The sequence below is a fragment of the Eucalyptus grandis genome, chromosome 2 (assembly GCF_016545825.1).
Source record: "Eucalyptus grandis isolate ANBG69807.140 chromosome 2, ASM1654582v1, whole genome shotgun sequence".
In the NCBI taxonomy this organism is placed as follows: domain Eukaryota; kingdom Viridiplantae; phylum Streptophyta; class Magnoliopsida; order Myrtales; family Myrtaceae; genus Eucalyptus; species Eucalyptus grandis.
The window spans coordinates 53355443-53425644 of record NC_052613.1 but is presented as its reverse complement, the minus strand read 5'-3'; the positions used below and the strand labels follow the sequence as shown (position 1 = coordinate 53425644).

The following is a 70202-nucleotide window of genomic DNA, read 5'->3' as shown; positions in this document are numbered from 1 at the left end:
ACATCAGATTCGATGGTTACCAACATTCCATCCGGCGTCTGATCGTATGTTATCCTCCGATGTTGACAGGCGAAGATTTCTTCCGATCATGGGCTTGATTGGTACATGACAAGTGGTGAATATCGCCTGCACGCAAACTCGAGCAAATACGAATGTAGCTTAATGTTCATACTTCCAACCCACCGGACGAAACCTGGTGCGGAAAAATGTGGGCTACATTTACCGCAGGAAGAGATCACTAGGTTTAATGTACTGGTATTGAAGTCGATCTAAAATTGAAACCCCAACCTAAACAGCACCCCAAGTTCAATTTAAAAGAATCTGGCATTACTCCAACCCTATCCACAGTAGATGGCAAAGCACCTAGCAACTAAGCAAGATATCACCAAAAACACGACATCTCATCCATAAAAAGTTACGATTTGTCAAGATAAGAAATCACAAAAGGACAAACTCAATATTTTGTTAAAGGGGCAGTAGGTTTTGCTTTCGCATGGTAGGGGAGAGGATGTCAGCAAAATTCCATTCTGCAGAATATGAAGTCACGAACGGCCTCGAACATATCATAAATCACTTTTTACGGAAACATAGAAGAAGCTTCGAATCACCCTTGGCGATTCTCGGAGCATCAATTGCCGAAGTGGTAAAAATTCGTCCAAATCCACTTGCTGATTTAACAGTTTTAGAGGTATGAAACAATCTGATGCCAACACATCCAATCACAAAAGGGCAACTCTTGTATAGAAAAAGAAAGAAATTAAATTGCATCTGAAAAAGGGATTATTTGGTTCGAGATATTGATTGGGGGCCCTTGGGCCAACCCTTGTTCTGATGTCTATCCAATAAAAATCCAGACTTTTAACCAAAATTATTCTTGTTTTAGGTTCTGCACCCTCAAAATCCTAGGAGATTATTGCACTTAGAAAACATTCTGCTGTCCTAACTATCAATTAGGGGAGAGCAACCAGGCCAGTTCGCGAGGAGACTGGTCCCATTCTCGATTTCACAATCCAGAACCAGTTTTGACAACTTCATTTCAGGTTTTATATCCCGAACCGATTGATTCTACCTAGAATCCTAAAACATGGATTCATACAGGTTGTGAACTTGTTTACCCTTGATTTTAAGTAACTCCTTTTATTCTTTTCTTAATATAATAAAAATATAAGTTTCATATATTATCCTTGAGTAGTAAAACAAAACTAAAATAAATAACAAAAAGCTAGCTGGTTTTGAGGTTAATAAAGTTGGTGCCTGGTTCCAAAGACGAAAAATCATCGACCCTGATAGCATAGGTTCTAAATTTTAGGATTGGAATGGAATCCACTCGCCCTGCAATCGATTTCCCTTACTTTTGTTAACTTTTTAATCAGCCCTTTTGCATTCTCTCAAATGCTTCTATGCCTAGCTTCGCAATCAAATGATATCCGCTGCTGGACTTTGGCAATCGGATTAGGTCTGTTTCTCTCGATCAGATGGAAAAAGACAAACATTCTGTTTAGATCACTATAGTGACCGCCAAATCCTCAAAGTATCCCAACCCCCGACCTCACTTTTGTCGGAAAATATAATCCTCCTTGAGTTTTGCAGAAGTGTACGAATGAAGGAATGATCAATAGCCGACCCACGGTATGAACCCGCGTTTTGATGCCAGATACAGAAGAAACTTTAGAGGGATAATGTGCTCTGTATGCAAATCCTAGATGCTAAATATCACTCTTACATAATTAAGAAATAGAGAATATTCTTATTCCTTCTCTAGATTTCCTTCACATTCCTGCTGATCAACCCCCGCCTTTTCTTTTAGTATATATACGTGTGTGAGGAACGTGCCTCTCCATTATAGAGCAGATACAAGAACGATAAACACTTTCCACTTATAATCCCTCTGCAAAAAATGGAAACCGCAAGCCACAAGAGAAGAGGCTTCCTGAAGAACATGCTAGTCAAGCCGTTCTCCCGACTCACTAATCCGCTTCCACTGGCTCATGGCGGTGGTAGCAATGGAAGCAAGATGAAGCCGAGCCCACCTGCCGCCCGAGACAGCCAGGGTGGATACTATTCAACAGCCCGGAGGAGCGTATCAGGCCTCTCGACAATACCGCCGGTTCAGATTGGGTCCACGGCGAAAGCCAATCACGTTCGTGGATTGAGCGTTGGGTATGTACAACAAAGTTCATATCATGGCGACGATGAGAATGTGGACTTGAAGGCTGCGAGCTACATTTACAACGTCCGAGAACGGTTCCGATCGCACGAAAGTGTTGGCTCCGATCAAGCTTATTATCCAGAAATGCTCTGAAGAGGCGACGATCTCCTCATGGCGTTTTGCATTATCACATGTTTTTAAGTATTTCTTTTCCTAATTTGCTTAAAGAGAGTCTATAGATGCTTCTTGCTTCCGGCATATGATGGGGTCCTCCTTCCCTCGATCATCAAGGTTTACGAATTACCTAGTTAAATATTAGAAAATATCGCAGATACCTTCTTCTTCCAATAGTCTTCTCATGTTATGACAGTCCTGAAGCCTCTGGCGATGCTAGTTATTAAATCGCAAAAGGCTAGATCTCTATCATTTATCGAAAGCTTTTCAAGTAATTCTATATTTACCATGCTGTATCACTGGAACTAAGACAAATGTATACGTTTGTGTTACAATCAGAGAATGTTCTTTCTTTGATGCGGTGATGTCCATTGAATGGAAGATAGTTTTCTTCACACAAAGTCTGCATTCTTTCTCACAAACATTAAGTGCGTGCACGATAATCATCATTTTCTCCGTTTTGTCTATTTCTCTACTCCCAATAATAGATTTGGAACAAAAATCTATTTGGTAGTGCTGTTCATTTTCCTATTTATGGAACAAATTTTTACTCCAGAAATAGATTTAGAATAGAAATGAAAAGTAAAATTTTTTACTTTTTATTTCTAAAACAAAAATGAGAAATAAAAGTCCCTCTTATCGCTCACTCTCTACTAGCCGATTGCCCATTCGTTAGCGCTTGTCACCACCCACCTGCTGATGGTTGCCCATCGCTAGCCACTGATTGCCTGCCGATGGACGCTGACCGCCTTACTCTGATTGCCTAAAGTCAGCCCCCCCCCCACAAGGGTTGCACACCACGAGTTGCCGGTTGCCAGATGCTCATCGCTCGCTGCCAACGCCGGTTGCCAGATGCTCATCGCTCGCTGCCAAACGCTAAATGTCGATTGCTGGACGTTAGTTGCCGAACGTTGGCCACTGGACTTCAATTGCTTGACGTCGATTGCCCACCATCCATCCGCAACCTCTTCCTAGTACCGCTCAAGATGGAGAAATTTTGTGTTATTCTCAAACGAATTTCTATTCCGAGAATAGAAATTTTGTATAGTTATCATATGTCTATTTTTGCTCAAAAACTTGTCCATGGAATAGAAATTAAAAAATCTATTCTGAAATAGAAATGTTATTATTCGTGCCCCAAGCATCTATAGTTGAGTGTGGCGTGACTTCAATTTGTAGCAATTAACCGCCAAATGCTAAACCATGGGGGCCTTGTTGGGCGGCCTCGGATGCCGAAAGGGCTCGACCATTCAGCCGCGGGCAAAGGTGTAGGCCATCACCGACTAGGCTGGCGGCCCGCTTAACCCCGTCGGTGGTCGGGTCTGCCCATGCTTGCGTGCCCGATAATTGAGGTCTACCGCCCGGAACTCTACAAATGTAGTTTTACGTGCGGACAAGACGGTTTGCTTTTGGAGGCGCGTTCGCGACAATACAAATATGAGTGTTACTGATGTATGAAGACAGAATGATTTGCATGTGGGATAATGACACAAATAGTCCATGAACATTGGTTCAATATGTAATGTGATCTCTAAATTTTTAATTTGTTAAATATGGACCATGGACTTTTGGTCTATTAATTTAAGATCAAAGACAACATTGAACATTTTTATATAGTATAAAAACTATACTGAATATGTATCAAAAGTGAAGGGACTACATTGAGCAAATTAAAAATTCAAGAATCACATTGCATATTAGGTTAAAATATTAAATAAATTAAAAATTCATGAACCACATTATGTATTGGATCAATGTTCATAAATTATTTGTTTGATTTTCTCTCTAATCATGATAGGATTAAAAAAATAGATAAGTAGATTAATTCGAATTTATTAAACGAGGGAGTATTGATCACCTTTTTCTTTATTCTCTTCTCGATACGATACGGCAAGAATCCGTATCGTAGCATTGCAATCAATCCGCTAAGTACAGCATTTATAGATGGCCCATCTAACAAAAGGGGCCTTTTGACATGCACAAAAGAGATTGGGGCGTATCATCCTTGATAAGGACGGCCAAAGTTTTTGTAGGCCTCCCTCCCTTTCTTTTTGTCCCTTAAATATTTGGGAACTAATCCCTTTGGTGGATCGGCCTCAACAGAATGAGTACCATCCATCCTACGTCACACGTCCATCCACACCGCACGTAAAAAAAATTAAAATATAAAAATCGAACCTGATACAATCCCCCATTATCGGAAAATGGAAAAATTCTAAATAAAAACTTGAAGTGGACATTGTGTCGAATGAGAACCTGAAATGACCATGTCAGTTTCAAATAAGGATTTGAAATGACCATGAAAATTGTAAATAAGGCTTTGACATTGCCAATCGCCGGTCGGCTAAATATTCTAATTGGTCAAGGGCATTTTCAAAGAAAAGATTATTTTAATTTTAAATTATTATTATTTTTTTCTCTCTTCTATTTTTTTTTTTTTCCAATGAACCAACAAGAGCCTAGGTGAGGTACCCTCACCTAAATCTAGCGATGGTCAGTCTTGCCTATTGCTTTTGAGTAGGGGTGAGCATCGGTCTAGGGTCAACCCTGAATTGACCTTGGACTAGCCCAACCCCGCTAGTCCCCGATCCTGGTCCCGAAAGACCTGGTTCGGTCCTTGGTCCCGAGATTTCTAGACCAAGATCATCTTGTGTGGATTGATTCTCGGTTCAAGAGTTTATGATCGATCCAACCTGCACCAAATATATTTAATATATTATTTATAATTTTTTTTATTTAGAGAAAATCCTAAAATAAATGGTGTCAAGAACATTAAACATCTCCTTAGTGATGAGTTCAAGTAATTTTGCATTGTTATTTAAAAATTAGATTTTTAATATCTTTTATGACGTCAACAACCATAATTTACAAATGAAAAAAATATTTTTGTAAGAAGTCCTCACGGTGTCTAAAAGGGTAGAAACAGTTTCTCACGGCATCCTCCTTTAATACTCGTTCTCTTTTGTCTTATTTGTCCTCTTAGTCTTCAATTTACCAAAATAAAAAGAAATAACTTTTTTCGCTCACCACTCAACACTCACCTCGCTCGCTTTGGGTCATTCATGTCACTTGTCGCTTGATGCTCACTTGGCTTGTTGCTCCCCACTCGACACTCACTTTGCTCGATGCTCATCCCACTCACCGCTCGCCTCTCTTAGCTAACCTCGCTCATCACTAAACTCATTAGGTCGGTTCGGTTCTCGGCCGTCTTTTCAGAGAATACGAAAAATGAAATAAAAAATTATTGGTTGGTCTCAGGTTGACCCTAGAACTGAATCGAATCCATTGAGTCAGTCCAGTTTTCGGTCGCCTTTTTAGGGAGTACAAAAAATGAAATAAAAAAATTATCGGTTGGTCTTAGGTTGACTCTAGAACTGGACCAAATCCTCTGGGTCAACCTAATCCTTAGTCCCAAGCTCAATACAGTCAATCATTGATCCCAAAAATTGAGGATCAGCACTATACGAGTTGGTTTTAGGGTTAAAAGGTGGACCGGCCTAACCTAGACCATACTCACCCCTACTTTTGAGGGCAGTCTCAGCCAAATCTAGTGAGGTGGGCCTCACCCAAGATTAGGGTCACCTTGCCTAGCTCTCTTTGAGTATCTCAAGTGGCTGGACTCTAGCTGACCACCGTCAAAGAGGAAAGAAAAAACTAGAAAGAGAAAGAAAGAAAGAATTTAAAAGAAAAACAAGAAAAGATAAAGGATAAAAATGTCTTTGACCAACTCAAAAATCAAGCTATATTTTGAAACTGACATAACCAGATATAAAATTCATTTTAAACCCTTATTAATTGATAAAATAAAGACACTTCATATCCTTATTTGAAACAATATATATTTTAGTTTATTATTTGAGAATGGCATTTCAAACACTTATTTGGAATTTTTTCTTAGAAAATTACAGAAAAAAGTCGCTTAGTCTTGATGAGACATGACACGAATCGAGACGTGGCCAGAATGCGGGATCTTGGTGCTGTCGAGAGAGGTCGATAACGAACCGGATCTAAAGATTTGCTTATGCTCGCGTTAATCGGCCACTCGGGGTGAATATTTCTGCAGTCGAAAAAGAATGCTTGATTGTTACAATTAGTAAATGACGTTCGATTGTCCTTTTTTCTCGTGGGTGGTTCCCCACCGCTTGTTAAAGCGAAAGAGAGAGGAATCGAGTTCCCACGTGGTAGGGTTGGCTAATTTTATAAGGACGAGGTCCCGGCTCTAGCTAGGGCCAGCGCGCCCTTTACTCCAAGGAACAAAAATTAAAATAAACAAACAGAAAAATGCATAAATATGAAAAGAAGCACTTGGCCCGCCACCTGGGACATTATTATTTGCGCCCATTGGAAAGTTTTGCAAGTCACTGTTCAGTCCCTCCTTTTTCAAGCATTCCACTTTTTGGCCCCGGCAGGTCGGAGTGCTTATTGTCTCCTCCCTTAATATCCCCTCTTGTCCCTGTGGAAATATGTTCGTATACTTGTGGGGAAAAAAAAGAAGTAGGAAGAAAACCTTCATGTGAGAGTTACCGATTATCACTTTCTTCTTTCTTTTTCATCCAATGCCGGACCGTCCCAAATTTGAGATCGACGGAGATGCGACGAAGGCAAACATCTCGTCGGAAAGATATTTACATCCTTTCAGAACTTTGTAATCATTCACCTAACTAATCATAAAAATATAAAATGTCTTTCTTGTGCTTTCCAAGGAATATTTCGAGTGCCCAATTCATTAGACTTTCGCCTTTTTCTTTTCCTTTTTGTTTCAGAGTACATGCTTCGATCGCAATCCAATCAAATTGGCCAAATGTTCGGAGCATCGTCATTTCCATTAAGAAAATAGTTCAATTTCAGTTAGAACACATTAATAGTAAAGAAATGAAAGTTCGTGCGTTGAGTTGTCAATTGTAATGAAGAAATGTTTGATTCCTGCTTTCCTGCTCGCGTCGTTCTGCACAATTAGGGCACGAGAGGGGGCCCTCTAATTGGGCCTGAGAGGCCCAAAACTGATCGAGCCCAAGATCGTCTTCTCCAATCTCCATCGCTTCCTTAACATGGAAACATAAGGACCGGACGATCCGCCTTGGCATGCTTTAATTTAGCCATAATCAACGTCCTTCCTCTCGCGCTTTTTCGAGCACGATCTGTCTAACCAGCAAAGGTCTTTGCACGTCTCGGGCCGTGCAAATTCCAAGCGCTCGAGATGCCGAGTGCTCGTCCTGAAGTGGCTAATGACCCGTTTTTGCTCCTTAATTCTTCGGCATATGCATGCGTTTGCCATTCTTATCCGCGAGAAATTACGGGGGTCATGTGGAGTGGTGGGGAAAAGGTGGTTGTCGCGTCGGTTTTTCTCTGGCCGGGTGGGACACGCTAAAGAAAAAAAGGTGAGGACGGATCTTATGATCGAGACTCTATTTGTTTCGTGGAAATTGAATGATTGAAAAGACATTTTCTTATAAACAATGGCTTGCATAACTTGAAATAATTAAACAATAGAAAATATCTTGTTATTGATAACAATTCACCACTGAACATCTCCGTAAACAATAAAAGTATTTCTCGTTTGTTTTTGTAAACGACACAATCTATCATTTTTCAGGAAAATAATTTTCGAATTAACCCAAATGCAACATAAGCTATTTAGGGTTGGTATTTGAGCACTTTGTTTGTGTTCTGATGCGGAAGATGGAATAGAACTGGGGAACAGGTAGAGCCTCTTCATGGAGACATCACTAGGATTATCTCTTACGTCTCATGTAACTTACGAATTCAGATTTCATTAGGATCAGTTTAAAACAGGTATAATCCTCGTACTTCATTTTGCATATGTTTCGAAAAAAAGAAGACTAAAAAAGGTAATAAAAGAAAAGGAACAATATTGTGGAAACATTAAGGATGGTTTCTAAAGTTGATGTACAAAGCCATATTGCACATCAATCTTATTATGTGCATTTAATTAAATGCTTTGTCACTCTTTTTTTCCTGACAAATCAACTCATAAATCATTTCGAGTAATTATAGCATGTCGCGCTAGTGTAAAGGAATTTTTATGCAAGCCGCCTCATACACCATTGATTTGATAAAGGAGGCAGTTGTAATCCTCAAATTAATCGCGAACGACGTCGCACTTGTGATATTTTCCTTATACTTGTGGTGTCTGCTCTGTTTTTCCCAATTTTTTTCTTTATGTTAGCATAACCAAGCGATGAGACCATAAACAATCTAGACATTCTAATTTAGCATTTTGTTTATGTGCTATTTATTTGAAATTGTTAGAATATTTAAATAATAAACTAAATATTCATCTAATAGCTTAAGTTTTTAAAATAATTAACGATGGTCTTACAATTTCTCATATGGTATTAAAGTTAGAGATTCTAAATTCAAATATTTTCAAGTTCTATTTGTTTTCCAATTAAATATTTCCACATTTGACACTAGGGAAAAAGACCTAAGTAAGTGCGGGGGGAATGCTTCAATATTTAAATAATGAATCCAGCTTTCATCTAACAGCTCATGCTTTTATAATTAGTAGTAGTTACACAAATTTTCATAGAAACTTTATATCGAGAGCAAGCTATGTTTTTTAGAAAGCAAAAAGCAACTTATTTTGGTGCTGGAGGACTGTTCTCTCGATCTACTTCCATCGATCGGTTCCATTTTTTTTGCGCAACAAATGATATTAACCAACTAATACTACTAACTAGGAGTACTTAATTTACCGCCGAAGGTCTATTTACTAAACAAAGTGGCTTTAGGAAAAGCCAAAATCACGAGATGGAAAGTTGCTCCTCTGGATAAATCAACTTGTGCGATTTCCGTTGCTATTGACGGCAAGCTAAATTTTACCGCGCGATCTATTGTTTCTGAAACTTTCACTTAGATCAGGGGAATCGAATCATAGATGGGTCCATCCACATGAAATAAATTACATGGCCCCGATATGGCACAAGAATGCACCAATAATCACCTATCCCATTCATCATTTTCTCTTTAATTTTCGACGGAGCAAAAGGTAATCGCCCCATACATGAACGGATCTCCCCAAAGAGAACAATTGAAATCTCGAAAGAGAAGATATGTCTAGGGCAAAGGGCCAATGGGAAAGGGAAAGATATTGAGGAGCTGTGGTGGTGGTGGTGGTGGTGGGGAAAGTCCATTCGCGATTGGACGTTTGAGTGGGGCGAAGGGCAAAACCTCTCTCTCTCTCTCTCTCCGAGGAACGAAAAGACTTCCTTAAACAGGAGTTTGCCCGAAACGGAAATCGGCCCGCGTGTTATTGCAGGCGATGCTGACGTTGCCTGTCCTAAAACGGCAAACCCCTCTCTCACCACACTCTACAGCTACTGGCGTGGGCCCCACCACCACACCCGCTCTCTCTCTCTCTCTCTCCAAGAAAGAGAGAGAGAGAAAAAAAAAAAAAAGCTTCATCGTCAACCATTGAATGCAGCGCAACAACGTCCTCCCTTCATTCCTCCTCATCCTCCTCATCATCCATCGTCACCCTTTTCTGGTCTTCCCCCCACCTCATCAAATCCCGCCCCGAACCACAGCCTAACCTCTCCTTTTCTCTCTACAATCTTATAGTCCGCGTTTGAATTTGAATGATCAAAGATAATCCGGGTTCGAGAGAGTTTTAACCGATCGGATTTAAACTTCGAATGCAAGCAAGCTAGAAAGCCGTTGTGAGGTATTGGCTTTGGAAATGTCTTTTTCTTTTTTTGAGTCCGAAGTTATCTTATCGAACGCAAAGAGCTGTCCAATCAAATGGACCCATGAGAGTTTAAATGCACTTTTTGAATTTTCTCAAGATTTCATTGAATATTGAAATATTTCGATTGAAGATCTCAAAATAGTAATTCGAACCCCCTCGAGCTCATCCTTAATTCATGGAGGAGTGAATGACAACACAAATCTTTGGCGAAAAATAATGGATGCATATATGCATTCCGTGTGCATATCCATTATTCATCCATTAATCCTATCAATTATTTCATGAGACCAATTTTCCGTGACATGAAATCCTAGCCATTCTCTCTCCCCTCCCGTATGTAAAACCAAATCCGAAAGACTTGACTTTTTTTGCCGATTCCCTTCGCCTCCGCGATCGGCTTCAGTACACCGCTTCATAAGGGACATGAATCCGACATTAGTTTCACGTCGTAATTATTAATTAAACCGTGCCTGGTCAATAATTCATTCTCCCCGTCCACATCCCCCCGGCCCGCCACCCACTTGCCAGGTCCCTATCGCGCTTTGGACCACACACGCGCCCCCACGCGCGCTGCTCCGCGACTTGGTATTTTCTGAAGGGCGGGAGAAAACCCACATGTGTCCGTTTTGTCTCGGCGCGTTCAATGTTGCCCTAATTGGTCCCCACGCCATCGCTGTTAGTCGCTGTTCTCCCACGGAAAATCTCCTCCTCGGCATTTCATTACCGCTCGCTTTTCTTTTTAGGTTTTCTTTCTTTCTTTTTTCTTTTCTTTTTCTTCTTTTCTTTTATTAGCGTATCTCGGAGAATAGTGTCGTCTGTTGGACGGCGCGATCCAACGAGCAAGAGCCGTCGGATTACGTTCTCTCGGGCGTGCGCGAGGAGAGCCAATCGATGGCCGACGCTTGTCCGCTCGGGGTGCAATTATTCCATGCCAATGCTGACTCTCGATGGTTCTTTGATTACGTCATTTTGCGTTTTTTGTCTCGTCCGCCCGGGGTTCAACAAGGCGCGTCGTTTTGATTGAAAATCAACCTCGCCGTTACCCGAACGACGTGAAGCATCGTTCTTCCTTGGTGCGAAGTTGACGTCTTGGATAGCATTTATACGACAAGGTGAATTACGAAGGCTACAGCGGATCCATACCTGCTATGTCTACTTGAAATTATTAAATTGTATTTTTTTTTTTGGTCGTTTCCACCCACGTCATTTTCACGAAGTATCTTGCTTTGGTTTTTCATTCTTAGTCTCTGCTCACATTCCAATTATTGTCCCCAGTCTTTTATAGGAGCGAACGGATGATTTAAGTACAAATCATATGGCTTATTATATTTGGCGAGAGTTTTTCCAATAACAGATCATGGGTGGGGTTTGATTTGACTTTGGAAATGGGTTTGGGATATAATACAAATATTGAAAGCTAAAACCCTTTGAAAAAATATAATTGTGTTTGGTAAAAACTAATTTGCAAGATAACTTTGGGTGAAATAGTGTCAAACTTTTTTTTTTTTTTGCGAAGGACTATAATTTTTTTTCCATTGTTTAAAGATTCAAACCATTTCTTAGTAACCCAAATCTAACAGCAATGGTCAAGGTCACACGACCCTAGGCAATGAGGCATGAGGTGGCCCAAGCCAAGCAATTGTCACCTAGGGTCTCACAACCCAAGCATCCTTCACTGGGGTCGTGCAAACCTAGGCAGTGAGGCCTAGGGTTGCGCAACCGTGCTGGCCCCTCATCGGTCTCTCTTTGATCCTTCCCTAGTCAGATCTAACCTCGTTGGCTAGTAGTAATGAGGGACATAACCCAAAAATTGAAGAATTGGTAAGGGTAGTTTTGGAAGAAAAAGTTATTTTACCCTAGTTTCAACATTCTAGAAATGCTACTTTGAAAAGATGATCCCTACTTGCTTTGGGCTTTCTGGGATTTCCATGCCAGCATTTGATCGAAAGCTACTTTGAAAGGATTGCCAAATATGCAAACATTTCCCCAAGAGGTTTTAAAGGCTAAAAGTCCATTGGAAAAGCTGAATCAAACGTACCATAAATCAATAATTTTCCTCCTTATTAATTGGCAATGTCATTGTATGGCATGGATAGTCTCTTCTAATACTCATCGATAGTGTACACTTAGGAGTCTTCAATGAGGCCAAATGCCCAATCTGACCTATGGCTGAGCATTCTCTTTGGGCCACGAGTTGCCCCAATCTGTCCCAGATCCGGTCCCCGCATGTGCCTCTCGTAAGGGTGTGCAACCAAGTCGGTTTTACCCAAGAACCGAATTGGACAGCTTGAAAAATAGGAATAGGAATCGGTTCCCATTGGAACTAGTTCGGGAACAAGTTCCAAAATTTTGGAACTGGCTATAAGTTGTAACTGGTTTGGTATTAGGTTTTGAGTGAATACCCAGATGGGAATTGGATCGGATTGGATTGCCCTATTCTAGAACCAGTTTCGGAAACGATTTTATAAGCTAAAAAGCCAAAATCCTAATTTCTTTTTCTCCTAAATTCTAACCTCAACACTCCTTCGTCCTTTGTCTTTCCTCAAAACTCATCACTAGTCTTTCCTCTTCTCCTAAATTTTTATAGATGAATGGGAAATGGAGTTTTTTTTTTTTTTTTTTTTTTTGGTCAGTGGAAATGGAGTTTTATAATTTATGTTTTACGTTGTGTGTTTGAACTTTTTATTAGTTATAATTGTACGTGACTACGTATTTATATTATGGATTGTTGTTTTTGGCATATTAGAATTTTTGTTATTGATCATTTACTTCGAATCGTTTCGTTACTCATAGCCTTATATGATTTTGCTGTAAAAAATGAACCAAAAAAAGGAACCAAAAAATAAAACCGGTTCTTGGGTAGACCCTACAACCAGACCTAAAAAAAGGGTAGGTTCCAAAACTAGTTTCAAGTAAATAGAGTAGGTTCCAAGGTCCAAAAACTAAAAATTAGTTATAGTAGGGTAAGTTTCAGATTCCAGCTCTAGAACCTATTGAAACCGATCACCTCCAATCTCTAGGCTTCCTCATGAACCCACAAGACGGACTAGAAATTGGAAATGTCATTTAAATCATATTGCAATCCTACTCTCAAGTCACAACATATCCGTATGCCCGAGTATGAAAGAGAAAGCCCGATAATTCAATGTTACATCACCGAGACGATCGAGTTTCACCCCGATACTAATAGATACATGCTTTTCCACAATACACGCCTCTGTGATGAAGAGCTACCTGAGATTTGCTGGAAAAAGTAGCGGGCGGTTCTTTCACGGCGGCGGAAAGCGGGCGGCGCACGAAAACTGGAGAGAGCAACTCATTAGGATCCTTAAAGCGAAATGGAAACGTTCTTACACATCGTGCAATTGCATGTAATTCATCATCGGAAGTACCGTTCACAATGACTACACAAAAGGTCCCATGAAACGCCGCCGGACATCGCCGCAAATCTTATGCCTATCGAATCGAAACACCCTTTGGTTTTCATTTTTGTCCTTTTTTCCGCTTCCTCGTCCTTATTTTAATTTGATTGGAACATGTGACACGACGATTCGGTTCATCTTTCATTGAGTTTTGGGGTCACGTGATTCTCCTCCAACCCGAAAATAATGGCTTCAGCGGGAGGGGGCTCTCATCCCACTTCTCCCTCCGACACGTGGCACGTGCACCGGTCATCTCCCTCACTTCTTTATTTTTATCTTCCCATATTTTGGCTTTTGGCTTTTTTCCACCTTCCGATAGATCACCGTCCGCACGCATTCACGCATCCCTCCCCCCCCGGCGTCTTCTCCACCGTCCGATCAAAAAGCCACCCTTAAGGAACCAAAAGCCCTGGGGCACGTACAGCCATTGTACGTATAACTTTCTGCGTACCTTAGCCTACACCCAAAGAGAAAGCAAATGAAAAATCGACTAAAATGAGTCGAGGGATGGATTCTTTTATCCATCTGTGTGGATTATTCGCGCCAATATAGGAATGAATTCTTCGCTTAGGACTCGAGTGCTCTTATGACAAAGATTCAAGTACTTCATATTCCGATCTCTGTCATCAACTTAAATACGAATTCAGAGCGGGACCATTTATTCCAAAGACGTAAATTATTAAAAGTATCGTGTACGTATGGACGCCTTCCATCACGAGATGTCAATAACTTTATATGAGTGAAAGTATTTCATTTGGTCAGAGACTTTTTGTTGAGCTGTGGGTGTGTATATAAGTGGGTAGGAGGCAGAGAGAGGTTGGAAAACCGAGAGAGGGTTCCATTTTTAACAAGAGAAGAATCGTGGGGTTGCTTCTTTTTTTGTTCTCCTTTCTCCCTGTGCTGAGAGAGAGAGAGAGAGGCTAGAGAGAGAATGGGGAGAGGGAGGGTGGAGCTGAAGAGGATCGAGAACAAGATCAACAGGCAAGTGACGTTCGCGAAGAGGAGGAATGGGCTCCTCAAGAAAGCCTACGAGCTCTCCGTGCTTTGCGACGCGGAGGTCGCTCTAATCATCTTCTCCCATAGAGGAAAGCTGTACGAGTTCTGCAGCAGCTCAAGGTATACCACCCACCCGAAAAGAAAAAAAGAACAAAACAAAGCTCCACCCTTTTTAATTTTTAATTTTTTTAAGTGTTTTGATCGAACAAGCGTCACTTTTTTTTTCCGGGAGAAAACCCATCGAAGAAACTAAGGTTCTTTCCGTTCCATTTGGTTTCTGTTCTTCGGTTAAGTGGTTTTAGAGAAGGCAAAAGTTGACCTTTCTCGGCGCCCAGGCCCGAGTCTTGCCGTTTTCGTGAATGTCTTGGCGTTTTTAGCAGGCTGGGGGTTGCTGTATTGTTAGATCTGCAACTGGAAAACCATGAAAAGAAGCAAATCCGCACACACCGTGTTTATCTCTCCTTCTTTTTTTTTTTTTTTTTTTTGTCTCCGAGTCTTGTTTTTTTTTTCTTAATTGCTCTCTCGACCTAAAGCTGTTTTACCTCGTTGGTTGCCAATGTCTGAAACTTCCATGTCTCTCGAGTTTTTTCCTGTGTCAACATGGTCCGATCTGAGCAACCAGATGCTGATCAAGCCTAGCCAACTCAAAACCTTGGTTTCGTTCGTGTTTTAGCGTACAGGGATTGTTTTTCTCATGTACCTTTTACTCTCTCTCTCTCTCTATATTGAAGTACCCCCATCGATGGGTTCTTCACTGATGGTGTTGTGACTTTTCGTCACAAGGAGAGAAATCTTATTCTTCTTTGGTTTCTCTTCATGTTAAGTTTCATTTGACCGTAATCCCTCCATTAGCACTCTCCCTTTCAAGCTCTCAATTTGAGACCTGCGTTCATTTTCCGATGAAGCGAGACATCTCAGTGTTCATTTTTGCCTGTAAAACACGGAAATTAAGGAACATCTATTTTTGTATTTGTAGGAGAAGAACTGGATTACCCAAATTAAAAAAATTTCCCTTGCTCTCTCTCTCTCTTTCTCTCTATCATGTTTTGTTTCTGCGGATCAGGTACAATGAAATTTTTTTATTAGGGTTTTATCATCTCCCAAAAGCTGGTGTGAGGTCTAGGGTTTTCTTGGGGCTTCAGATTTCTCTCTCTCTCTCAAACAATAAAGAATTCCGGTTCCTCTGAAATTCAATGGATAATTAGACCAATTTTTTTGAGGTACCACTTGATGGGGTGTCGCTTATTAACCTCGAGATTTTATACCTTACTCCTGCAAATCAGTCAATGCAAATCAAATCACTCAATTTTCAGGGGCATATCATCTATATATCGTACTTTGACTCTTTGAAAAGATGGCTTTCGCTGGCTTTCGCTGGTTCAGATGGGAAAAATGGCGCACGATAAGATTATTATACACTGACAAGGATTTGACTTGACAAGCTAAGTTCCGATCGAGACCTTGTTGAAGGATGATAAATAAAAAGTCACATGCTTGTGTCTCAAATATTGGATTTTTGTTCTCAAAGGGAAAAGTCCTGATTATTTCTGTTTCAAATTTATTGAACGAGCTCTATTTTTAGTAAGGCAACACCATGACACCATCGGGTAGGATAAAATATCTCTTTGAAAAAAATTTCTATCATATGGCAGTGAAACAAGTAAAAATTTTCTGATTAACAAGTTAAGAATATTCTACGATTTTACAAAAGCATTTGTTTATGAAAATTGATTAATACAATGTTGTGTGCATATTTTAAGAAGTTGCCGTTGTCAAGTTTATATTCAAGTTATTTGATATGATAATGTGAAATTCGAAAAAAGATTTCTCTTGACACAACAATTATGTAAAAAGAATATCAATTTATCTACCAAGGAAAATAAAGAGTGAAAATGTTAGCACAAATGATACGATTCCTCTTCAGTTGTTATGATATCTAAATATTTGTATAAATTACTCTTGGCTAAGTATTCATGTTGTAACTTAAGTTTTAGTTGCTATCTTTTAGGGCGATTTCTTTTTTTTTCTTTTTTTGTCCGGCAAGTTTTCTCTTGGGGTTGGGGTATATGGTTGTTAGAATTTGAAACTGAGAGCTCCAAAGTCTCAAGCATTTTGGGTAATAAGATTTGGTCTGTCGATTGAATGCGAGTTTACAGGCCTCTGATTGTTTTTTCAGTCTAGAATTAGGGAAAAGAAAAAAGCACCTTTACAAACTGAGAAGATGAACAGGAAGAGGATAAGATGAAATGACTTCTTGATCTTGTTGCACTCAAGTCAAATGTTACTGTGAAAATATCTCTTGCAGAATTTCGCTTGACAGACCATGGCAATTTACCTTCTCTTTTGAATACCGTATCTATATACTTTCACACCAGCACTGCATGCTTTGTCCACATGCTCGCATTTGCTTCTTTAGGTGCATAATCATTGTTTTGTACAGGTTAATTAAGGGGCAGGCATGCTTAACACATGATCTAGTATGCACATGCTCATATATCTTGAAGATTGGAAAGCTATCATAGAGTTTTCCAATAGCTGAAATAGATATCTCTTGTCTTGCGCGATAAGTTTACACCTTGATAAAGTACTCAATGTGAAGCAATCAATTAAGTCTTCAAGGCAACCATTGTTAACTTCTTGTAACTACACTTGAAAACGTGGCCTTGCAAGGTAAAATTTTATTTTAAATTATTGTTTGATTCTATGAGGAGGATTTCGTGCCATCTTAATTTCAAATAGGAGGCTTTTGATTGCATGTATGAAATGAAAATTCTTTACCTCTTTGTCATTGTTGGTAGTTGTGGCACCTTCTGCTCCTCATTTCATTAATCTTCATATGAAAAGCAGCATGCTCAAAACCTTGGAAAGGTATCAAAAATGCAACTATGGAGCACCGGAGCCTAGCATCTCTACCCGGGAAGCACAACTGGTAATGACCATCATGATCCCATCTTTAGGATATTGTTTTTTCTCATTCCTGCAATCTAGGGTATTGAAAACAATTTTTTTTTCTCAGTAAATTATGTGGCATTATGTACATGCGACTAAGTTTGATCAGTTCTACAAAACAAGGGTTCCAAAACGAAGTAGCCAGTAGGGTTATCTGATTGAATCGCCGAGCTCCATCTATAAGCGATAGCAAACGAAGTTTAACAAACCCATTTCGTACATATGTAGTACTTTGTATATTCCTCCTAATTTGCTAAGCTTTTTAGCAACCTTTTCAACTTTTTACTATTGCAATTAGAGGTATGCATCTGGATATGGAACCCTGCAAATTTAGCGCTTAAATTGACATGCCACATATAGTTTCTGATTGACTCATGTGGCAGCCCAGATTTTATAAAAGTTCCATCTCAACTTCTTTTGTCATCCCTAAGCTCCTTAGACTTTCCAATCTAACTAAAATTTGTATATTCATGAAACACCCTCCCTGAAAATGGAAAGGAAAAAGAAATGAAGTAGTATAGGTGAATGTAGTAAGGTATTTACCTTCAATTTTGCTGCCTACCATATCTACTGGCAAAATCTAGTGAACAAGTTAAGAGTGTCGTTTGATTTCTAAGTGAAAGTGGTGCAACGTGATGCTTGTCCCTTCTGTTTTTTTTTTTCCTCTTATTCGTGCCTTATAAGTTGGGAGTATTCTTTTTTTTTCCCGGTGGGCTGTGCTCTCGGTACTAAGTATGCTTGGACCCTTTTTCTTGTTTCCTCATGCATTCTTGTTCATTTCTCATGCTTTACGTTAGTGATGCATGTGATGGTAAGTTTAGTTCCACTCCTAATTAGTCTTTCGAAAGAGAGATTTATAGCACTCATTTTGCATGTAAACTTCTGAAAGAAACAGCAAAACCCTCATGAATGCAACTAAGTACCAATTTCCTGGTGTTCATGTCGGATTTTTCTCAAACAGGAAATGCATGCTGAATTATTTGAAAGTGTTGTTACGTGCAGGACATAGTTTTATTTTGATTGAAGCAAACTTTGCGTGATATCCCTTCTTACTAGTGAGGACTTATAATTCAGTGTTGTGCTTGCTTGTATAATTATCTTTTGAACTATAATCCAAGTTTCTTTGCTTGAAATGCAATCAATCAGGAGCTAAGCAGTCAGCAGGAATATCTGAAACTTAAGGCACGCTATGAAGCCCTACAGCGAACGCAAAGGTATCTTATTGCGAATCATTCTCCAAAACCAGTGATGTACACACACTCATAAACACACATTAAATATGCTGACCATCGATTGTGCATTGTCTCTATTTTTTTTTCCTGTCCCCCGGCTAGGAATCTTCTTGGGGAAGAATTAGGCCCTCTGAGCAGCAAAGAACTGGAGTCTCTGGAAAGGCAGCTCGATTCATCCTTAAAGCAGATTCGATCCACTCGAGTACGCATTAGACAGTTTCTCCTATCCTTTCTACGCAGTGCTTTGTGTTTTCTAATATATGCAAAGTTTCTTGATTAAGAAGAGTCTCCATTTTATAACAAAGAGTTTAGGCCTCTCCAAATAAAAACCAGCAATTAATAGAAAGAACTTAAGGCCCTTCAAGCGGATATTTCTATCTCTTAAGGTTAAGGCAATTGGGCATGAATCCAAACGCTTGTCCAAGGATGTGTGCATACTTCGATACTGAGGCAAGAGGATAATAAGACTTGATGACCCATCTATTATGCAGTTTAGTGCTACGATAAAAGTTGTGGATGAATACACTTTCTAAGTGAACTTGTGCTTTGGTTTTACCAGACACAGTATATGCTGGACCAGCTCACTGACCTTCAACGCAAGGTACGATAAGATTGGCCCTTCTGTTTATATTTTAGCCATCAGGTAGTTATATTTGGAGCTCCATACATGTGCAGGAGCAGCACCTCAACGAAGCAAACCGGACCTTGAAGCAGCGGGTGAGTGCGCTTACACCAATCTGATTGGAGAGAATTATAGACATGCTAAGAATAGTTTAGCATAACTCACTTAGTAGTATTTGACAAGAAAAAAGCCATATATGGCCATGATCCTTTGATTAGTATTCAGCTCTTTATTCTCATCGTTAGTCTCCGTCTTATTTTTGTTAACTGCAATTGCTATATATGTAACATTGCAAGACGGGTCACATTTACCATGTTTGCACGAGATTCATCTTGAGGAGAGCTCAGCAGTAGTTAAAAGCAACATACGAATTTAAATGTGGGTGAAAGGAAGAAAATGAGTGTTAGTGCATGAGTCAGTGATCATGAGCTGATGCATTTGGTTTGCGCAGCTCATGGAAGGGTACCAAGCAACTGCGCTGCAAATGAACCCAGCCGCTGCGGAGGAAATGGTTTATGGTGGTAGGCACTTGGCTCCACCACATCATGGACATGATGCCTTCTTTCATCCCCTAGACTGTGAACCCACCTTGCAAATTGGGTAAGCCTCTCTCTCTCTCTCTCTCTCTCTCTCTCTCTCTCTCTCGCCTTTGTATCAGTAATCTCTTCAATGCTAGTCTTCTTTTTATGACCTCTCCACATACATCATGTGGTGCTGAGTACACAGCAATATCCTCAACTACATATTATATATCTCCATCCCGGGCTTCACTTTATGTAGAATCGATATGGCTCTCTTTACATGTCACTACTCGAACATCGAAGATTTATTTTGCCCCTAATTGAGTTGAATTTCGTGGCTGCAGATACCCACAAGATCCTTCTGCATCGGTAGTCACAGCAGGTCCGAGTTCAAGTAGTTACATGCCAGGATGGTTGCCATGACAGACTGTGGAAGCTCGTTTTGCTTATATATATATAGATAATCGTCCTTGATTTGTTCTCTGTGATGTCCAATGGAAAAAGAACATGTGACGATAAGGTTATGCAATTATGGTTTCGAGTTTGGGGAATACTCGGAAATAATTAATCTATAGTGTGATTCCGTGTGTGTTCGCGAATCATTATCGCCATTATGAATTCGTTTGATCCATGATGCCATGTTTCGGGTCTTTTGACAGTGTCTTATATTTGGGTTCCTATGAAATTCGTTTCTATTGAGGTTCATTTCAATTGGTGCATCTTTTGCTATGAGGGGTATTGTTCGCCATGTATCGTCGCTGAGGACTCGAACTCGGCTGGGGATCTAACTTGGCTACTGTTTTTCTCTCATTTTCCGTTTGGAGGAAAGCCGTCGTCCTGCCAACAAGATCGAGTTATTCTAAGGCCCAATTCCAATGCCCAAGTGCCACAATTTTTAGGACAACGGGCCTGCTATTGTGTTTTCCTCATCCTTTCTGGGCCCATGCTGTCTCTTCCTAATTTGCTGCGAGGATTTTGTTCAAGATCGCGACTCTGATTAGATTGACCTTTGATTACTATTTAGCAATTGGCCTCGAGCCACTTAACATGAGGTATTCAGTAAGATGCGTGATCGAATAGGGAGATTAGCACAGAAAAGCTCTGCAAAATGGAAATAGTTAGATGAGCAGGGCATGGACCTGGTATTTGCATGCATTGAGAAGTATGATTACCCAATATTATGTTAAATCCGTGATAATCGGCTTGCCTTTCTAAGCTGTTAAGAAAAGGCGTGCCACCATATCCAAATTGGGGTACTAATCCGTTAGCTTTTTGCCCAATTACCAGTTGAAGCGATTTGTAATTTTCCTTTTATTTCAATCGATCAGTTACCTTATAAAAAGACATGAAAACACATTTTATATAAAATGTCCATCCCTCAAGAGATGAATTGTTATACACACAACATTCATTCATTGTGTGCTATGTGCTCGACAATGTTCCGTGCCTCTTTTAATGAGTTGATATGCTAAATCTGACCGCATTTTTACACGTCTAACTTTTCTATTAAAAAAAAAAAAAAAAGAGGAGGAGATGAATTGTTATACACACGACATTCATTCATTGCGTGCTATGTGCTCGACAATGTTTTGTGCCTCTTTTAATGAGTCGATATGCTAAATCTGACCGCATTTTTACACGTCTAATTTTTCTATAAAAAAAAAAGAGGAAGAGATGAATTGTTATACACACATCATTCATTCATTGCATGCTATGTGCTCGACAATGTTTTGTGCCTCTTTTAATGAGTCGATATGCTAAATCTAACCGCATTTTTACACGTCTAACTTTTCTATAAAAAAAAAAAAGAGAGGAAGAGATGAATTGTTATACACACATCATTCATTCATTGCATGCTATGTGCTCGACAATGTTTTGTGCCTCTTTTAATGAGTCAATATGTTAAATCTAACCGTATTTTTACACGTCTAACTTTTCTATAAAAAAAAAAGAAGATGAGGAGATGAATTGTTATACACACATCATTCATTCATTGCATGCTATGTGCTTGATAATGTTTCGTGCCTCTTTTAATGAGTCGATATGCTAAATCTAACCACATTTTTACACGTCTAACATTTCTATAAAAAAAAAGAAAAAAAAGATGTGAAGTTATTATTACGAACGCTAAAATGCATTTGAACGTATTGAACATGAATAAATGGTAAGTTTTACCTTATCCGTAGACAGTACGACACGTGGGTTGTATTGTCTGACATGTCGTCAAACAACTGGGAGGATAGGTTTTCTCATCGAGCAGTGTGCCACGTCTGCCGATAATCTGTGTTTTTATTTCTTTCTTTTCTGATTATATCTGCCCACTTTGCGGTCAATAGTAGCCAATCACGAACGATCAATAAGGCCTTTTGGAGTTCCGATGCATCGTGTATTGGCCACAGGTTGGCCCTGGAATTTCATGCTTGCCAAAGGACACTTTCACCAAGGACCTTTCGGCTTTTAAGGCACGTGGGACGTTCTTACATCACGTTTTAATGGACATGGGCCGGATCGTTATGTTGGGTAATTTATTCTTTATTCTTTTTTATCTTTTGAGATAATACTACCGAAAATTTCAAACTATTTTATTCACATTTATCCTCAACTTTATTTTCATGTCACAAAAAAATTCAAATTAGGATATTTATACTATATTTATTCTAAATTGATTTTCGTTTCACAAAAAATCTTAAGTTTTTAGATACATATAGCACGTGCGTACAAATTTAAATTTTTTGTAACAAAAAAATTAACTTGAGGTAGATGTATTACGAATGTACCAGTTTCAGATTTTTGTAATATTAACATTTTTCTTTTTTGGCTTTATTGACTAGAGGCAAAGGTATTAGTTCACTTGTTGAGGTAAGAGATGTTTGAGGGGCAAAAAGGGAAAAAAATATGATGTAGATATATTTTAATAGCGAGGGAGTCGCAAAATAAATGTTTAATAAACATATACCCAAAGTAAATTATCTTTTACCTAAGTGTGTGTTTGTCTAAGTGAAAGCATTTTTGGGAAATTAATTTTCCAGACTTTCATCCGTTTGGTTCATCGAAAATAATTAGTTAATAAAAAAATACTTCCAAATTAATGAAATATTCATGCATAAAATTAAGGAAGTGAATTTTTAAATCTAAAAAAGTGAAAATACTATCCAGAATTACTTTTCTCCCTCACCCTAGTAAACTTAAAACAGACTCAGTCTCGGCCCGCTCGGATTTTCTTGGGAAAATATGTTTCTTCCTTGACAAATATTTTTCATCGCTGGAAGCCTGGAACCTCTCAATGATTGGAGCATTGCTTCTAATATGAGAGCGGAGACTTGGTGGAGGAGACCGCCGGTGCACGCTACGAGTCTACTGCTTAACGTCGTGGAGAAAGCTCAGACAGCAGAAACTCCGATTAGTTTGTGGAAAACGTGAGGCCCCCTAATGTAAATTGTTAGTTCAAATGTTTCTCGTAAAACTGAAATCATTTTTCAAATAAGATCCAAACACATTTTTTTTTATCACATATCACCAAATAAAAGCAAACTTATTATTTTATTGAAAAATGATTTTCTAAAAAGCATGTTCCTTTATTGCATAGTTTTTCTCTAAACAAGCACACCCTAAATTTGAAGATGAGTTCTTTCACCGATCTTTTTTGCAAAGAAAGAGAGTCAAATCTATAATTGGAAGGTCAAGTGCATGAGGATTATATCTACAAAAGACAATCCTTCACAAAGGTACTTCTTGAAAAGTCATTATTCAATATGGTAAGTGATAATCGTCACATCTTCTCTCATTGTAGCCAACTTGTATGAACAATATATGATAACGACGAAACACCTATATGTAAATATACTCAACTTGTCCTAGAGTAAGAAAGAAAGCACTTAACACGACATTCTAATTGAAAACAAAAAACCCTTCATCAATTGATGAGAAAAAACCCCATCAAAATTCAGCCTAAGCAAGTTAATAGAATTGAAGGAAGCAACAACCTAACCACCACCCCAATGCAAAGTTCTTGTAGGCTTGTAAGGATGGTTCGACACAACCAACCTTGATACAGCCAACCCGCTAACGAGAGATAAAGTCTGCCTATATATAAATGAGCTATTTTCCTTCTAGTTACTGACTAAAACATCAGAGGGTCCCTTTAAGTCATAAAATCTAGATGCCATGGCCTTTGGTATGTGAGTGCCGGTCGAATCCCTAACTAGAGGCTCTGGGCCAGCTTCAAAGGATCAAATTGCACGCAAAACAGCTGCATGCATCTACGTAGTTAGGCATAAACGTGGGGATGAAACATATATTTTCATCCCACATATAGTTAAACATCAGACGCGCAACATAAAATTTGTTGGAAGCATTGCGTGGGGGCGTTGCCTCTGTACAAATGTAGAGTGCCAAGTTTGAATGAAGAAGAGACCCGCCCTCACTGAACAGAAAACCACCGCGTGGGGGATATCTCGATCGAGACCCGGGGCGGCCAAAAAACCAAAGGAGAAGACGACAAAAGTGTCGCTGCGCAGTTTGAAGGTTTTTGGATGAGACGCGACCTGAGGCCGCAACTGGCCAGGCGCACGTGGGCCAGACACGTGTCCCGGGTCATTTTTGCCGGACCGACTCGAATTCCAGACGGTCCCGACAGATTGCCCTTGACGGGATTATAAATCGAAGAACGCGAAATATAAATGCGTGTGGGAGGGAAGAGGGAGCAGAACGGTCGCGTCTTTTTGATATTTCCTTCGTTTTTCCCGTTCTCCGGGGATTACGGAGAGAGACGGATTGCGAGTGCTTCGTCTCTTCTCCATCTTCTGGCTGGCTCTCTCGCTTTCGAATCGGCTCCAGGACTAGGGCAACGGGAGGGGGATATAGCGAGTGCTGGTGATTCAATTTTTTTTTCCTCTTTCCCTTTCCCCCCATCTTTCCTCTCTCTCTCTCTCTCTCTCTTTCGTTGGCCCTCCTCAAACACAACGTTCTCTCTCTCTTTCTCTCGCTGTCTCGTCGAGATTCGGTCGCGTGGGGGAGAAAATGGGGAGGAAGAAGCTGGTGCTGAAGCGAATCGAAAACAACAGCAGCCGGCAGGTCACCTTCTCGAAGCGGCGGAACGGGCTGATCAAGAAGGCGCGCGAGCTCGCCATCCTGTGCGACGTCGAGGTCTCCCTCCTCGTCTTCTCCAGCCGCGGCAAGCCGTACGTGTTCTGCAGCGGCAACAACAGGTGTGTCCCTCTCCATCTCCTTCTTCACTAGTAATTTTTAGAGGGTCCGAGATGCTCTCTCCCTTTTAACTAGTAATTTCTAGAAAGTCCGAGATGTCTTCTTTTATAATAATTCCTCCTCCTGTCTAATCGCTGTTCTCCGCTCCTTTTCCGCGTTCGGGACCCGTGGTTTCTTTCCTTTTGTGGAAACGTTTTCCTCGCCTGTTTTCGCTTTCGCCCTGGCTCCTCCATTAATTAATTGGGGCGCCATTTTTAGGGATATTAAGTAGACCGATCTCTTACTATATTTGACTGCCTTTTCCTCCCCGTTTTACTCATCGTTTTATTCATTGTTTTGGTCCCTTGCACTGTGGTTTTTGCACTATGCATAGCGTGATTTGGTGGGTTCGATTACATATAATATAATACTGGATCGGGATCTCTTTTTCTTCGCCCGGTTGTTAGAACTTTACGCCGCTGGTCTTCTTCTCCTTCTATGGGTTTTCTTGACGTGGCATCTGGAGGAGGTTCGATGACGTCAAACGGAATAATTAATCTTATCGAATTTGCACGTTTGGTGTTGAACACCTGTTGCTGGCTCGTGCGTCCCACCTTCCTTATTCGCTGTTTTTTTGCGGTGGACGCTGGACGAGTCGTCCTTTCAGTCGGACATTCAAGTGTCGACATCTCAGCTTGACCCCTGACATCGATCGGATGCGCTGAGTGGATCATCTACGGCGGCGCATGCCTGGTAGATGATCTGGGTACTTGAACAACATCCCTTCGTTCTGAGAAAGTTGCTTTACATTTTGCCAAAGCTTTGAAATAGCAAAAAATTATATGAAATCATTATCGCCTGACACCTTTGGAAGGACACTATCTCAATTCAAATCATATGAATACCGTGCTATCAGGGTACTAATTGATAGTGTTGTTGATATATATATTCGAAAACTATCCTATGAAATTTAAAGTAGGTGTCTCTATAATATTGTGTTGCATGATGATTTATATTATATATCTTGATAGAGATAAAACTATCTAATTTGTTTATCGTGCATTGATTTTTCCTACACTATGATCGAGTTTGTGGTACTTTTCCAAATTGAGTGCTCAAAAAACAAATGATAAGGTGCATCACTTTAGGAAAAATTTTAAAAGTTACACCACCTCAATAGCTTTGTGTAGGCTGCTGTGAAAGTGTTTTACAAGCAAGGGTGCTGCAGCTGTGAGACTTTTTTGCCGAACGGCTCGAAAAGCCAAGACACCTTATTACACTGCTATGCAGCTGCGGAGATGATGTACATAATCTAGTTCTTAGCTTCTTTTTACACTAATGTCCCATGCTTCCCCAAATTGGCTTGACATGGGGGTTCTAACACTTCCACCCCAATGTACCATAAAATAAGGGGTCTAGCTTGACTAAATGGGTCATCAAGGAGGCTTGCTCCATTCAAATAGTCATTGCATATTAAGAAATGAAAGACAATAAAAAGCTGTATCTTGATATACACAACAATAAAGACGATCAAGACCAGGCCTCAACCGTCTTGATCACAAATTTTATAAAAAAAAGTTAAATCTTAGAAAAAATTTGCATGTGTATATGCTAATTGTTAGTAAAAGAGTCCAAATGCCAGAAGAACTCACATAAATAAACGCATCCAATCTCCTGAAGATTCTTGTTTCTCCATTTGGCAACTCAAGTGAAGTTGGCGCACAAGGTCCATGACTACATGTGCGCATGCAAGTATCTGAGCCTAGAGGGAAACACAAAAAATTATATATATGAGGTATGTTGCTGAGCAAGAGCATCGCCGATCTTTTAGAATTCTTGTGTTCTAAGAATGATTAGAGTCGTGGCAACACAAGTAGGAATATTGTTGGCAATAAGCATAAACGGTGATCAGGAAAAAAAAATGTCAACAAGTAGGGGAAAATCTTTCAATCCATCGGTCCATTGGAGGCAAGGTGGGTATTACCTTCAGGTTTGAATTCCTAGAGAGAATTTTAATCTAAAGATCATGGCTATTTCCAATTCCCATAACTTTTTATTGAGCCAAAGATTCCCCTTATAGCCCTCAAGGAGTCTGTTTATTCTCTCCATCTGAAACTCTTGATCACTCTCATTAGTAACCGGGAACATTGCTCCATTCTAACTGTGGACGCATCGACACCAACCACCACTATCTTAATGGAATGTTCCTCACGGTCAAAATTGGGCCAAAAAAAAAGATGTCTTTGGCTCTAGCACTCTCGCACTCTAAAGTCTTCCGTGACTAGAGTAGAGCCAGTGTAAGGGAAGAAAGTGGGGGAATCCATACACACTCATAAACACAAAACTTAACTGACCTAAGAAATTCGTTCACCATGTGTATCCAAGCATTTAATGCCATCTTTCATTACCTAGTATTATGCCACGTTGCTTATGAAAGGGGCAAATGGTCAATTTATGAATGTAAAAGTCTTATCTTTTTAGCTAGCTTTTCTCAAAGAGAGAGGCACAAGACCATCCAACACTGGTATCGGAGCCCAAGTTATCAACAAATTTGGACCGACAATCGAGAGGGGTGGTTCGACCTAGGGGTGATTGGTTCCCGGTTCGGTCCGGTTCCAAGGTGGAACCGGGAACCGGACCAGGAGAACCGGTTCCCAATTTTGGGAACCATGGACTGACCGTTTGGTCCTAGGGACCGGAACCGGACAGGACCATCGGTTCCGGTCCGGTCTGGTCCGGTCCAACAAATCGGCATTTTCCTTTTTCACTAAAGAAAAACCATGCTCCGGACCGATCAATCCAATTCGGTTCCCGGGCGTTCTAATAAAACTACTCACACATGTTTCCATGCCCCACGTGCAAAATATTCACACTTCACTTGCGTGAATATCAATAACAGTTTATGTGTTTCACGCTTAATTTTAAGCATAAAAGCCATGAACAATTTGATTAAAGGTTGTGTTTAGTTTAGGTTTTATAGACAATCTCTCTTCTGTGCTTTGAATGTTTAGTCGATATCAGACTCTTTGAAGCTTGAAGTGCCTTGTTGTTTGCAAGTGAGGGGAGCAAGAGAGAGAGTGTGAGCACGAGGAACTCCTAGAGCCTTGTCTCACATCGAGTAGAAAATGAAACTAACAAGTAAGTTTTCTCTATAAATAAAGAGTAATAACAAAGCTTTGGTGGTCTCTTGGCCACGTAGAAAATTGTTATCTCAATTGCAATTGTAATTGCAATAAGTTTCATATATAATATTATATTATATTATATGTGTTTATATATTATATGTATATAAATTATATATAAAAAAATTGGTCCGGTCCGGTCTATCCGGTTCCCACCTTGGAACCGGGAACCGGACCAACCGGCCGCCGGTTCCAAGATTAGGAACTGGGAACCGGACCGCCGACCGTGGGAACCGCCCAAAACCGGCCGGTCCGGTTCGGTCCCGGTTTGGGCGGTTTCCGTTGCACACCCCTAGTTCAACCTAAGCTCGAGGTGGATATTATTGAGGTTATCCTACATCGGTTGTGAAAAGGGCAAATGATCACTTTGTAAGTGTGAGGAAATATTGTTTAAGCTAGCTTATGGGGTAAGAGAGGCAAAGCCCAATGTTTCTGTGAAAGAAGCACGTGGTCAATTAATAAGTGTGAGGGAAAGTCTCGCTCTTTAAGTTTTCTTTTGGGGTGAGGTAAGCTCGACTTATCCCTTTCATAAGGCTAACTTGTTATTTCACGTAACTTATCCTAAAATCCTCATCACCGTTGTGGAGATGGGACTTGCTACCAAAATTGGGAAAATTAGCAAGGTCATGACGATGAGACTAGAATAAAAACATTCAAGCTTTTTGCTTGTTTTTGGGACTCACATCCCAGCTTGATAGTATTTTGAACTTGTTGAATTGTATAAAATAGTCGCACTTATTGTATTAGTTAAATCTTTTGTCCTTTTTACTTTATGGTATTACTCGATGAATTGTTCACACAGTCCTGGTATTTATTGACAACATCAAAGTCACACGGACCGAGAACATGGAATCTTTCTTAGATTCTAAAGGTTAAAATAACCCTTTTGAGGCATGAAAAACAAAGAATTTGTTTAAGTTGTCAAATTTTTAAAATTGATCATCAGTATATTTGATATCGAAACATCTTCGCTAGCATTCGACAAATTTTTCATGTGGGTCACGATATTTTTTAATGCTTGTGCTTGAAGAAACTACGGCTTATGCCTCAAGTTAAGGGAGGTTAAGATGAGAGGAGTCTTTCTTTGGTTTTAAAGGTTAGAACAATAGTTTGTACCCTTTTGAGGCATTTTCTTTTCAAGGGGCCTAGAAAACAAAGAACCCAAAGAATTTTTCTTTTTAATTTGAGTATTAATTTTGATAGTAAAAAATTCTTTTTTGCTTGGTTAGCAACAATTTTTTCAGGTAATGTCATAGTATCTGTCTATGCTTGTGCTTGAAGAAGCAACAACTTCCACCTCAAATTAAAGTAGGTCAAGACTACTGAAATATTGATAATTTCGTAAGCTTCGTCACGTCAACCTTTCAAGTGTTAGGAAGCAAAGTATATGGCATCTTGTAGTTGTAGTTTTGAGGCAATGGTTAATATACATGGTTGTGTCGTAGACCCCAAATAAAATATAGGATTTTTTAAAGGTGAAAGAATCGGGAAATTGTTTTGGTGATGCGACTCTTGTGAGAACATAGCAAGCGTTTCAAACGAGTGCATGACCACCTCTATCATCGTAATTAAGGTGTTAAAGAATATTACGATTATGATAAGTATGAATGTGCTCTTTTGAAGCATATGAGAATTAGATTAACATGCACGACAAATATATATACAGATGGAAACATTAAGGGCAAAGATTGAAAGAGTTGGGGAGAGATCTCCTAAAATCTTTTTGGCAAGATCACTTGAGGAGAAAGCTAGATGGTTCGGCAAGGACCTTTGTGAACATTTTATGTTGAATATAAGGACAGTACATGCAAGTTGGCGTGGTACACTAGTGTTGTGGGCTGAAAGCTTCCTAATTGATGTCGAGCCTGTGCAGTGCCAGATTAGGCCAACCTTGCCGGTCCCAATGATGGTATAGCAAATAGCATTCTCATAGTATACTATGCCATACTCGATTTAGTATGGCTATCCAAATCTCTTTAGCTAGACATATGGATTACTTTAGCATAACAATTGGTTTTGGCTTGTTGTGGCCATAATGAGGAGAGTGACTTTAAGTCCCAATTAGTTTTTGCATGGAAGGCCAATCCTACCTTCAGAAATCGTCTAGGATGAGAAACATCCCATCTTCAAGATCAAAAGATTCTGATAGCACCTCCCCTTATTGATTTCTAATAGCAATACAACAAATTTTATTACCATTACTTGTCATACTTGTTATGTTCAAGCTTCCAATTCCTCAAGGAAAGACATGCAATGGTTTGCACTTGCATCTTGGATGGGTTAAAAGAGTGGCATCAACTCCCTACGTATTTGTCCATGAGTGGTCAATACACAATCTAAAGATTCCTGAGGAAGATAATCATACAATTCTTGGACGTTTAACACCAAAAACTTCTTATTCATCCTATTTTAGCTTTCTTTTTATATTGCTCACATTTTATCCTAATTAGCCATTTTTTTTAAACCAAAAACTGTCTTTTTGACGTTCCCTTATGTTTTTTTTTTAACTTTTACCATTTACCTAAGATTTACATGAATGATCAAATCTTGTGTAGCGAAATTGACCATTTCACTTGTTGCCCTGTCCAAACTAAGATTATTACAAGTATCTAGCAACGTGTTTTCCCACTATTTGACTTCTTTAATTGACTTCACCAAACCAAGCTTTTCATGAAGCTGTAATAAATACGGGTAGTTGGTAGATGAAGAGATTCACTGTTAGATTGAAAAGAGATCTATGATTATAATATGAGTGTTTGGAAAGGAATTCCTTAGACCACACGGGTGAGAGAACACTAGATTAATGGGCCCGTTATAGCTGCGTTTTTTCAATATCACCTTGTAGAGAATCATCGCTTAATCTTAAAGATAATAATCATTTCCCCAAAGTACAAGCTTCACAAGCAAAACATACATATAAGTTCATGGAATAGCCTCAATTCTTTTGCTTTTGGTTAACTTATTAAAAAAAAAAATGACAATAAGAATTGACCAATGAGCCATGTGAAATAGAAAACTCCTACTCACACGAATTATGATACTTTGCCTTCGTAATAAAAGAAAATTTGCTAAAATCGTGGCGATTGATAGTCTCCAATTTCAATAGATAAAGATTATCCTTTCAATTTGACTTGCACTTCTTTTAAAAGAAATTTTTCTAAAATCGTGGCAATTGATAGTGTCCAATTTTAATAGATAAGATTATCCTTTCAATCTGAATCGTACTTCTTTTAAGACTCATTATTTAAGTCAAATTTCACCAGAACTTTATAAAATTTTATGTGACTTAGTTACTTTTATGATCAACTACTTCAAGAAATTGGGGTAGCCCATGAGTTAACTTTGCATCCTATAGAACTTAGAATTCTAATGTAGAACTTGAATTATCTAATAGTGTTCCGGAAAAACTTAGTAGTCCTTTTGTGTAATTGCTTTTCATTATCAATGAGATTAAAATAAAGCTTGCCTATCATAAAAAAGTGAATATTTCAATTATTACGATGAATATTTTATTATTCCGTGAAGGAATTCAAGCCATGACTACTTTTTTCCCGTAACTTTTCTAGAATATCCATAATATTGCCATGAGTATACTAAAATGAGACATGCAAACATCCAACTTCTATATTCCTCCATTTAGAAAAAAAAATCCATCTTATTCATGCTTTTAAGGCTCTGGATGTGTGTCTATATTTTTGGATGCTTTTCAATGAAGGATTGCACATCTTCTGGTACTTCTCTATGGTGAAATTCCAATTAATATTGATACATCTAGGAGGGCATTTTCATGGGCAAAGAGTTTCTTGGCCTATGACAAGGTCATGCTACATGCCCGGTTATTCGAGAACACTATAATTGCCTCGCATAAATAGGTCGTTCTTGAGGATAGTATTGAGAATCGCATCCTTATATCCCAACTATATGATGCTCAATTTAGCTCCATTCCAGTCCCTTCAAATGAAACATGTTCAGGATGACAGCTAGTTACGACTTGCCATTGCCATAAATAGAATAATATCTTGTCCCACAAATTTGTACATAGGATCAACTTGCCGTTGGAGATCCTTTTAGATGATATTCATCTCATTTTGGATTGCTAGCACAAAGAACCTAACTCTACTCCGATGAATTGGAAGCGTCCAACCTTCTGATTCTCTCACACTTCCTCAATGCCACGAAGCCCCATTCTTCAGCTCATAGGGATATGGGAAAAATCGAATCTTGACATTCCCCCACCCAATTTCCATATAATCTTGTTTGTGGGCTATCCTGGCGTTTCTTTATGTTCTTTAATTAGCATCTCCACTCTCTTGGGATTTGCATGAATGGTAAATGCTTTCCAGCAGTACAGGTCACTCCACTCCATCAATTGCTTCCCCCATCAAAGTTGTTAGCGAATGGTTCGCTTATGCTTTTCTTGACAAGTTTAGCTCCCAAACCAATTGTACTCCCTTGACAGCAGCTTCTTGTACTACTAGGCATCTCCCAATACTAGCAAGCCAATGGACGTTTCTCTTCTTGTTGGAAATGTGGTAACATATCCCTCCTTGGCATTGATCCTATAGTCTTGAGAAACTTAAGGCGCATTTGGTAATGTTTCTGTTCAAAATTGTTTTAGGGAATAAAAATAGAAAAAACTATTTTTGTTCCGGGAATAATTTTGAACGAAAAACGAGTTTGGTAACTGCACAAAATTTCTGTTCCTGAAATAGAAAAAGAACAAAAACACATTTGGTGAACTTGTATAATTTTTTAATATTTTTATTTTATTTTTCCTTTTTCTTTTTTCTTCCTTTTGGCCGATCGCTAGCCTTGGTCATGGCCGGCGACCGGCCGACGGTAGCCAACGGCCTCGCCTAGCCATGGCAAGGCTCGCTGACCAACACGAGGTCAACCTCGCCTTGGCTGGGCGAGCTTGGCCTCGGCGGGGGCCGATAGTGGTCCAGCAAGGTCGTCGGCCATGGCCGAGGCCAGCGACCAGCCAAAGAAAAGGAAGAAAAAGGAGAAAAAAAGTATTTCTCATAATTGTTCTTAGGAACAAGAAACAAGTTTTTTCTATTTTTTGGTTTCTGTTCTAAATCTGTTCTGGGAAAAAAAAAGATTTTTTGTTCTTGGGATCAAAAGTGTAAACAAACGTGTTTGTTTTTTTTTGTTCTCCGGAACATAAATTTTAATAATTTGTGCTCCGAGGAACGAAACAGATTTAAACAAACAGAGCCTTACTTTAATCCTACTTGTTAGGTTTGGAAATTTCTTGGTCAAGGATGAGGTCGTGCGGCACATGATGAGTGGAGAACACCAGGCAACCTTCCCTAAGTAGTTCGCTCTCAAGGACAATATGGCCAACTGCATCCTCTACCAAGTTGTACCATAGCTAATTCAACTCAAACATCCAATATCTTGAGCAAATCACTTCAACTTGGCAACTAGTCTCGACCTACCATGACCATAATCAAGAGTATGACATCAGCTCCTATGCATAGCCAACTTGGCCTTTAGAAGTTCTTTAAGATGATAATTATGCCATCCTTAGAATCTTAGCACAAACACCCTAACGCCATTCCCACGAACCAATTGTGTCATCCCTTCTAACCGCAAAGCCCTACTCTTAGACCACACAAGCACGGCGAAAGACTCTGGCAATATGATGGATGACTCAGAAGGATTTCCTATGAGGTGTCTTGTGACCCAATCTATTTGAGTTGTAATCCACCAAGGCAATTACCATTGTTTTGGCCGTTGGTTAGGAGGAAAATAAAAAACATGCAATTCAAAACTATTGTTGCAAAACATCGTGCACACATCTGTATTTGGTATCTTGATTTGGGTAAGTTAGTGATCTTGTTTCACCAGACTTAATAAGCATTTTTTTTATCTTTATAATCAACACGGGAATCCTTACAGGCAACATGAAAGATGATAATTATTATAGAATTGAAATGCAATTTTTATTAACGGTTTAGAGCTTGATACCGTCTTAAATTACTTGAGGAGTGATAAAAAAAAAATTTGAGATTTGACTGCAGCAATTGGGATGTTTAGTTTGAACTCCGTATATGAAGTTGGACTTCTAAATACTACTTGTTGGTTAAAGCAATTGAAAGATTCATGTTAAAATTCCATATAGATTTCTAGGATGCTTCACAAGTTTTCTTGCTCAAATTCCATGAATTCATGAAATGTCTCAACGAATCATTATTTGAGCATAATTGGGCCCAAATCATGGCACTATCCGATATTGGAATTAGTGGATCTGGTGAGCAAAAGCAAGCCTACAAGCCCATGGTCAATTTTGCACTTTGATACTAGTTTGACCCATCTAAAACAATGTATGGAGTCTTTTTCGTTCAAACCTTATTGACAAAGCTCATGTAGTAATCACTAGGTAAATGATACCTGGATATCCTTTGTTGTTTCTTCTTCCCAACAATCAATCTCTGGTATAAAACGTCTAAAAGTTTACATATCTATTGAAATTCACATGTAGCCCATGTGAACCCAATGATTATTGACTTCGAACTTTTTGTACTCCTAAGTATCCCAAGTCTTCCAAGAGTGCCTTGATCCAAGTTTGTGCAGAGCACTTGTAATGTATTCTTCCACTAGAATAGGTAATACATTTTGTGCGAGTTGGCGAAAATCACTGCCAATTGTTCTAAAAGCTTTAGCTTTTAGATAAAAGTGTGGTTTATTATTTAAATATTTTAACACTCCTCATCACGCTTAGTTTGGTCTTTTTGCCTAGTACTAAACGTGGAAAATTTATTGAAGAGGCAAATGGGGTCAAGAAATATAAACTCAAGACCTCTAGTTCTGACATCATGTGAGATTCGGTGAGACTATTATCTATTATTCTAAAAGGTTAAGCTTTTAGATGATCGTGTGGTTTGTTATTTAAATATTCCAACACTTCTAAAGCTATTTAGGGGTTCAACCCCTTATTCTATAGCCCCTTGATGTAGCTTTTAGATGAATGTGTGATTTGTTATTTAAATATTCCAGCACTTCTAATGCTATGTAGGGGGTTCAACTATTTATTCTCTTCAACACAATAGCCCCTTGATGTACACCGTATTGTCAACTAACACTACCAAGATCTTATGACTATTTTCAATCTTACTTTCTAACAAACGATCATGCATATTGCGTGTGCACCATTTTATTGGGATATTGTGTGCCTGAGTTGGCTAGTATACTACTGATTGCTCCTTTGATTGGGCTAAAAACATAGACGGTGACAACAAGGAAAAATGGAGAACATAGAGAACATGCCTTGGAGATAGATCCGTTTGATCCTCACTATATATAGGTAATTTTATTTGAAGACAAATAAGAGTAACAAGATGGTTACGTGATGTGTGGTGTGAGATCAATTGAGCTTGACGGTGATTCTCAAATATCGAAGAACAGAATGTGATACGATGAGATAGAATGCAATAGAAACAAAGACACAGGGAACGAACGGGTTCGCTTATGCCACTATCTTAATTGTGTGGACTAATTATACATGCTCTCAAGTAAGTGTTAGGAAATAAGATATTGGTCGATTTTTTTTAACACGTTCGTTAAAAGTTTCTACGTGTATAGTTTCTTGAACATGTTATACATGCTTTTTTTATTGTTTCAACATGTTCAGCATGTTTCTTTGAAGCTTTACGTGTATAATTTCTCGAAGATGTTATTTATGTTCCATCATGCAATAGAATATGCAGTCAATCTAAATACAAGGTACGAGCTTTTATCGAGTGACGCAATCCAACTATAGGGTAGAGATAATATATTCCCCTATTTTAGTTTTATGCAATACATGTTTGAGTAATTGCTGTTAATATTTACAAAATACTGACATGATTCTCTCTTATTATCAATTTTATTGCAATTTTTTTCTCTTTGTTTAGCCAGAGGACATGAGCACATTTTGAACAATTATTTCAAATGGAGGTGACTATGAAATACAAGACCACACGAGACAAGTTGGTCTTGTATGTTAACGTGACTCTTTTTGCAAGTAACTGTGTAAGGGGAGTATTCAAAGTGCAATGACAATATTGACTTGGATAAGACTTATGTTGCTGTGCACTTATAGTGCAAAATCAATGAGTTTGTCCCAATATTGTTATATTGCTTGTGGACTATAAATATTTATTTTGATGCTTAAATAGTCACATGTTTTGTTCTTGTGAATTTAGAATTATGTTTATTTATGGCGCATTTGGTAACGTTTCTATTCCGTGGAATAATTTTTTAATAAAAATAGTTTTTTTTTTCTGTTCTAGGAATAATTTCTAAATATAAGAATGCATTTGGTAAATGTAAAAAAATTCTATTCCAAATTAGAAATGCATTTGGCAAACTTGTATAATTTTGTTGATTTTTAAAATTTTTCAATATTTTTATTTTATTTTTCATTTTTTTCTTCTTTCTTTTTTTTTTTTTTTTTCCTTCTTTCTCATTTGTAGCTGGTCGCTAGCTGGCTGGGCAAGGTCCAATGAACTCACCGAGCCTCGCCGGGCCACGGTGAGGCTCGACCTCGCTAGGCCACCGACGAGGCTCGATCTTGCCCGGCCTAGCGAGGCCAAGCCTCGCTCGAGCCTAGCAAGGCTGAGCCTCGCGCCAGCCAATGAGGCTCGGCCTCGCCTTGGCTGGGCGAGCTCGAGCTGGCCCAAATATGGCGAGGCTGAGCTTGCCTAGCCACCAGCGAGGCTCGGCTTCACTGAGCCATCGCTGGGCAACGCCAACCTGGCATGGCCGGGCCAGGCTGAGCCTCGCCGGCCAAAAGGAAGAAGAAGGAAAGAAAAGAGAAAAAGAAAAAGAAGAGAGAAATTGTTTCTCGAAATTGTTCCCGAAAACAAAAAACAACTTTTTTCTACTTCTTGTTTTTGTTTCAAATCTGTTCTCGGGAACAAAAGTTTTACTAAACACAATTCTGTTCTTTTTTGGTTCCCTGGAACAAAAGAACTAAAAAAATTATTCCGGGGAACAGAAACACTTTTTTACAGACAAGGCCTTAGTCTTTAGCCAAACCGACCATGTAGTAGTCTACATGGGAATTGTTCAATAATGATGGCATCAACTTTGCATCTTGCTCAAGTCAAACTTCAACGGATGACAATCCTAATTTATCGATCTCTTACATCTGACTTTGCTCGGAGTCACCTACTAAAAACAATTATTGTTTCATGTCTAATATGTGCTATGCTGAAGCAAAATGATTGTTTAAAGTTCTATTGAACTACAGATAACAAAATAACATGATCAGTAGAAAAATTTCTAGTCAAGTAATAGGACCATCCATCCATCCGTGAGCCAGAAAAATTCTTAATCTTCCTTCTTTATATGAAAAGTATATTGCCTAGGAAAAAGTCATCACCAAATAGGTAAATCATACGATCCTCCAATGACTTTCAGCCATAGGTCATCTAGGTAAATACACAAGGACAAAATTAGATATTTTAAAGTATTGCAGTTTCAGCTCCTTCAATTAGTTTTAATATGGACTGAGTAAGTCTTGCTCGAGAGAAAGAGACAATTTGTGATATAAGAGGAGGGAGTGTTGTGTTAAGTGTCACAAATAAATAGATGCCTACCAACTTGAGCCTGAAAGGTGGTAGCAAATACACGTTAACAATTATCATTGTTATATAATGTCACTCATCTCTATGATAATTAAAAACATTAAAGGGTGTGTTTGTTTTGCGGAAAATGAATTTAGAAAACTTTTTAAAGATGATTGCTTGTATCGCTTTGAAAAATGAACAAACAAAAAATATGTTTACCGTCCATGAAAATGTTTTCTTGCAGTATAAGTGATTATTTTTAATAAAATGTTTTCCACATCATTTGTTTTCCGTGAAACAAACAAAGCCTAAGTAAGAAGGATGTGTGTTGATAACCAATGAACAATGCATGAGGTTGTGATAGAATGGATTGCTTATTTTATAGTGGCAGATCATTTGTTATGTTTGTAGAGCAAAGTGGGCATTGAAATTCTCTCAAGCATATCTTCGTAGCTCTCTTTCAATGGTATGAATATATGGTTGCCACTATTGATAAAGGCTCTAGTAAATGACATAGTTTTCCCCAACTCTTCTTCTATTTAAAGTGATGCTGGAAATGTTGAAGTCGCACATACTAACGCTCTCATAAACCGCACTCAGAATTAGACAAGGTTGATGATAAGAGTCATCAATGACTTTGTAAACAGGAAGTCTCTGTTATTTTGATATAGGCTTGAAACTATAATAGTACTTTCTTTTAGAGAAATAATCCTTTTTGAATATTAGTTCGGTACTAGTAATTATGAGATAACCTTCATTTACTTATGTATAACTTGATCACCTACAAAATGAATCTTTCTAATTCTTTCAAAAACTGAAAAATCCTAATTCTGATCTTTGTAACTCTTTTCTGAGATTTGATGTATGAAATGGCTATGAAGCGGAATTAGTGACTTGACAAGTAGGTTGACATGTCTTCACGAAAGTACACATAGACGTGGTGATGGATTGCACAATTCTGATGAACTTAGGTTGAATATGGCGTCAAATAACATGAATCTGATGAATTGGCGTCAGCAAATAATTCCCTCGATATTTCATCCTAACTGTTGGTCAAATTACTGGTCAGCGCAAATGATTAGCTGTAAACCTTGCCTCTTTTCTCCTTTCCTCATCTTAATATTTTTTCCCTTTTTCCTCATCTGTGTTTTGGTTAAGTACATTGAGTTGATAGGCTTGAACCTCATCTGATAGTTTTAATTCTGCTGGGGAAAAATAACATTTTGTAGTTTTCTTTTTTCACTTTCTTTATGGGTAGGGCTACAATTTCCTCAGAAATCATAAATACGAGTTGTTTGGTATCTTTTGCTAAGTGAGCCTTTTGGATCAATTTGTGAGATTGAAAATATTGGAACCGATATGTGGACTCCAAGAATGTGTCTTGCCAGTTGCAAGAAAGTAACACTTATACATGCAAATGATATAAAGTTACGATTTCGATCATGTCTTTCATCTGTGTGGGAAGGAACATCATTCACGTGCATTACTATTGCTTTTTATGATGAAGTCCACAACGATATGGTGCTAGACCTTTTATGACCCTATCAAGTTGGTCAAATAATGTTTATTTTATATTTTGACTTAGGTATATAAGCAAAGAACCACTTCTTAATCAGGTTTGCTCATTATCTAATTCCTTGTTTTTGCTTATTACTGCCATGATTTGCTTTGGAGACATGTAAAGAGATTTTCTGATGCCAAAGGAAAGTCGATAATATTCCATCTCCAACAATATTAGTAAAAAGCTACTTAAGGCCAACAAGAGTCGGATGCCATTTTTTGTAAGAGGACAAGGTATTCAGGCCTTTCACCTCAACTAATCTATCACAGAAACATGCAGATTGTCCTATCCACGTACACTAGGTAAGGATCCATTTATGGGGTGGTTGTGTGCGACTTTTAAGGTTCATTTGTGTGGGAGACAGTAAGATTGGAACATGGATGTGGAGTATCCAAATTAAGTGATTGACCCTGTTAGTCTACGTGACCAGTTAAACTGAAAACCACTTTAAGATTCTATATTATACATAAGTTGAATTAGGCATAGCCAAAATCCATTTTGAAGCATCATTACTTAGGTTGAATTGATATAAGCATGCCGTTTGGGTCTACTTCAATTCATGTCACGATCAAGTAAGGCTCTTCCTTTATTATGCAACCTTGAGACATGGAAGATGAAGCTTTCATCAATATGTAACTCTTGTCTGTTCTCCAGTTATCTCCTTCCAATATAGTTTGCATGCCCATCTCTTCTTTCACTTGTAAGATTGCATGGTTGGAGGATCAGGTAGAGCTTTTGTTATACAAAAATTGCCGATGGAGTCTCCTATTGGCCTCAATTTTTTGATAGGTAGTTGCCTGGCAGACGGTTGCATAACTGCCTTTGTTTCTCTTTTACCTTAATGATGCATAGCAATTGAAAGAAGCCTGGTTGCTGTATATCAGAATCAGTTCCTATCAACTTTTGAAAATGTTTTCTCTTGATGCTTTATGATGATTATTTGGTCTTACCATTTTATAAGACCAAATTTGTATGTGGTGATATCAAGAGGCTGCTGGGGGTATATGTTACCCGCTAACTCTAGCATGTCTCTGGATATCATCTTAATGCTGTTTAGCAATGGGTAAGAGGGCTTTTTCTTTGTTTGGTTTTAGCTGGTCATATGTCATAAAGTCAGATTCAGTGGTTCAGCTTATAGTCGAGTTCTATTATTATATGCATACCTTTGTCATAGGTGTTTAATTGTCCTTTGATTGTTTATTGGCTTGAATTGTTTGCTTGACCGACCTTTGCATCCCACCACTCAATTGACTTCTCACAGAAGTGTTTCTGAAGTCAAAAGGCAATCTTTTTTGGGAGTTACTGAGGATCTCTCAAAACATTACCCTGGAAAATGATCTAGAATTACCGGTGCCATTGTTATAATCGTAAGCTCAATCAAAAGGTTGTGAAAAGCTGAATTTTTTTTCTTTTTTTCCGTATCAGGTTTTGGGGTTTTATTTTTTTCCAGAAGTATCTCATCACTTGCCTTAAAGACAAATGTCTGGACTACAATGTAAAAATTTAAAGGGATGTACGTTCTTTTATCTTGTTGAGGAAATTAATGGCCAGACAGAGGACAACACATATTTAGGAAATTAACTGGTTAGACCGCAAAGAGACAGATCTCTGGTGTGTTAAACTCAACTGACCATTGTTGAATCACAAGCTATCACTGTAGGAATGCTTGCTTCATATAATATTTGAGTTGGATGTCATTTTAAGAATGTGCATTTGAGTTGGATATCATTTTAAAGAATGTGTGTTGATTTTTTATTTGCATATGAACCTTCGTGCAGACTCTTGAACAAGTAAATCATTTTTGGTTTATAGAATGTCGAGCAATCTTGTTTATAAAAGGAACATGTGACATCAGCTTTGCTGCAACCTTGACGCCAGAACAAATTGTTTACTTTCGAATAGTCAAACTTACTTTGTAGTTTGTATGACAATGGTTGAACTTTCTGGGCAACTCTGAGATTATGGCAAGAATATTCTGAAGTGACAATTTCATCTATACGAGGGGGATCTATCTCATTGAGTTTTATAGTCTTGTCAATATTGATGTTTCTGAATTTTTGGCTGGAAGAAAGGCTTGGGTTGAGTAATTTTGGGATGTAGTGGGATTCTTATGCTTCTGATATTCTTACTGGGATTCTTATGCTTCTGATATTCTTACTGGGATTCTTATGCTTCTGATATACTTACTCTACAAGATGATCACTGCCATATGAATGTTATCTATTATGATTTAGAATGGTTGACTCAACCTTCCACACTTGAGCATTCAACATAAGCCTAGCCGAGGTGCTATGCTCTCTGTAGATAGATGTCTGAGGAGCTGGAACCACCTTCACAGGTGATTAGGGCATATCATTCTCCTACTTTTGTTCTTATGTACTGTTGGCTAGGTATGATTTCGTGAAATATCTCCCTTACTGGGCCTGGAGTAACAGCTTTTACCTATTTTTCTATAACATTTCTTCATGCCTATATTTAGCTTTTCCTGCATTTGGATGTTGCCTTTCTAGTCCTGCCTGCCAGTACACTGATTACTACGTCATTGGCATCGTTTATGACTGTTGTTCCTTCCTTTTCTGACCATTGAGATTGTGTCATAGATTGGTGTAGCCTCACGTCTGGCTCTAATCTAGTGATCTACAGTCTCGATGCTTATAGTACTAAATGCACTGAGTCCTTGCTTCAGCTTGGCTGAGATCCTCGAGCGTTATCGGAATCATTCTGAAGAAGCAGAGGGCTCCAAAGAAGCTAACAAGGTATATACTAACTTTGTACCGAGAGCTTGATATCAAAGCATTACTTCATTGGCATCTGAGGAAAAAGCAAATAGAGCTGACTCCAAGGATCAGTCCAATTTGAATCCCACTAAAGAGGAAACCTGTCTGAATTCAAATTCTATCCATCTTCAATATTTTTCTTGGACTTAGATGCTAAATCACAATCTGAGTCCCGTCACATCTATAGATTGGATCATGTCAGTGTCCTGACATACAAAAATGGTTTGGCAGGTCTTGTCTGGTCTGTTGAATACTTAATTGATTGATTATTTCGAAAGACTCAATGCTGAATACGTAATGGTGCAGTGGAGCATCTATATCAGATTAGACATGCTATTGAATCTGTTACAGTTGTCTGTAATCGCAATGCTTGTTGACTAAAGTTGTGTGCCTTGTGCATACATACTTTTCCCTACACTTGCACTTAAGCCATCTTCTTGGGTACAACTACTATTATAGCTGCAAAATCCACTCCTTAATGATCGTTTTTGCTTAGGGATGCCCATCTGGAGAATCAAGCCAGCAATCACCCTCACAACTGCTGCAGTTAGTTCAAAGGCAATATACTTTGGCTTCTCCAAAAGTTCAGCTCATCCGGGATAGGATTAAGCTTGTTTACCATCCTTTCCTCCTCCATTCGTTGCAGATACGTGGAAGGGTCAGATGATGACAATGTCAGTGTGACTGATCTAGTGCAATTGGAAGAACAACTCAATGCTGCTATCATGCAGACTCGAAACAGAAAGGTGTTGTCTCTGATTTCGTCAACAAATGAAAGTTTAATCCCTCTTCTCTGAGGTGCAATATCTTTGAATTCTATAAAATTGCAATACACTGCCTGTGCTGTTGAAAATATTTGGGGCCCATAAATCTGTGCTTTCTATGCTGACTGATCTATCTAATTATCGGCAGTAACAGTTCTTCTTAGTAAGGGTGTGGACATGGATGCTAAATACAATCATTATGGGATTTTTCTCTCCAGAATTTTTTTCCATGATGCTGTATCACTTGGATCACTCAGGATCAGCTTTTTGTACTTTAATCTATTGCTTCTTCAAAATGAACCTTATTCGGACTTTCAACTCTTCATCCCAGTTTATAATTTTTGTCCCTGCATAATCTTAAGATGTATCTCCATTGACATTCACTTTCTTCCTCCCTGAATGGTCACGTTTTGTTAGCTACATTGAACCCAGTTCATGTCCAGTATATTAGTCTACCGTTGCGGTTACTTTGTGCGACATTTTCTGGGTAGACCACTGGATATTTACACAGTTCTCTTAAAATGTAATGGAGGTCTGTAGTAAAATGGCACTAACACATAGAGAAATACAGGCGTGGAGTTTCTCCAAACTTAGTAATTGAACTTTCAAATTTGATACAATGAGCTAAAAGATTCTTTGACTTCCAGTCATGTGTACTGGATTTGCACAAATTGGGATTGATAAACTTTTTATGATCTAATTGACCATAGACTTATGACATTGCACCATTGTAGCTCAGCACCAATAAATAATCCCCAAAGAATTCCAAGAATTTTTCTACTATGCTTGTTCCAAGCCTCAACTCCGTTTTCTAGACTCAATTCAAATGGACACAGTTGTTCCACTTTTTTAAGGCACTGTTGTATCACCAGATCAATTTTTCCAATGTATCTCCTTTGTAAGGGATTTCTCCACAATGGCTGTGGATAGCTGCTGCTCAAGTGGCCAAATAAGGCAACAGTTAGCTGCTTGAGTGGTAAAATAAGACTTGGCTGATCTTATGCAATGGACTTCGAGCTATATCCAGTTGTTTGTGCAACTTATGCACGATCCTTGTATGAAATGACTTGTTTCTTATCAATATTCTTTCTGCAGACTCAGCTGATGGTGGAGTCTGTCATGACTCTCCAGGATCAGGTATCCAATTTCAACTCTTTCTTCCTCTCTTATAATTTTCACCTCCCGTATTAACTGAATTTCTGGAATATAATTATTTGTACCTCTCGATTTTTCAAAATGCCACTCGAACGTTTTTATTCTGATGGATATAGCTTCTGCAAGTGTTGAGCCATTCTATCTCACCATGGGGAGAAGTGGTCATGAGTGCAGTTCACTACCATGTGAATTTAACCTGTAAAGACGACTACTAAGGCTGCCACCTCCACCACTATCTCTTGCCCCCTCCCTTTCATAGATCTGTCTGTTTACCTCTCTCCCTCTCCTTTCTTGTCTTTCATGGGGTAGGGCAGCCGCTGGGAATTGCGTGGGGTGGTTGCCAGCAAAGCTTAGCGACCAATTGACCTTTGCAGAATTGGTCAGTGACAGCATCGAGGGAGTGGTGATTGGGTTGGTGGGTTATAGAGGGTGGGGCTGAACCATCTGACGAAAGACAGGACGAAGAATGAGAAGTAGTGTATTTACTGTGCGAGAAATAGCTCCTTATATGTATTGGTTTAGGTCCACAACTCGCCTATCATAACCAATGATGTTGCTGCCTGGTTACAGGCCAACCGAGTCTCAAAAGGAATCCCTATTTGTTCTTGCTGTCGGCAGAAAATGTCTTAATATGCGGACCAAGAGGAAAAGGTTTCCTCCTCTTTGTTGCATCCTAAGGAAGTTTGACCAGATCATCTGCTCTATATTTCTCATCGAGTCTTATCGTCACTCTCTTAGGAGAGGTTTACTTGTCCTTATGGGTTTTCCAATTTCCAGATAACGCTAAACTCCATTACTGGGAGTTTTTCCTGCTCTGACAAAGAGTTTGAAATATGCTAGGTCATTCTCCTCTTGCCCAGATTACCATCATTTCAAACCTATATTGGAGGATCCACATTCAGAATGCTGAAAAAGATTAACTGCGTATTGCAGTAGAAAGCGGCTTGTTTTTCTGCCAAAGGAAAAATCTTGACATTCTAATCAATCCAACTTTAGAGTTGAATTTACACTGGGGCTTAGTTCTCGTGTGGGATATGTTACTTGGTTAATACATATGGTACATCCAGCTAACAAGTCTACCCAGTAACACTGGAATATCTACGTAAGAAGCAAAGAGCACACCACTCGAAAAGAAAACAGAAAAGTCGAGAGGGCACAGCATCATGAATATAGAGGTATAAATCCTGTAGAAGATGTAAAACATTCGGAAATGTAATCATCGGTTTCCCAAAGGTAAACGAAACAACTTATAAAGGAACGACAGGATTAATGTGTCAAGGAGTTAAATTTCAAGCATAACCTGAAGTCTGCCGGTGCACAGCTTTGAAGGAAAGTGAGATTCTGACTCTGCAAACAGTATAGACAAAGAAAGTTGCTGTTGTCAATAAAGCTTGACAAAAATTATAAAGTGGTGCAACTTTTCATACAGTAGAGAAAAGAGTAGATTAAAATGTTAGACACTCCAGATATATCGAGTTTGATGCTTTCATGTTCTCTGCAGGAAAGGTTGCTGAGAGAAGAGAACGAACTACTGGAGAGGGAGGTGCGATTTTCAACTTTTCTGTTCAAGATACTCTTTGGCAATTGTATAGATGGTATTGATATATTTGCAATATGATGTGCAGATAGCGTCCGTGGAGGCGAATGCTGAACCCCCGAATGAGGGATATCACAGGCTCCAAGACAACCAGTCCATCGACCAATCTCAACAAGCTACACTCAGTTTACTCCGATAATACAGGAGGAGACAGCAATGCCCGAGTTCAAGAACCACGAGGCCAGGCGCAGTTGCAGCAAATTTCGTGGTCCGACCAACTGAAATTCTGCCAACTACCTGGCAGATACAAAATGCACAATACCTGCCGTTTGATTTTCTATGTTGTTGTATCTCAAGATGCGAGAGAATTTGCTACTCGTAAGTTCAATTATGATCTGTAGAGAGGTGGTGACCAGTGATTATCTTCAAAACCACCAAGTTGCATGGCCGTGGCCATGTCGTCATTTCTATCCTCTCTTCCGATCCGGAGAGGCTGTATTGGTTAATAGCTGGATGTACCAGACCTGGAGGTGTACGTCAAATAAAAGTTAACTTTTGGGTGCTATTCTGCTAAGACTGTTGTCATCGCTTCTAACTTGAGTTAAAAAGGCGTCGTTGTTTTCTAATCTTTAGAGAGAGTTGGGTTTTTCTTCTTATTTTTTCAAAAAAAGCAAGAGTCTAAATTTAGCTTTTTGGAGGATATCAGAAGAGTAAAACATTCTCTAGCTCGCACTTTGCCTTTCTACACAGCTTTCAAGAGAGATATAATGAATCAAACGGGGGCATATAGTTAGTAATGTGGTCATTTTTGCTTTAATTATACGATTCTTGCAGCAGCGCTTCTCTATCCCATCATTTCAAAACTTTGGGTTTGCGAGGTTTCTTTGTTGATTTAGATGTAGTTTTGTCTAAATGGTTTCCATGGACCCGAGAAGTAGGGTCGGTGGCAAAGAGAGAGGCTAACAGTGACTTACAGGCCCAATAGACTTCCCCCCGTCCGAAGACGGCGGACTCGGTTCGCCGTCGGTTTGCAAACTGCAAGCAGGTGCGAACCACCCAATAAAAATAAAAGTAAAAATGCTTAATATGGGATGGATTGGAGCTGGATAAGAGCAATTTTTCATTTAATGATCCTCTTATTTTCCACACTTTTCTTTCCCTTACTCGTATCAGTATTTTCTGTATGTCGTGCTACAAATCTTTGGACAATGGTTTACTGATTTTAGTTGGCATTTCTTGGGTTCGAGGGACTGCTAATGTGACACCAACACGAAGCGTGTCGCATGGCAACATCGAACCAATTCGTTTTGCCGAAGAGAAAGTAGTAGAATTAGTAGTTGTGCGCCTAGCGTGGGAGATGTTAAAGTTACCTTATGAATAATCCACCTACTCCTGCCGACTTTTTTCACAAATTTCACGTGGACATTGATCTTATATGGACCAGGTAATCATGCTGTGTCGCGCGGGCTACGTGTTTTTTTTATCATAGTTTACACCGAATGCACGGAGAGGCGCGGGGGATGAGAGCGTAAGGATGATATATACGAAGTGATTGGTAGGGGAAATCTAACTATTTGCTCGCACAAAACAAACGAGATCATGCAGCTGAGACAATGAAGGGAAGGCTCATATGAACATAGGGAATCCAACGCCGTACCTCTTGAATACTGTCGGACGACATATTCTCTGTGCAACGAGCCAGGGACTATCAACTGACGTAATATTCCCGAGCTTCTGATCAAATAGAGAAAGCCAATATAAGACAGTGAGAGATCGAATTCAACCCGAACAAAAATGTGACTCTCAGACTCACTAGATCGTCACAATGATCTCATCGCGAACTCCGCTTCGAAGCGCGCGCGCGTGCTAGAGAGAGAGAGAGAGAGAGAGAGAGGGGCACAGATCTGAGAGTGCTCGAAAGAGCGAGCGAAGGAAGTGGGGAGGGGGAAGTTGCTTGGAGTGAAGGTTTTCTTATGATTTATATTGGCTTGAGCTGAGGGGGCGGGGCAGGGATGAATAAATAGGGAATCCGCCTTACGTTTGGGCCCGTCCTACGTTGCCCGGTGGCTCTTCGAAGTGTACTACGGTCTTGTCTTTCCAACGAAAATGATGGGATGGGATGGGATGGAAATGATAAAGGAGAGTAAAGACATTGACCTCCTTTCGTCTACACTCTGCAGGAGTTCCCTCCCACTGGAGGTAATCTCCTTGCCTTCCCCTCCTTCACGTGAAACCGAGGCTTCAATGACATCCTTAAATAAATAGAAAAAAAAAAAAAGAGAGAGCTGGCAATTTCCGTCTGATGAAAATCTCGCCTATCACAATACCTTACAAAAGTGCAATGTACCGAACCCCAATGAATCGATCTCGAGAACGGCGAAGTCATATTATAACCCGCTTTTTAAGTAGTTCAGCTCTCGAGTTTTTGGGTATTCGGGCTCCTATTCATCTCAATCTATCGTATATACGCGCACATCTCTTGAGTATGAAGCGTTGAGTTGGGAGGTGAAGCTCACTGATTCCGAACAAGGCGCAACGAGCCTAACTACAAGGGGTTTCACTTCCACTAATTCAGTTGGAGCATATTCAACTTGAATGAGCTTTTTCACCAGAACTATTTGGTAAGTTGGAATCGAATTTGTGAAATGATATGGTAAGATTTTCGGTTGGTGCATGCATAAATAGTGTAATTGCATATATATCCACCCACTCGACAGAGTGAATAAATCATCTCGAAACGAACCCATTTCATGGGTCAGAAACAAAAACCTTCATTTTGAAGGGTGCATGAATGAACCATTACTATTTTGTTATACGGTTGTCACATTTGCAATGCATCAAATCTTATTATGAGGACATGCCTCGTTTGGAGTTCAAACTCCTTTATATTATATATTTCTATCAATAAATTATTGCTTTCATTTGATCAATACCCAAATGATTTTTTGGAACTCATGAATTTTAAGATCTAGACACTTTGCATATGGCATTTCCCAAAATCGCTAAAGCTAAATTGTTGCCTTTTTACGTTTTTAATTTCAGAAAAAAAAAATTAATCTTGGGTTTTGCTAGCATAATAATTTTGTAGATACTATAAGAATAACAGTCTATTGTATATCACAAATTCTTAGAAAAGTGGGTCTCATAGTAATTTGTAATTATTTACAGTTTGATTTTTTATGATTCAAAATAAATTGTTATTCTCATGATACATTAAATACCGGCACATAATCATTTCTCATTAATTTTAGCCCCACAAAAGATTATCTTCGACTCATTAAGTACACTTGATAAAGAAACTATTCATTTTGAAAACAGTGTCACGCACAGAACGAGATCGTGACCATACAAGAATCGCAATAATTTTCCGATAAATCGTTTGGTAAAATACCGAGACGCGTCCACAGAATCCTCTAACAAAATGCGGATGGAGCTTCCTGGGCACCATTTGGTTCGTTTCCAGGTGTCAGAGGTTCTCTTTTCCTCGCCCTTTCCTTGGCCACTTGCCATCCAAAATATACACTTTTCACTTTTCAGTCCTGAAAATGCGAAAAAAAAAAACACTACGAAGGAAGAAAAGACCATTCGACTACGTTCGTTCCCCCTTTCTCCCTGACAGACACCAGCTCAGCGACTCTTAGACCAAGTGAGTTCTCGCTTCCGATCACTTAAGGATTATCAAATATCCTTGATTGGGAGTTGCAGCCTCTAGTGGACAGGGCAAAACGCAGGCTAAAAGAGAACTCGGGCCTCATTTTGTCCCACTGCAATCGAAGTACAAACAAGGTGGCCGATTGGCTAGTAAAAGCCCATCAATTAGGTTGCTTCCCTAGGAATTGGGTTTACCAACCCCGTCTGCTCTTTTGGATTTATTATACGTTAATGCTTCTGTTGTATTTGCCTAGACCGGTACCTAGTAATAATAGCTTGTTTGTCTGTTCAAAAAAAAAAAAAGAAACCGAAAGGCGAGGCTTGTTGAACTCGAATTATGGTACTGCGAGTCCAACTGATGTGCTGGAATAGATGGGTCCACTTCGACCGATGCAGTTCACCGGTGCTCGAGGATTTGTTCGCGGAACTAGTAGCGATTGAGGATCGGATCTACGGATTGATGTGAGAAAGTTTTCAATTGGTACTTCTATGCAGCGCATCTCGATAAACATGTGGTGTTTTCAAGACCGAGGAATTGCATCTATACCCATGTTCTGAAAACATGAAAATTGCATTGAGTCAAATTCACTGGTCAAGAACAAAAATCCATTTAAGTTCCTTTTTGGAGGGTGTTTGAATAAAATGATTTTTTGTGTGGTTGTTTGGAGTATCAATATTTTTCCAATACAATTTCGCATTTGCTATTTTTAGAGTTTATTTTAGATTTAGTAACAAATGCCTAAGATTTTTCGGAACTTATAGATATTGACATCTAGAGTTTATATATGACGATTTTCGAAGTTTCTTATGCTTAGCAGATATATTCACGTTTTTAAAAGATTGATTCTTAAGTAAAACAGGAAAAAAAAATTATATTGGAAATGTTTTGCAAAAAAAAAGTGATTCTATTAATCACTGCCTACGGAAAATCAAACTCTATACCAGGCTTATTAATTAAACTAAATAAGAAATGTTTGTTTTGGGTATGAATATAAATAGTATCACGCGAAATACGAGATGGTGGCTATGTTTATATTTGCAAAGCTTTTGTGATTAAATAAATTTGATAAATACTGAGACGCATTAACTAAATTATCTTATATAAAATGCGGATAGAGCTTCTTGGGCACCGGCCGCTTCCTTTCCAGGTGTCAGCGGTTCCCTTGTTCATAACCTTTTGTGCTGCCACGTGTCAGTCTAATATTTTATTTTCTACTCCAGGAAGGAAAAAGAAAAGAAAAAGAGGCCGTTTCACTGCGTTGCCCTTTTCCCTTTCTCGCCAGATTTGGTAAGCCCTTGCCCGGGCTCATCAATGCCCCACCGGTCGCGGCTGAGGCAGCTCTCGTTTAGTCAAGGTAAGGCTTTCGTCATCAATGAATATGATGAGAAATATAAAATATTAGAAATTTTCAATTTTAAAAAAAAAAATTATATAAATCATTTACATCAACGCGATCATGTCACGTTGATATGAGGCATTTATATCAATGATCTTTTGTCAAATTAGCCGAAATAATTTGATTGGTATATTATTAAAATATTTAACCCTAAATTGATGTAAGTAAGGCTTTTTTTTTTGGATAATTTATTCTTGATTTACTTGACATTAGTAGACAAAAAAGAATTGGACACTTTACCTACCATATTCCAAAAGGGGGCCTATCTAGCTAATTATTTCATTTCACTTGTGGGCCCGCTTCATTCAATAATTGCTCGTTCGCGCACCATCAGAGTTCCCAGCTTGCCCTTTCCAAACTTGATAAGTGTGAACCCATAAAAAAATAAACACATGATACATGTGAGATTGATACGTGAAAATGACGTAACCAAATTTCCAAAGTTTCCTCCGTTGACCAATTGGTTTTTTTTTTTCCTTTCCTCTGATATGTTAGGACTTTAATGACTAGTTTATCTTATCAAAGCGGAAAAAACAATGCATTGACATTCATAAGATGTTCAAAATGTGAAGCACTCTGAAATTTTCTTGAGTCAAACACTTGTAAAGATCTTTGGATTTAGAAATGCAATCGCCTCTTCTCAAAACTTTCCAAAATATCTGTCAAATGATACTTATATTTTTACTCAAGGGCTTTTTTAGAGTCTAGGAGACTTTGAGGGTGAGTCCAAGGAGAAAAACAAAAGTAGGTTTGTGATTGGAGAAGAGACCAAAGGACGGGATTGTGAAGGCCACAGAGGAGGATGGAGGGAGTCTCCAGAAGCAATATGCGCGAAAGAAATGCGGGGATTTCATGTGATTTTAATAGGGGCACGTTTACATATAAGATAATCGGTGATGGCTGAATTATAACATCAACTAAATCATGCGTGCGATCGGTCGTGCCATTTCTGTAAATCCCATTCAGGAGGGACGTGCAGCCCACGCGAAGCAATGACTTGCGTCAGATAAAGCGCAGAGCTTCCTTGATTGCACGCTTACACCATACGGCTACGGCTTAACTCCAATCTTTCACCGGTCAATCCTGTTCCAAACTTCAACTGCTCTCCTTCGAACACCATCTCTCTCTGCCTCTCTCGATCGACGAGTCACGGAAATCGGAAGTGATGAACGGCTCGAAGCCATCGTGAAAACTCTCTCTCTCTCTCTCTCTCTCTCTCTCTCCTTCTCCGATCAGGTTCCCTCCGGTCAGCGAGCACACCGTTCCTGCTCCATTCGGTTCCGGCGAAACGCAGGCATGATGAGAAGACAGCGACCGGACCAGCTGTCCAGCGTCCTCCGCGAGCTCTCCGCCCTGACCTTCAGCCTCCTCCGCTCGCCCCCCGCGCCGGCCCCCTTCTCCGACGACCCTCCCCCGCCGCCGCCGGTCCCGGTCCCCCCTCCGTCGCCGTCGGCGGCCGGGGCGGGGAGGTCTCCGGCGCCGCAGATGACGCCCGCGGGGTTCGCGTCGCTGATGCTGGGGCTCTCCCTCGCGCTGATGCTGTGCGGGTCGGTGACGTTCTTCATAGGGTTCGTGTTGATGCCTTGGGTGCTCGGGCTGGTGATGGTCCTGTACGTGGCCGGGATCGTGTCCACTCTCTCCGTCTTGGGGCGGTCCGTCCTTTGCTTCGCCACGGCTTCGCCGGCCCGGCGAAAGGACATGGCTTGTAAGTGCTCGATTCCACTGCCTACTGTCCGCTGTTCTTGATGAAGTTCTCGAGCGAGGAATTAGAGTGTGTAGTTATCGGATGCGTCATTTGCCGGTTCGCTTTGCTCAAATTGGTTCCATCTGTTCGTTTGCTTCTGTGCTTTGCTTGGTATTCTCCGTATTGGTATTGGTGTTGTGGAGCAAGGTGAAGGAGAGAACTTTTTGCTGAACTTTGGTGCTTGCTAATTGCGGATTTACAATGACCCCGCGTATCTCGCTTTGCTGTTTTCTTAGGAGATATCTGGAAGGAGTTTGGTCATCACGGTTCTATTCATGCTCTATTGTTCTTCAATGTATATTCTTGTGGTTAGCCATTGAATTAGGCGTCAGCATTCTGTTCTATAGTGCCGCATTTAGTCCCTCATTTCATATGCGAATTCGTGCACATAGAACTGCACGCCTTGTGTTCGGCATGAAGTACTCTGGTGCGTCTAGAACTGAATATCCTCCTCGCATCCTCTGATTCTATATTAGAATTGGAAGTGGAGCCCTGTGTTGGACCAATATCTTGATGCGACATGTCTGCTGATGGACAAAAAAAAAAAAAAAAAAAAGAGAGATAAAAATCACACGCCCAAGTTTTTTGAGTTTGGAACCTGATAAAATGACATTTGCAGAATAAAGGTTTGATTGGGCTTGTCGTTAATTGTGTTGTTGATGTTTTCGAGTGCCCTAATAGGTGGAAGCACCTTAAGTGCACGTTTCTTTTATAAGAAGAATCATTTGAATGTACTCTACAATTATTGGTAGACCAATCTAGCATGAGTCTGCGATGGAGCCAATTTCTGAGTAAAGTTTGGATGAGTTTGCTGTTTGTCTTTAAATAGTACTGTTAAAACAAATTATAAGTGTTCAGAGTCAGAGTAGTATGATTTGCTGTTATCTTCTTACCATATGTTGCAAAATTTTAGTTGATTAGTCTTCTTGTTGTCCTTATATTATTTGATATCATTGCCATGTTATTCTCAACAAAACAAATACGAGTATTGCACTAATGATGACCTTAGTAAGGCTTCATCATCACGAAGTTCTGCTTTTGGCTTTTGTTGGAGTGATTAGTCACTTGCTCTATCTTGATCGTGTTTTTATTTAACCACAGCTTGCATCATCTAATGAATTCTCACCATTTCGTCTTGAAAGATTGTTAATTAAGATATCCTTTCCCCGAATTGTCTGTTGATGTAGCATGGAAGCTGCTGTGAAAAGGATACCAATTTATAAAGAAGAGAGCACCAGTAGGTTATGGTCACCGAAGACGAATAGCACCACGTGATTATATTTGAAGGTGCTGCTGCTGCTGCTGGAACAACAATTGGGAAGTATCAAAAAGTTCCTTTTTGGAAGTCCCAAAGTTGGAATGGATGAGAAGAGGCTAGAGATGATATGTTGATATAGCTTATTATGTCGGCCGTAAACTGAAATGGTATCTTTACTGAAATAACTCAAAGATAGTTTATCAATATGAGGAATCCCACTCTCAGAAAAGCCCTTTCTGAGTTTCCTCAATTACATCGTCATCCTTGTTTACTTCTCTGCTTCTGCTCTCTTCGTTATGCGTCTGGCCCTTAGAAATTTACCGGACTGACTGGAATTCGTCGGTTGTAAAAGGGTGGTGGTGGTGGTTCTTGGAAAGACACCATGAGAAACCCTTTCTGTTCATGGTACAGTCCTCCCATTGTTGCTTACATATGGAGGAGTATCAATGGTTACAGTCAAAGCTTCTTTTAGCTAAACGTTGACGTGACTCGGAGGAAAGGGCGGTTGTTGTGGAAAATGACTAATTGATGTTGCAAACTTTATTTTAATATCCGATGTAATGGAATGGGGATGGGTACGTGTGTGGGCAGGATAAAGACGATGGCGTGTACTTATCACTTTGCGTGTCCAACTCGGGTGCGGACCTGCCCGGTGGTTTCTTTGGTTGCTCTCCTGTATCTCCGGGGAACGATGCACGCCCTCGGTCGTACCTTTGGGCAGAGTGGGGATTGCCCACTTTTGGACGTTTCCAGCCTTATTTGTACATCTGTAGGCTTATGCGTATCCTTCCGATGAGAACTAAAACGATGTCAGCAACATGCGGTGGTGTCGATCAATTCGAGGTTGACATAGTTCAATTTATAGCGGGAAACGATGGACGTGTGATTGCTTTGTTAACGTCGCTTGTAAATAGAGTCTAAGAAACGGTCTTTGGACTCTATGTCCAAGTCAGGCTTTGTTAATTTTACGAAAAATTATTTTTACATAAATATTTTTCAAATTTTTCAATATTCATTTCATGAAAATGAATTAATTGGGAAAAGCATTTCCAATGAAGGGAACAAAAGTTCTTTACAAATAGAAAAAATATCTTGCACTTTTGAAAAAAAAAAAAAGGATATTTTCCTCACTCATTTTCTCTTATCTTACACCTATCTTAACCTTTTTATCTTTGTTTTTCTTTTTTTCTCTTTTTATTTATTTTTAAAAAAATCAAAATTTTAATTCTTTTTCTTTTTTTCTTTTTTTCTTTCTTTTTTTTTTTTTTTTTTTTTTAGTTTTCTTGGCTAATCGCTATGTAATATGGACACTCTCCGGAAGATTTTGTGTCGTGTTTGACACTTCACACGTGTTCCGACACGTCCCGACACGCCCCAACACGTGATCACGCTCTCTTCGACTCCGCTCCGACACGTGAGTCCGAATTCCGACACGCACAAGGTCAATTTTAAAAATTTCTAATATTTAAAGGATCAAAATATAAATATACACACAATGACCTTGCACCCGATTTCAATTTCATTTGTGGTTGCTCGCAAAAAATAGGCTGCCAACTCAAACTCTCCTTCTCTCTTATGGGAGGATTGAGTCCTCTGTTTGTGCTTTTTGCTGCTCCGTTCTAGACTCCGTGGATCACTTGTTCTTTGAGTGCACAACGTCTATGACTCTTGCGTTCTTTTGGGCTTCTAGATGTAATTTACCTTGGAATAACAGAGTTTGAAAGGACAACCTCTCTTGGGCTCTCAAATTCCTATCCGGCAAAGATTTTTTTCACAGTATTACCCATTTGTCTTTTGGGGCTTTATGCCATTTCATATGGAAAAAAAGGAATTCTATCATCTTTCGAGGTGACTCTTTGGCAATTCCAGCCATGAAGAATCACTTGATCAAGGTTGTGAAGGATAAGGCTCTTTTGTTCTCTAATGTCCCGCCTACTCCAAGAAACAAGCGACTCCAGAGAAGTTGGGGGTTCGATCCGTCCATCTTCAGCTCGGCGTCCTTTTCCTAGCTCTCCTCCATCTCTTCAATCTTTGGAGGGGTGCCTGAGGGTCATTAGTCTGTTTTTTAATTGTAGTTCAGCCGAGTAGTTGCTGCTATGTTTCATTCTCTCTGTATCTTTTTGATTCGACACCCTCACACTCTCCCGCCCCCACGGTTAAAGTGTGAGTTACGGTGCCGAATTCTTGTTCTTTTCTCCAAAGTTTAATATATATTCTTACCTTTTACCAAATATATATATACACAAAAGAATTAATAAAAGAAATAATAAAATTGCTATAAATATACACGCACGGGTCAATTTTTTTTTTCAGTTTTTTTTTTTTTTTAAATTTTTTAGTTTTTTTAAAAGTCTTTTATTATAAAAGAAGTAATAAAAAATGCTATATATGATAAATAAATAAATTTAAAAATATCATTTCAACATTTTTCTTTAAACAATTTTTTTTCCTCTAAGTTTTATGTATTATTGTAACAAATTAAAATAATGAATGATAATATTTAATATTTTTCATGTAAATTAATTCTAGGCTATTTTTATTATTATTTATTTATGTATTTATATATAAAAATATATTTAATATATAACGTGTCGGAACGTGTCAAAAATTTCTATTTTTAAAAAATGGCGTGTCGGCGTATCGTGCCGTGTCGTGTCACGTACTGCATATCTGTGTCGGTACTACATAGGCTGATCATCAACCACAATGACCATCGGCAACCAACCATAGGCGAGCAAGAAGCTTGAGCCCTTGCTCGCTACTCGCCCGATTGGCAACAAGCTTGAGCCCGCCAATCAACAGCGAGCTAAGGCTCCAGGTTCATCGATTTGGCGAGTAGTAAGCTTGAGGACTCAACGAGCTCGCTTGCCTAGCTCACTGATCTTGGCGAGTTCAAGCTCACTCACCAGCGACGGGCGAGCTTGAACTTGCCTTTGGCTAGTTGTTGGCTATCGTTGTGGTCGGCAACCGGCCAAAGAAGAAGACAACAAAAACAAAGAAAAGATAAAGATAAATATAAATAAAAAATAAAAAAATCGATTGTTTCAAAGTATACAAATACAATTAAATTTATATTTTTTAAAAAAAAAAAAAAATCGAAAAAGAATGCATGAAAGAAAAATGTTCCTTACCAAATAGCGAAAAATATTTACTCCTTCTTTTCAGATTTCGGGTGAACATCAAAATATAATTATGTTTTTCAGAAAAATCATTTTTCTAAAAGGGATGTAGCCCCACATGGCAATATTTTATGTGATGGCATCAATAAAGGAAGCCAGAATGAAGGGTTCCATTTCAACGAGTTTATGGAAGGGATCGTATCCAGATCGAGGAGCGTCCACATAAATCGTGGAGGCGTTCACGCGGGAATAAAAGTATCGTGTTACGTTGCGTGTTGGTAATTTTGTTTCGATTATGGCCTGGAAAGAAGTAGCGGGCCAAAGAGTGAGCCGGAAGCTTCGCTTTCAATTTCTTGCCGACTTCTCTGAGGTGTCCTCTTTAAAGCATTCTTTAGATCTCGATGGGGTTTACTCGACTTTAATATTCTAATGATAAGAGCTGGCTTGCGACATATCCCACGATGGTTTGCGGAAAAGGCTCTGGTTTTGTAGAACACTGAAACCATCGGCCGATGAACCGTGCACTCCGTCCGAGTTCACTTGAAGACCAGATATGTGTTGGTTTGAACGATGTTACAGGTCAAGGCCAAGGTCGGAAAAACGGATTCTGGAAAGGAAAAAAAAACGTAGATTCGTACTATTTTTGCGCTGAAGCTACTTGATCATAAGAGATCACGATTTACATGATACAAAAGAGTTCAAGTATGAAATTTGCATCAAGTGATCGGTCGTGAATTGGCATGAATTAGTAAGTTCTGCACGGTTTTTCACAAAAGCATACTGGAGGTACTATATATCAGCTGTGATATTGAGATTATCTGTTTGTTGACGACACCCTCCAGCAGCAGACAAAACTGAACTAATTATACATCAATAATACATCCTGTGTTGGAATTATCATCAAAGAACAAGAATAACAAAGTCCTTAGAACCCATCAAACCACTCGCATCCAAAAGCATCAAATCAGAAGTGATGTGAATGACCAGCATCAAATGGCTATCCGGTGTAGATGTGGACGCCGATAGCGATGAGGAAGATGGTGATGAGACCGAAAAAGATGATGGTGTGAACAAGTATGGACAACCCACTCGTTTGCATGTTCCCGAATTCGATGAAGCGTTGTCTTCCCGGCAGCTGGAACAGCAAGCCCGGGCTCAACAGCACAAACAGCACCACCGCTATCACCACCGGTCCCCAGTCCGCCATTTCCTTCGCTCCTGCCCCTCCTGCGTCTTGGTTAACTCAATGACGTGCTCTAGATCTCTTGGGTGTACGTATAAAGGAGAAGGAATAGGCACCCAGCACAGCAGCGCAATTGCGCTATATATATAGAGAGAATCCAGGAGAAGCAAGAAAGGAATATGATTTGATGGGGGAGGGAATTTAATCTCGTGGCCGGCATTTCGTTTTGTTTTTCATTCGTTTGTGCTGCATACTTTATATCGCCTATCTTTATCGGGTTCTCCAAAAGACGTGGCGGGAGGTCACTGGACCTCGGGAAACACTGGCTTGCTTTTTCATTGCGGATGAATATTTACGTTGTTAAGCATGGAATATAAAGCATGAAACTTACTGGCGATTCGCTTCCCGATGCTTCTTGTCGGTTCTGATCGTGGCGGGTTCGCGCGTGTTGAACCGTCGTTTGATGGATCGATGTTCCGGGCTGATCCGCTGATGTGGTTTTTTGGTTTGCTGTTGCCCCTGGCGACCAGCTTCACACGCCACGTCAAAAGTCTGAAAAGGCTTTGGTTGCTTAAATTGCGGATAATGCTTGACAAGATAGCTGTTGCGATCATAATCATCTGACGTTCGATGAAGTGTCCAAAAACTCCGTTTGCACCCACGGTAAACTCCGAAATGATGGTTGCACAACGGTACTTATGGCAGTTTAAGGTTTTTAGTAACTTACCGATTACATTAGATTTCTTACCACTCAAAGCTAAACCGTAGCAGTAACTGTTGATTTATTGTTGGGTTCGTGGTAGTAAATATGTTATTTCATCGGTACCACACAAATAGATATGCACCAGCTTTTAAAATCAGAAAAAACCATTCGCGGCAATTTATGCGGGCACCGGTTGCTTTGCCATGACCGACGCTTCCTTAGCAAGTACGAAAGTTCATTTCCTTAAAGTCGCATCTCCTCAGCCCCCGGTCATGAGTTCAAACGATATCCAAGTCGAGCTTTTAGCATTCTTTCCGTAAAGCAAAGGAGGGCTAGGAACACGTACATATTTTGAGAAGCAAACCAATTGAATAATGTAATCAAATTTCAACCGCTCTTGCTGACAAATCTCAGCAGAGGACAAGATATCGCAAAGGCCCCAAAAGATCACAAACTAGAAGAAAGCAAAAACCCATAATAGGCTCCCTTAAGACAGCCAAAAGCAAATCGCTAGTGTCATCGACGCAGCTCACTAAGGCGAACATACATCGACTAGGCACGATCCGAATCGACTCAACCCAGGTACAAGTGAACTTTGACGGCGAGCAAGAAGACGCAGATGAGGCTGAAGTACAGGAGGGAATGAATCATGATCGACGCACCGCTCGTGCGGAAGTTGCCAAACTCCACACATCTGTGCTGTCCAGGGACCTGGAACAGCAAACCCGGAGTCAAGAGCACGAATAGCAGCACCGACACGAGAACCGGGCCCCAATTCTCCATCTTTCCAGCGATCAATTCTAATCAATCGACCACTTCTCTGGAGAACTCGACAGTACAGAAGCTGATTTTGTTTCTTTCTTTTGCGCTGGTTGTCTTGGAAGTTCGATGCACTTATATAGAAAGAGCTGGCCATTCAAGAAAAGAAAAGAGAATAACTTGGGCACGTGAAGAGAATAACTTGGGGTGTAATGCTTGCTAAGTGGAGTATAACACCAAGGCTGATTGCTGCTACAGTCTCTTTAAGCTTCGTGTTCCCACAGAATATGTGAAGTCCAAGCAAAATGAAAGAGGCCACTGCTTCAGTTTCAGCAGATTAGGAAGCCTCCGTCGAAAGGGTTCTTGGTCTGACATTGCGATTCCGATGCTACTCGACTTTGGTCTCCAGACACTTAACAGCGCGATTCTTGAATTAAGAACTCGCCACGAAAAGGAGAACTGCATTGCTTGATGTAATCCGATCATCTTCCAGACTCTAGAACAGCAGGACCCCTTCTTTTACGTTTCTTTGGGGAACCATTTCTAACCATTCATGTATTTGGTGTAAGATATTATCATATCTGCATCGAACGTTTTCTTTCCAAGATTTCAAGTTAGATTTATAAATTTTGTCATATAAGTTTTTTTTTTTTTTTTTTTTTTTTTGGTCGGTATGTCGTTTAAGTTTAAAAATTACAGATTTTGTCTCCTCTTAATTTGAAATTCCGTTTTCACCGGGGACAAGGAGCACATCTCATATGGTATAAACCTCCATTCATAACTCGAGGTGATAGCGTCTGATTAAGTCTATAATCGTCTTTCCTTTATCAACATTTGCTCGACCAATCTTCACAGATGCACAAAAACCATAAAGTCCGCATGCAGAAGGTAAAAGCTTCACGTATAGGATGGCGGCAAGGCTTTCAGAGTTTTTCGACGGAGAAATACAACATAAGGGATATCGGATTTTATGGATCCGGACCAAAGACTTAACTAGTCAAACAGATTAATTCTTCACTTCCACAAATATTTTTTTGTTAACGAAAATTGTATCCATAGCTTAAAAGCATACAAAAGAAACGCGTAATCTTCGTGACAAAGTAAATCGAAATGGAGCAAGAATACTAAAAAATAAAACCAAATCTAAAACAAGGAGATTCAACAAAGCACTAGTAAAGCTAAGTACACACTCGTTCCACAAGAACAAATCTATCAAGTAAAATAATTGACAGCCGATTATTAGATCTTGTGCTTTTGTCAATGATGAGCACATGCTGGAAATTATTTCTCCAATAACTATGACATTGGCATGTGCGTAGGTCCGGCTTCCTTCCTCTACACCATCTTCATACGAAGACAACCAAAATAAGTTGAACAAATGCAAATCTAACATGTGGAGGAGCCAAACTCCTACAATCATCATTGCAGCTTGTAGAGAACCTGTAAATGAACATTGTATGGGGGTTTCGAATCTCAAAGGTATGTTTATTAAACTCCCATATCTAAATCAGGAGAAAATAGCACGCGCATCTAAAATTAAATCAGGAGAGTTCAAACTCTCAAATCAAGAAAAAAATCGGGAGAAAAGAGCTCTCAAATTTAAATCATGAGAAAAGAAAAGAGAAGAAAAGAAGAATAAAACGCAAACAAAATCAATAAACGAGAGATGTCTTGTATCCGATATGGCACCGCCCCCATTGAAAGCACTGCATGAAAAAATCTAAAGTAACCTACGTACATCACCTAAATTCGACCATATCATGTTCGGGACAAGGTAAGCCCGAGTACCCTAATTTTTTATGGGTTTTGTTCCCATCTTTTGTGCATGTCTTCGATCCAAGTAGGTGGCAGCCTCATCACAGTCGACCGGAGGCCAATAGCGACTCGGGCCCTGTTTGGTAACCATCCAAATAGAGCCAAATTTTGATTCTTTGTTTTCGAAAGTAGTTTGGAAACAGAATCACGTTTGGTAAAATTTTTATTCTTAGGAACAAATTTTTATTTTTTTTGTTCTCGGAAGTAGATTTGGAACAAAATCAAGAATTAAAAAAGTTGATTCCTATTGCGGAACAAATCTAAGAATCAATCTTTACCAAAAAAAAACAAATCTAAGAATCAAAACCAACTCTTCTTATTTTCTTTTCTTCTTCTTCATCGACTGCCATCCCACAGTTGCCATCCACTGCTACCCGCCGCCACCGCCGATCGCGAGCAACCGGTCCAACGAGCTCACCGAAGGCAAGCCTAGCCACCAACGAGGCCGAGCTCACAGGCGGGCGGGCGGGCGAGGGGTTGGGCAAGCCTCACCCAACGTCGGAGAGGGTCGGCCTCACCGAGGGGCCGGCGACGCTCCGGTGAGGTCACCGGCCCTCATCTCGGCCGATTGCCAATCTGGCGATCGGCCTAAAAAAGAAGAAGAATAGGAGAAAAAAAAAAAAAAAAAGGAAAAAATTATAAAATTTATTTAAAAATTAAAAGAAATTGATTTGAAACATAATCAATGAAAGACGGTCTCAAACGTAATTTTATTCTAAAATCAGAAATTTGAACAATTACCAAATGACTTAAAATACTTAGAATCTGTTCACGGGAACAAAATAAAAAAGAATCATTTCTAATCAAAATCTATTCTCGAGAACAAAATCGTTACCAAACGCGCTCCCGCTAACCCTTACTGCCGTTACTTCCCAATACAATCTTCTCTCTCTTACTATGTGTGATTTTCTTTTTCATTTTTTCATGATTTTTATCCCAACTAGAAAAATTTCTTTCTGGCCTTTAGTTTATCCAGTCAGCATTAACATGACACTTATATGACAATTCGAATTGAGAATCTTCTTTTGTAATTTGAACGAAATAAAAAGAATAGGTCTAAGGTTCATACGGACACCAAAACAAAAATAGGTAAATGGATGACATCGAACAAACGGAAACGATACAGAGACTTAATCCCGACGGAAAAGAGAACTAAGAAAGCTATGTAAGAAAGTCCAAAACGACAAAAAAAAAGAAGAAGAAAAGAGCAAAACGCCACACGTCGAGATAGCTTTCAAAACGGCCCCCACGCGTCACCTCATCTCCACAGATGCCGCGGCTACGCTGGCCGTATCGAGAACGATCGAGGCGAGAACTGACGAAGAAGCCGAGGGATTATCGTTGTCCACCATCAGCAGCGACACATGGAAACGAACCCAAACCCCGATCTCGAACTAGTTCACCTCGCAATCCAGCGACTCCTTGAAGATAAGAAGAAGATGAAGGAGGAGCGGAAGCGACAGCCTCAAGCCTCCGGCGATTTAGTCTTTTCTGAACATGAGGCCGACGACGACGACGACGACGACCACCTCCTCCTGTCTAAATTGCTCTCTCAGGTAAAGATTAATCCCAGCTCAGTGTATTTCCGGGTTGTCTCTTGGGCATTTAGACAAGTTGATTCCATTGCTCCGCCCCCAAAAGACAACCGAGACCCAAGTCAAATTTCGTTTGCTTTTCCTGGGCAAATGCGTTAGGACTGGCTATAGTGGCATTCTTGTCGCTGAGGAAGTGATTAGCGATTTGGGAGAGCTTGCTTGTTTATACTGAACTCGTGCTTAAATTTGAGTTCTCTTTTAAGTCTAAGGAACTTTGGGTTCCATGAAGTGAACCATATGATCACCAATTTTGAACTCTGCCTCTTCGCTGAAGCAGGTGGAATCATTGAAAGCGAGCCGCGCGATCAAGAAACCTGAGGCGTTGGCCGATACTGGGGTTGCAGTCGACGACATCAGGGCGAAGAGCGATGCTGCGATCGAGGCAGTTGAACTTGAAGCTGAGGAGGAACACGAGGGTGGCGAAACAGAGGCTACGCCAGAGGAGATAGTGAGAGAGCTAAGGAAGGTGAAGAGGCAGAACACGGTGACGCACTGGCTTCTCTCGGCCATGATCGTGCTCACCGTCGCTTGGCAGATCTCGGAGGTGTCCCTCATTATGAAGGTGAGAGAAGGCCTGAGCCATCCGCTCAGGTCCTTCGGGGGCGCGATAACAGAGTTCCTCAAAGGTCCAGCTCCGAAAGGCCATGACGATGTGGACAAGGACGCCGACCAGAGGCAGAGCGAGACGATTGGAATCCCTCCTCTTAAGATGCCGGAGTTTCCGCAGTTCGATGTGCCCAATCTGACTTCAAACGGTGAAAATCATTCCCCCGGAAGTGGTTGAAATACAGGGTTCTCTGGAAAATGTTCAGCTTTCTAGGAAGGCACTCCCTTAATGTTTCTCATTTGAAGTTGCTGGGCTTCAATTCAGTTTGAATTTGATTACTCTCTCTCTCTCTCTCTCTCTCTCTCTCTCTGATTTTGTTGCCATCTGGTAACCAGTCAAAGTACGTCAGCCATCTGCTTGACCTTTCAACCAACTGAAAAATTACATTTGACTTCAAGGAGAACAATCCACGGAAGAAATCATGCCTGACCACTCGACCCGACCGCCATCCCTGATGCCGGAGTTTCCGAGTTCGATGTGCCCAATTTTCAAACGGTGAAAATCATTCCCCGGAAGTGGTTGAAATACAGGGTTCTCTGGAAAATGTTCAGCTTTCTAGGAAGGCACTCCCTTAATGTTTCTCATTTGAAGTTGCTGGGCTTCAATTCAGTTTGAATTTCATTACTCTCTCTCTCTCTCTCTCTCTCTCTCTCTCTCTCTCTGATTTTGTTGCCATCTGGTAACCAGTCAAAGTACGTAAGCCAGCCATCTGCTTGACCTTTCAACCAACTGAAAAATTACGGTGTCCTTCTGCATTTGACTTCAAGGAGAACAATCCACGGAAGAAATCATGCCTGACCACTCGACAGTAGCAGGTTTGCTCGCAGCAATGGAAAAGTTGGAGATACAATCAGGCAAAGCCTGCGACTGTATCTGTTTCGATGTGTCATAAACAACCAAGCCACGAGGAAACTGAGAAAACTGAAAACTGACGGACTATCCAGCAGCATTAAACGGTAGAGAGAACAATCTTGCAACGCTGGCACATCCAAAGTTGGATAATTTTGCAACATGTATTTCAAAACTTAAAAGCTCGACCCGACCAAGCTTATGGCCAAGAGAAAAAAGGTAAAAAGATTGTATCGAACCCGTAAAACAGGAATAAACAGAGGAGTGATTTTCACTTGAACCAATCACCATGAACATATCCATATTCTTCAAGAGACAGAGGACAAGGGATGCTAAATGCAACCATCTAAAAAAACCGAAATGAAGTACTCCATGAGTGGATATATAGGAATCCAAATCTGCCGAATCACTCCCATTTGAAATTCAAGCACCAGACGGTAGCAAGCATATGGTCAATACAATCTTTACGACCAAGCGACAAATTCTTCTTGTGGACATGAAGCCCATCTGGTGTTCATGCGTAGTTCAATCGGAAGATATCATTCAGCACATAAAAGCTTCCTTGGGGCGTCGGCATCAAATGGAACAACTGAAAATAGAAGGCACGTAGAGAATGAGGTCAAGAAGTAGTTGACTGCAAGGAACAAGGCCTGATATCATCCAGCAAGCCAAGACATTTCTTTTTGCGGGCAATAATAAGAGAATTATCAATTGGAGACTAAAACCAACAGCTCTCATAATGGCGAGAACAATGGATGATAGCACAATAGCAACTGAGAAAAACTTGCAAAAACCACAGTCAATCAGCGGATGCCGACTCTAAAAGATGAACAAACTAAAGAGCCAAGAAGGAGGTCACCCACCATCCACATCCAGCAGTAAATTCAATTCCATCAAATACTTGCAGACGACAGCAAACGAAGGCTAGACTCTTAAGGATCACACATACTCATACTAGTGGTCGGACACTGAATACAACACCGGAATCTCAATCAACTGCAAATGGGCGGGCAGAATCCCCAAGCAAGCAGGAACAATCTACAAAGCAATGCAGGGTCTCCCTTCGAGTCTAAGAGTGCGGTGGTTCACAGTATCATGGAGAAAGATAAATAGGGACAGATAGTCCTAATGGGTAATGACTAATGAGCATATCCGAGAAATCTAGCACCGTTTCCCCAACACATACGTTTAGAACATCCTTCACCCCAGAATCATAGGAAGAGCAAAGAGGTAACCCATCAAGTAATCATAACCAAGCACATGCGATTATCTGCATCAATCAATTAACCCATCGAAAGACCCAAAACGAGGAATTGCACTCCAAGCAGATCCGCCGATATGAACTCCACTCCGGCAGTCAAAAGTCACCACCCACAACAAAATTTACGCCGATCGATCGTACTGACCTTGATAATCCACATAAACATTCAGACAAAACAGATTAAGCCATAACGACAGCACGCACACGCTCAATCAACAAAGGACGACCTTCCAATTGAACCCTAGCAATAGAGAAGAGAACGGAAGAGGGGGGGGGTGCTCGCCTGGCTGAACTTGAGGGCGTGCTGCTCGCCGGCGAGCTGGAGGTTGCCGCTGACGAAGACGAGCATGCCGCCGGCGGGGCCGGAGGGCTGGCAGTCGACGGTGGTGATGCTGTGCTGGCACTGCTGGAAGGGGAGGGAGGTGAGCTTGGAGACGATGCTCTGCGACCCCTGGATCTTCTGGCCCTCGAAGGTCAGCATCGACCCTTCCTGGTACAGATTCGCCAGCCCCCCGCGATTCGCATCGAACGTCGAGTAGTAGTGCTCCACGAACGCCTTCGCCACCGCGTCTGGATCCATCCCTCTCTCTCTCTCTCTCTCTCCCGATCCCACCACCACCGACCCCACTCTAAAAATCCCTCCTTTTTCTCCTCTCTCTTCTGGGGCTTCTCAAGCCCTAATCCCACGCGATGCACAGAGCGCAACGCAACGCCTAGGGGGGGGCGAATATTTGAATGGGAAAGAGACGAGACAATGCGTGGCGTTCCGTCGTGGGTTGTCTTTTTATTGGCGAGCGAGCGTTGATCTTACGCACCCATTCCTCTCTAGTCGATTCGGTTTCGTCTCAAGTTGCCCGAATCCTCGTTCCTAGATTTGTCGCAAATTCCCCTTTTCATGTCTGCAAATTCCTAAAACTCACCGTTTGCTGATGAAGCAAAAGTATCGTACTCCGAAAGGTCGTCTAAGGTCGTCTAAGGAGGATTTCTATGTTCGGGTGGTATTAATGAACAAGTATGAACCGTCATCACGCAAGCTTCGGTGCATGATCGACCGGTGATATCACGCGCATCGCCCGAAAACCTGTGATGACCACCGCTCGGCTTTAGATACTTTCCTCGAAACGAACGGACCAACCCTTCTCTTCCGTCTGAGAAGGTGCTCGCCTTCCCACCCTGCCTGCATTGTTCATGTTCAACCAAAAATGAGATAAAAAGCGGCGATTGAAACGGAGGAAACAAGCGGAACTACCCTTCTTCACCCATTCAGCAGCTCAAGCCTTGCCTTTTCATCATTTACTCAAAAGCTAGAGAATCGGAAAATTTTCTTGACTCTGCCTCTGATTTATGTGTACAGTGTACTTTGCTCACACAAAGCAATCCGATTTACATCAAATTGGTTCCGACAACTTAGTAAAAAGGACAAAAAATGGCGACGAAGAGAGTCGTTGTACTATACATCAGTCATGGCCTCGACCCTTTACATGCTTCAAACAAAATTGACTGGGGCAAACTTGAATGCGAATACTGATGTTCTTTATTCGAGTAATATACATGGAATGCTCTGTCTCTAAAGGGAATGCAGTCTAACCAAACCTCCTGGCTACAGTCTCTAAAGCTAAATGCATGTACACACTGTGAGGGTCTAGTCTACAGATATACACCTATGTCAGAGAGATTCCTGCACCATTTCCAAGCAGCCATCGATCCAGAGTTCAATTGGCGAACTTCAGATCGCCTGATTACCAACCGTCATCTTGCAAACGGTTTAGATCAGCTGTACACAAAATAATTGAAGTGGTTTTGAACCAATATGCCACTCGTAGGGAAATCAATGAAAATTCAACTCCAGCGGGTGACCTTAGCTTCTTTATGTATATGCTCCCGTGACAAGACACACCTGAGAAATCCAAAAATGCGCAAGAAATCAACAGAAGGTGTCTGAAGAAAATCCCTTTGGTTTCACATGAAATATATCAGCGAATTTCAATTGCATCTATCAGAAGGAAATCCAACTGCTCTAAAAGCAAGAAGAATCAAGGAATGTGTAGCTAAGGAGAGGCCAGAGAAAACTCACTCTTGTTAAAGAATTCCAAAGTTCACCGGTAAGGCTGCCAAATTGCCTAAACAACCAAGACTTCTGCTCACCAAAACAATTAGCCATCTATGGTGGCCTCTCTACAAGTTTCGGTTCAATGATGACTGGGAAAAAGCGCGAAACTTCTCTAAAAAGTTGTTCCGCTTCAAATGGCTTTGAAACATATCCATCCATTCCATACTTTGTGCATTCTTCATGAGTAGCGTGAATCACATCTGCAGTCATGGCCAAGATCGGTAGGTGGAAATTCGAGATATTTTCATGTGGCTCTGAGGATGACTGTCCCGGTAGGAATTCCTTGCTCGGAGTTTGTTCCATCTGTCGAATTCTTTTTGTAGCTTCAAATCTGAACAAAGGAATTATAGAACCATTAGATGCACGTATCCATTATCACCACCTAGTTGACATAGAAAAGGTTATCTAAATCCATTACATCAGACACATACAAATCTCTGAAAGTATATACACTTTCTATACAACATTTGATGAAAAAAATAAGTGCTTGAGCAGGAAAATGCCATACCCATCCATTCCTGGCATCTGGATATCCATGAAGCAGGCATCAAAATCATGCGGTGGTCTGAGCAAAGCAATTGCTTTTTCCCCACTGTCTGTACAAACCACATCAGCTCCATATTTCTTCAAAGCTCCCTCGGCCACTCTGAGGTTTACTTTGTTGTCATCCACGACTAGGATTTTTCTGCCACGGAGAAGGTTGCGGAGAAACAGACTCGGAGACTCCCCATTGGAGCAACTTATTCGATTTACGACTCCCATGACTCGCTGAAAAGACGCCACCAGCATACTAGCCCTTAGAGGCTTCATGATCACGAATGGACCAGTAGCATCTGTAGTCGCACCACTCATCCTACTAGAGCTGATAGAATTAGATAGAAGAAACAACCGTGGAGACACCCGTGGCTTCATGTCCCTCAATTTATCCAGAAAGATTGCCGACAAACCAGAGTCCTTGTCCCAAATTTCCCATTCCAAGAGCACCATATCTATTCTGCAATTCCCACTTTGTATGGTGTGGAGGCACTGGTTCAAGTCTGCAACTACCTCAACGTGAATACCAAGCCTCTGGATATGATACTTTGATACATTGGCACGGACAGGTCTTGTGTCAACTACCAATGCTTTCATACCATGAAATTCTGAGGTGCCAGAGTCACCTTGTCCTTTCACTTGCTGGCCCTTGCACTCTTTTGAGGTAGAACAGGCATCATCGAAAACTGCAGTAAAGGTAAAGGTGGATCCCACCTGGGGTATGCTTACAAATCCAATCTCCCCATTCATGAGGCCAACCAGACATTTGCTTATGCTTAGCCCAATACCTGTGCCCCCATGTGTTCGAGAAATTGATGGGCCCACTTGCATGAAACGAGTGAAAACGCGGGGTTGCGCCTCTGGAGGAATACCTATCCCTGTATCCTCCACTGAAATAATGAGATTGATTGGATTAGAGAAGGATGACGGCACCGGAGACGCAGGGCCTTCCTGGCTGAATGTCCTAAATTTTGCCCAGCTGAGTCGTCTGTCTGGTACTGGGAAGCCGCTCAACGTACTCCTTGTTGCTGATTCCATCTCAGCATCAGTTGAGTTCATCACCTCATCAACAAGATGGACTGTGACCAAGATATGTCCTTTCTCTGTGAACTAAGGCAAACATATACAGTCTGTAAGTCATGTTTTTCAAGGAGCAAGGAAGGGGAACATACACATAGTCTGGTAGTCACATGTCAATTAGCAAGGAAAGCAATAGTCATAGGGTTACCGAATAAAACATCTAAAAATGAATTAATGGTTTGAAAAGAAACACATTTTCCATGAATAGTTAAAGGAACAAGTTGATCAAACTTTGAAGTACCAAATATTATTCGTTTTCGGCTTCTCTCTTTGCTTGCCATTCAAGAACAATGCTCGGAAAAGGGCCTTTTAAATGAGTTTCTAAGGGCACTATGAACCAACTATTAACTGAAAGTTTATATTTACAAGACACTGAAGAAGAATAGAATGCGACACATCATGGGAAAATTAAACATGATAAACTCCCTTTTTAATTATGCAAAGCACATCTGTTGCAGCTTGACGTAATTATATACTTGATACAAAAAGCTGTAGCTTAGCAAAATCCTTAAAAAGAAACCCTTGCCATGGTCCCCCAAAGATTTGATACACGATGAAGAGGAGCAAAGCCTAGAGAACTAAATGTCAGTTTTGAGTGACCGGATTTACGAATCTTCCATTCAAAAGGCATATTCCTTTTTGAAAATGCTTCCTCAATTTGTTGAAGACTTCAAGAGCAGCGACCATTTTAATTTCTACTTTCGCGTCGGTCACAGGAAAATTTGATACTACTCAAGAATTAAAATGGCGACTTGAGATTCAAAAACAAAGTTCTCAGAAAATGTGCGAACCACACTTAAATAGCTTACTTTAATTGAGTTCCCCATAAGATTTGTGATGATCTGCCGAAATCTCCCTGGATCACCAATCAACTTCTCCGGAACATTTTCAGAAATGTAAACTGCTAGCTGCAGATTTGAAGGGGTGGAAATTATTAGATAATGAATCAGGTGAATTAGCGGCACCATGTAACAAAGGTAGTCAATACCTCCACTCGTTTTTCTTGAGATTTCCCCGAGAAGAGGGACAAGACATCATCCAATATGG

General features: G+C 40.1%; 8 protein-coding genes across 10 annotated transcripts in view; 4 read left to right on the top strand and 4 right to left on the bottom strand.

Annotated features, from left to right (window-relative positions):
- The first annotated feature begins 14287 nt into the window (after positions 1-14287).
- On the top strand, positions 14288-20404 carry LOC104433694 (agamous-like MADS-box protein MADS4). Of its 2 annotated transcripts, none has more exons than XM_039307876.1 (8): positions 14288-14569; positions 17297-17378; positions 18545-18612; positions 18733-18832; positions 19190-19231; positions 19306-19347; positions 19704-19852; positions 20118-20404. In XM_039307876.1, exons 1-8 carry the CDS (start codon positions 14385-14387, stop codon positions 20194-20196), a joined length of 747 nt encoding a protein of 248 aa, XP_039163810.1. In that variant the 5' UTR covers positions 14288-14384; the 3' UTR covers positions 20197-20404. The 2 variants fall into 2 exon arrangements, with proteins under 2 accessions (XP_039163810.1, XP_039163809.1); XM_039307875.1 differs by having other exon boundaries at positions 17294-17378.
- Positions 20405-24447: 4043 nt separating this feature from the next.
- LOC104433691 (MADS-box protein FLOWERING LOCUS C) lies at positions 24448-46064 on the top strand. Its single transcript, XM_010046530.3, has 7 exons — positions 24448-24980; positions 41944-42013; positions 42531-42592; positions 42681-42780; positions 43894-43935; positions 45455-45496; positions 45579-46064. The coding sequence occupies exons 1-7, from the start codon at positions 24793-24795 to the stop codon at positions 45687-45689; spliced, it is 615 nt and encodes a 204-aa protein (XP_010044832.3). The 5' UTR covers positions 24448-24792; the 3' UTR covers positions 45690-46064.
- Positions 46065-51374: 5310 nt separating this feature from the next.
- LOC104433690 (CASP-like protein 1D1) lies at positions 51375-53811 on the top strand. Its single transcript, XM_010046529.3, has 2 exons — positions 51375-52243; positions 53470-53811. The coding sequence occupies exons 1-2, from the start codon at positions 51835-51837 to the stop codon at positions 53484-53486; spliced, it is 426 nt and encodes a 141-aa protein (XP_010044831.1). The 5' UTR covers positions 51375-51834; the 3' UTR covers positions 53487-53811.
- Positions 53812-57356: 3545 nt separating this feature from the next.
- On the bottom strand, positions 57357-58021 carry LOC120290284. Its single transcript, XM_039306160.1, has one exon. The coding sequence runs from the start codon at positions 57864-57866 to the stop codon at positions 57657-57659; it is 210 nt and encodes a 69-aa protein (XP_039162094.1). The 5' UTR covers positions 57867-58021; the 3' UTR covers positions 57357-57656.
- An 873-nt stretch (positions 58022-58894) lies between these two features.
- On the bottom strand, positions 58895-59401 carry LOC120290285. The gene has a single exon (XM_039306161.1). The coding sequence runs from the start codon at positions 59326-59328 to the stop codon at positions 59119-59121; it is 210 nt and encodes a 69-aa protein (XP_039162095.1). The 5' UTR covers positions 59329-59401; the 3' UTR covers positions 58895-59118.
- Positions 59402-62340: 2939 nt separating this feature from the next.
- LOC104433687 (hypothetical protein) lies at positions 62341-63600 on the top strand. Of its 2 annotated transcripts, none has more exons than XM_010046525.3 (2): positions 62341-62675; positions 62989-63600. In XM_010046525.3, the coding sequence occupies exons 1-2, from the start codon at positions 62484-62486 to the stop codon at positions 63496-63498; spliced, it is 702 nt and encodes a 233-aa protein (XP_010044827.2). In that variant the 5' UTR covers positions 62341-62483; the 3' UTR covers positions 63499-63600. The 2 variants fall into 2 exon arrangements, with proteins under 2 accessions (XP_010044827.2, XP_010044828.2); XM_010046526.3 differs by having other exon boundaries at positions 62346-62675; positions 62992-63600.
- Positions 63601-64301: 701 nt separating this feature from the next.
- Positions 64302-66292, bottom strand: LOC104433686 (nuclear transport factor 2B). Its single transcript, XM_010046524.3, has 2 exons — positions 65715-66292; positions 64302-64759 (listed from the first exon to the last, which is right to left on the bottom strand). Exons 1-2 carry the CDS (start codon positions 66009-66011, stop codon positions 64685-64687), a joined length of 372 nt encoding a protein of 123 aa, XP_010044826.1. The 5' UTR covers positions 66012-66292; the 3' UTR covers positions 64302-64684.
- Positions 66293-66736: 444 nt separating this feature from the next.
- LOC104433685 (histidine kinase 3) overlaps positions 66737-70202 on the bottom strand; it is a 7121-nt gene continuing 3655 nt past the window's right edge. Inside the window, exons 7-11 of the mRNA XM_039307426.1 lie at positions 70144-70202; positions 69965-70063; positions 68050-69185; positions 67506-67872; positions 66737-67328 (exon numbers count right to left, since the gene is read on the bottom strand). The exon at positions 70144-70202 is cut by the window's right edge and continues 171 nt beyond it. Of these exons, the coding sequence (XP_039163360.1) occupies positions 67593-67872; positions 68050-69185; positions 69965-70063; positions 70144-70202 (1574 nt within the window). The 3' untranslated portion in view covers positions 66737-67328; positions 67506-67592. The remainder of the gene's footprint in view (positions 67329-67505; positions 67873-68049; positions 69186-69964; positions 70064-70143) is intronic.

Coding starts and splice junctions, on each gene's coding strand:
- LOC104433694 (XM_039307875.1), top strand. CDS start 14,385: ATGGGGAGAGGGAGGGTGGAGCTGAAGAGGATCGAGAACAAGATCAAC. Junction 18,613..18,732: donor GCCCTACAGCGAACGCAAAG/GTATCTTATTGC, acceptor TCCCCCGGCTAG/GAATCTTCTTGGGGAAGAAT. Junction 19,853..20,117: donor GAACCCACCTTGCAAATTGG/GTAAGCCTCTCT, acceptor TCGTGGCTGCAG/ATACCCACAAGATCCTTCTG.
- LOC104433691 (XM_010046530.3), top strand. CDS start 24,793: ATGGGGAGGAAGAAGCTGGTGCTGAAGCGAATCGAAAACAACAGCAGC. Junction 24,981..41,943: donor TTCTGCAGCGGCAACAACAG/GTGTGTCCCTCT, acceptor TCCTTGCTTCAG/CTTGGCTGAGATCCTCGAGC. Junction 42,014..42,530: donor GCTCCAAAGAAGCTAACAAG/GTATATACTAAC, acceptor GTTTTTGCTTAG/GGATGCCCATCTGGAGAATC.
- LOC104433690 (XM_010046529.3), top strand. CDS start 51,835: ATGATGAGAAGACAGCGACCGGACCAGCTGTCCAGCGTCCTCCGCGAG.
- LOC120290284 (XM_039306160.1), bottom strand. CDS start 57,866: ATGGCGGACTGGGGACCGGTGGTGATAGCGGTGGTGCTGTTTGTGCTG.
- LOC120290285 (XM_039306161.1), bottom strand. CDS start 59,328: ATGGAGAATTGGGGCCCGGTTCTCGTGTCGGTGCTGCTATTCGTGCTC.
- LOC104433687 (XM_010046525.3), top strand. CDS start 62,484: ATGGAAACGAACCCAAACCCCGATCTCGAACTAGTTCACCTCGCAATC. Junction 62,676..62,988: donor TGTCTAAATTGCTCTCTCAG/GTAAAGATTAAT, acceptor TCTTCGCTGAAG/CAGGTGGAATCATTGAAAGC.
- LOC104433686 (XM_010046524.3), bottom strand. CDS start 66,011: ATGGATCCAGACGCGGTGGCGAAGGCGTTCGTGGAGCACTACTACTCG. Junction 64,760..65,714: donor ACGCCCTCAAGTTCAGCCAG/GCGAGCACCCCC, acceptor TTCTATTTTCAG/TTGTTCCATTTGATGCCGAC.